The sequence below is a fragment of the Lolium rigidum genome, chromosome 4 (genome assembly GCF_022539505.1).
Source record: "Lolium rigidum isolate FL_2022 chromosome 4, APGP_CSIRO_Lrig_0.1, whole genome shotgun sequence".
Taxonomy (NCBI): domain Eukaryota; kingdom Viridiplantae; phylum Streptophyta; class Magnoliopsida; order Poales; family Poaceae; genus Lolium; species Lolium rigidum.
Window position 1 is genome coordinate 28914856 of NC_061511.1, and position 71383 is coordinate 28986238.

The 71383-nt window shown below is 46.3% G+C and overlaps 1 protein-coding gene and 8 long non-coding RNA genes across 21 annotated transcripts; 4 read left to right on the forward strand and 5 right to left on the reverse strand.

Annotated features, from left to right (window-relative positions):
- Positions 1–17914: 17914 nt before the first annotated feature.
- On the reverse strand, positions 17915–21831 carry LOC124708757. Of its 2 annotated transcripts, none has more exons than XR_007005312.1 (6): positions 21754–21831; positions 21470–21548; positions 21056–21111; positions 20000–20116; positions 19529–19599; positions 17915–18032 (listed from the first exon to the last, which is right to left on the reverse strand). It is a non-coding gene; the product is annotated as an uncharacterized LOC124708757 (long non-coding RNA). The 2 variants fall into 2 exon arrangements; XR_007005311.1 differs by having other exon boundaries at positions 19932–20116.
- A 692-nt stretch (positions 21832–22523) lies between these two features.
- On the reverse strand, positions 22524–24123 carry LOC124649355. The gene is made up of 4 exons (XR_006986621.1): positions 24059–24123; positions 23201–23293; positions 22665–22837; positions 22524–22580 (listed from the first exon to the last, which is right to left on the reverse strand). It is a non-coding gene; the product is annotated as an uncharacterized LOC124649355 (long non-coding RNA).
- A 7085-nt stretch (positions 24124–31208) lies between these two features.
- Positions 31209–32323, reverse strand: LOC124707284. Its single transcript, XR_007004795.1, has 3 exons — positions 32266–32323; positions 31560–31692; positions 31209–31321 (listed from the first exon to the last, which is right to left on the reverse strand). It is a non-coding gene; the product is annotated as an uncharacterized LOC124707284 (long non-coding RNA).
- A 550-nt stretch (positions 32324–32873) lies between these two features.
- LOC124707280 lies at positions 32874–33412 on the reverse strand. The gene is made up of 2 exons (XM_047238943.1): positions 33331–33412; positions 32874–33254 (listed from the first exon to the last, which is right to left on the reverse strand). The coding sequence occupies exons 1-2, from the start codon at positions 33399–33401 to the stop codon at positions 32927–32929; spliced, it is 399 nt and encodes a 132-aa protein (XP_047094899.1). The 5' UTR covers positions 33402–33412; the 3' UTR covers positions 32874–32926.
- A 2789-nt stretch (positions 33413–36201) lies between these two features.
- Positions 36202–43495, forward strand: LOC124707281. Of its 8 annotated transcripts, none has more exons than XR_007004784.1 (10): positions 36202–36749; positions 37023–37200; positions 37466–38452; positions 38766–38902; positions 39473–39599; positions 39709–39866; positions 40331–40418; positions 41239–41412; positions 42665–42729; positions 43318–43495. It is a non-coding gene; the product is annotated as an uncharacterized LOC124707281 (long non-coding RNA). The 8 variants fall into 8 exon arrangements; XR_007004786.1 differs by having other exon boundaries at positions 41250–41412; XR_007004785.1 differs by having other exon boundaries at positions 36203–36749; positions 40341–40418.
- Positions 43496–44225: 730 nt separating this feature from the next.
- On the forward strand, positions 44226–46813 carry LOC124707282. 3 transcript variants are annotated; one of them, XR_007004793.1, is made up of 3 exons: positions 44226–44975; positions 45693–45809; positions 46608–46813. It is a non-coding gene; the product is annotated as an uncharacterized LOC124707282 (long non-coding RNA). The 3 variants fall into 3 exon arrangements; XR_007004792.1 differs by having other exon boundaries at positions 45712–45809; XR_007004791.1 differs by having other exon boundaries at positions 45728–45809.
- Positions 46814–57007: 10194 nt separating this feature from the next.
- LOC124707285 lies at positions 57008–57850 on the reverse strand. Its single transcript, XR_007004796.1, has 3 exons — positions 57819–57850; positions 57659–57711; positions 57008–57238 (listed from the first exon to the last, which is right to left on the reverse strand). It is a non-coding gene; the product is annotated as an uncharacterized LOC124707285 (long non-coding RNA).
- Positions 57851–64180: 6330 nt separating this feature from the next.
- On the forward strand, positions 64181–65832 carry LOC124707283. Its single transcript, XR_007004794.1, has 4 exons — positions 64181–64288; positions 64606–64742; positions 65584–65710; positions 65814–65832. It is a non-coding gene; the product is annotated as an uncharacterized LOC124707283 (long non-coding RNA).
- A 1900-nt stretch (positions 65833–67732) lies between these two features.
- On the forward strand, positions 67733–71142 carry LOC124708590. Of its 3 annotated transcripts, none has more exons than XR_007005211.1 (4): positions 67733–67771; positions 69228–69288; positions 70041–70122; positions 70922–71142. It is a non-coding gene; the product is annotated as an uncharacterized LOC124708590 (long non-coding RNA). The 3 variants fall into 3 exon arrangements; XR_007005210.1 differs by having other exon boundaries at positions 67734–67771; positions 70006–70122; XR_007005212.1 differs by having other exon boundaries at positions 67738–67771; positions 70025–70122.
- Positions 71143–71383: the final 241 nt, after the last annotated feature.

Here is a 71383-nt window from a genome sequence, read left to right on the forward strand (position 1 = left end):
ATCTAGCAGTACTGTTTGGTTTTATATAAATAGTAAATATGAAATTTGTCTTCCTTTGTGAATATATCAGCGATAAGATACCACATATTGATTGACTTCAATTCATGTGCTTTTTTGTCTTTTTAAAATAAATATATGGTGTTTGCTGGGTGCATTTTTGTTGTTTTAATTTTTTAGTGTAGAATTAACCCAGATTATTATGTGTATCTGTCCCTATGTAGCTTGACAAACTGCTACCACTATTGGATATTTGATTTTCCTTTCCATAGAGCTTTTTGTGTACACAACGGAACATGTTGACATGATCAGTAGTCTTTTTTTCTCTTGATTATCACTGTGACTATATTCTCAGGTTGTAATATCATTATGTTTTTAAGTGCAAACTTTATCACTATTCTCTATGTGTATGGTGTTATCTACATGTACAACTTGTCAAAGTATTTCGTTGTGGATCATATATTGACAAGAGATGTGATGTTTTCCTGGTTGTTTATAGAGCCGGTGGGGGCTACATGGGTCTAGATAAGTACTGTAGATTTCTTTAGAGCAGCTGTATTGTAGATTTTCAGCCTAGTAATGCAAGGTTCAAATGTATTTCTTGTCAATATCCGAGAGAAGTATCATGCCTAGAGAAGGTTGGGCTATTTATTTCGGATCCGGACGTGAATGTATCAGCTTTTTTTGGACCAAACTCTATTTTGTTTTCTAATCAGTATGTATTTTTTTATCGGGGAATCTGGAAGAAACACTTGGGTAGTCCTCCTTAATCCGAACTTACCAATCATGTATGACCACCACTCTCGCGGCACTGCTGGCCATCCTCATGTGCCTTTGTTCTCACTGGTGGTCTTGGTTGTCCATTGGCTTTGACCACCTCCCTCGGCGACGCAACCACTATAGCGGTTGCGTTCACTCCTTCCGGTGAGCTCCTTGGGGTTTCCGTATTCTGTGCTCCCACCATGCGGTGCTGCTCCTATTCATTCATCTTAATTTGGATTTGGTCATGGTACTGGCACGTGCTATTATATTTGCTTTGCTATGAGATGTTTAGGTTTAGGGATTGTCCTGTTTGTCCCTACATTGAGCATTTTTAGCTGTTTGTTACGATTTCTGTGTAGCAAGTCTGCAATTTTACAATACAAGCGGGCTTCTAGTGGGTGACAAAATTTATCAACTTCAAGGTAGTGGATTATGTTCATGTAACCATATAAAAAGTTTTTCTTAGTTTATATACTTTGTAATTTTTGTAATCAGGAGAAAAAACTTGTAGCTTTGTGAGGAAAACAACTTAATATTTATGGAGAGCTTAAGTTGCTTATGCAATCTATAGCTTTTAGATGCATTGAGTTACTGCCTTTAATATTTACCTTTCTATAGGTGCCATTTGTGCATTAATATGGCTAATTGATCTGGATATAGTCTATCTAGTTAGCTGATGGTTTGATCAATTCATGACCAATTGAGCATATATGTTGTGCATTTGTTTTGCTGGATGCTTTGAGTTAAATTGAGCTGTGTGTGCACTATGCGTGTGATGTTTGGTACTGGAAGATAAACTCTCGGTCTAGCCTCGTCATGTTTCTTTTGGGTTGGAGATGGCCAAGCTCAAAAGCTAGGCCACCATGATGCATCTTATTAATCTCCTTGCATTCATTTTCTTCTGTTTCGAATTGTATCAATGCAGGCTAATATGATTCACATCCACTAAACTTGTCTCACATAATTGTCCGGAACGTTAATCTAGGAAGTTGGATTTATGTGCGAATATTTTCATCTTTTTTGTACTGCTAATGGTATGCCTAGTGCATTTGCTTTGCCATAGTGCTATGATTACTTGTTTTCACTCATGTTTAGAGCTAATGTCTGTTACTTGCACTTCCAGCTAAATATAATATCTCCTATGTAGTTGTCACCAGTGAACTCTGTATAGAAGATGGTCTATTCTTTTTTTCTTTTGACCTGGAGATTGATGGTCCATTCTCCTTATACTAGTGATGTGTTTGAATTCGGAAAGCTGGTCAGTTTGATCTTTTCGACCACTAGAGCTACTGGACATTAAATGCTTGATGATATCCTTGTGATAGTACAGCAGATGGTTTTCACAATTCAGAGTAGGCATGATCAAAATATTTAAGTTTCGTGTCTAGAGAAAGTTGAGCCATTTTCTGAATGCATTACTTTCTAGGACAACATTATCTTGTATCATTGTGTATTTGATGCTTCATGGCTGCGTGTATAGCCTTGTCGTGTTTTTTTTGGGTCAGAGATGGTCAAGCTCAAAGCTAGGCCAGCAGGCTGCATCTTATTAATCTCCTTGCCTTTACTTTCTTCTATTTTGAATTATATTTATGTAGGCTAATATGATCCATGTCCACTACAGCCGAAATTGCGGTTGGAGCTGTTGCTACTGGCGTCTTCTGGCAACCATGAGCTACTGCATGGTAATGCTTCCTTCTATAGTATGTGCATATGCATGGCGTGGCTTCAAATGTTTGTGGTTGATTGGCATTTGATTCAGCTATTTCAGCAGTATAGATGGTTGATCGTTGCATGCATAGTTCAGTGGTTGATGAATGAGGATGTTCCTGTCACAATTCCGATGTTTCAGTTACTACTAGGAAAAGACATTTTCATACATAGTTTGATATAATACTTGATTTCATTAGTTTTGAAGGGATAAAAGCAAGCATATTTCTAATTTGTACATAACATATACCAATTAAGGATGTCCCTGAATTCTCCATAAGAGCGATAAGACAGACCTTTTTTTTGCCGGCTCGCATGCACGTGCTAGCCATGGTGAACTCATCCCATCTGCAGGGTTTTTGACCTCTCGCCTGCTTCTGATGGCGAGGACGTAGTCCGCTGGGCGCTGGAACCTTCTGGGGAGTACTCGACCAATTCTTTGTACTCCAAGTTGTCCCGAGGGGGGACGATTACCCACTTTAAAGAGATTTGGCGCACGAGGGTCCCGCCGAAGATCAGGGTTTTCTTATGGCAACTGATCCGTGGTAGGCTTCCCTCCGGAGACCAATTGCTCAAACGGAACGGGCCATCGGATGGGCGATGCGCCCTTTGTGGGGAATGGGAAACTTGCGATCATATCTTCTTCACTTGTCACATCGCGAGATTTATGTGGGCAGGGATTAGGGATCTTCTTGCCTGCTCTTGGGACCCAGCAGGGGCTGCGGACTTTGTAGCCATTGCCAACGGCTTGACGGGTAGACTTCGTAGGATAGCTTGGTACACCTTCGCTGCCCAGAGTTGGGCGCTTTGGAACATCCGCAACAAGCTTGCTATTGAAGGCTCCCTGATTTCCAGCCCGGCTGATGCTATCTTCAAAATGTCTATCTACATGCAGAGCTGGAGGGTACTGGTCAGACGGAAGGACCGCCCGCTGCTGGACGCGGCACTGGACGAGGTTAGGAGGCTCCACGCGAGGATCCGGGACGGAGGGCGCTGATGACTTCGACATCCGGGGTGGATTGACGTTTTCTTCCTTCGCGCCGCTACTCGCCACTCTTTAGCTGTTTCCTTTCATATGTGTTTCAGACTTGGGTTACTGTATGGCAGCACTTGTATTTGGAGGTCTCCGTTTGTGGCGTGTGTTGTATCGACTACTACCGCTTTATTAATTTAAAGCTGGGCCTTTGGCCTTATGTTTAAAAAACTCATCCCATCTGGACATATTTCATAGGTACTTGTAGTATGGGCTTGTAGTTAAGCTGATACGTCATGCTTGTGATTGTTATTTCCTTGCAACATTAAATCTTCCACTTGTTTTACTCGTGCCATGACGAGAAAGGAAAAAACATTAATTGACCTTTTAGTTTTGCCCGATCAAACCAGAGTTCCAACTTAGTGCAAAACGTGAGTTTGCATTCGAGAATGCATCATCTTTTGTTCCTTTTACACTTTGCGAGATAACTTGATCATTTCTCTTACTCTAGTGCAGCCGTACCTGATGCTCATATTTTGCATGTAATCATAAACTGAACCCAACTTTGGTCCTGCATGTCCACATAGATTCAGACATATTTTTCAGGGTGCCCATGCTGCGGGTGTGCCTCAAGGCCTGGCCCGCTGAATACGATCGAGGATAGAATCGGCTGGCGGCGAGCATGGCCCTTGGGTCCCTTTCTCGGTATGAACCATCTAATCTAGTTCCGAGTTATAAATTTTTCGATGAGATTTATCGGGCACACAAGCATGATGTCTGGATCGATTCCAGGCGTTGGAATTGGAACTAGATGCTCAGCTTCTTCGCAGCAAGTCTAAAAGAAGTTGATATGTGTGTGCTGTCTTTGGTCTGGACTGCTTGACTGCAGCTTTAGCTGCCGGAACCGCAGAAAGTTAAAGGACCTGCTCTGTTTTTGCAATTGTCCGGCATACAGCTTCAATAACTACTTGAAACTCAGTTCTATACTTGCCCCTACTTTTATTTGACTGAGCCGAACCGGAGCTGATGGTTTCTGTCTACAATGTTTTCATGTATGAGAATGCACGTACTAAAACTATGGCTTGGTTAGCATCATCTATCTAGTTTTGCATCGGTGAAGCTTTCCTCCATTTGTTGGGTCATGTTTACATAGAACATGAATCCTTTTTTTTTGCTTGCCTGTGCAAAGTGTAGAGGAATCTTGGCTAGAAGTGCTGATCAGACTAGTGTTGATTGTTAGGAGTGGGCATCATGCTCAGCTACTCTGTTTTGATTATTGAGCTTAGAGGATATTTCATATATAGGACATCTTGATATTGGACTGTTGTGTGTCCATAAATTTCTGCAATCTGTGGGACATATTTATCAAACACTACATGCTTCAGGCATCCATGGATTTCTTTAGTTAATTTAGCAAGTCAAAACTTCCAATATTTGCTAAGACTCCTATTCTGGTCATTTAATATAGACACACATTGATATTATGTTAACAACTCTTGCCCTTTCAGGTTTTTGTCGGCTCCTGGAGACACGCAATAGTTGTCCAGCTTGGGGAAGAAGTGATGGGGGCTTCGGGTGCATGTTTTCGGGTACCCAGGTGGTGCCCAGTCCACCTCATACCAGTGTAACCCAAGTGTGGATGGCGGCATTAGAGAGAACCCAATACATTGACCTCCTATTGTGATGAGTGGCCATCTTGCATGCTCATTTGGTATTTTTTCATGTCTCTGGGATGGCATCCAGCAGCACAAGAACTGCTCGCAAGGACTCGGGAGTGATTGACTTCAGCACAAACTGACCAATACAACCATGATGAAGTTAGACGTGTAACTTCTAGGTCAGGACCCAATCAAGAGCGTTTCCTACTCACCTTTCTTAGTCCAGTTGCTGCAGGCGGTGGACAACGAGAGATTATTCTTCTTAACGACAAAGGGGAAGCTGCAAAAAAAGCCGAGTACTATACCTGTTTTGGTTGGTACTACAAAATCGTGCTGGAAACCGCACAAAAGGAAAACGTGTGGCGTTTGCGGTGGAGGCTGGTGTGGAGAGGGTGCCAACCAAGGGGCTCGGGAGTGATTGACTTCTATATACGTTTGTAGCTCGGAATTAGAATGATGGTTGATCCGGGTTGCTAGTTTAGATGATATGTTGTTCACAAGTATAGTAGTATGAGTGGTGACGTGCATGTATAGCGAGATGTCTTTGTTTCGATTTGTCATGTCCAAATTCAGTTGGTTTCCCCGATGCTACTTGAGCACCCTTGATCCAATCTATCATCAGCTCTTGAATAATATTTTTGATGTATACTATAGTTTCCTGGATGTATCTTGAGCTTGACATTGTACATTGTTAATGCATGGTACCTTGTAAATGGATGGTTCTTAGTTCTCATGAGTTGATTTCTGGTCGTTCAATCAAACGAGGAAAAGCGAACAGGCTGGTGAACAATTAAGTCAAAAGAAAAAAAATCTTAGTCTTGCTGGCGCTTACTACTTACTATTTGAGATATTCCTTCCATATCGGTTTGATGGGATCACTACAAAATTAGGAAAATACTGTTAAGTACGTACTGCCTTCTCTCTATTATACACTCAAAATATCAAGGATACAGATCGATCCACAGCAAGGAGGAAGCACGAGATGAGTCCAGGGAGGGGAATAGAGAGGAAGGGGACACGTGAATAGCTGACTTTGGCTCATCTCCCTGCTGCCTCGGTCTCCTGTGTTGCTTGCGCGAGGCTGAATTGGCCACATCTTGCATTGGGTCCATGACAAACACCAAGAAGGTAATGACTAATTTGGTCACATCATGGCATCTCCTAAAACTGCTCTCTCCCAAGAAATTTGTTATGATCTGCATGCATAAAAACCCGAGAAGTTATGACTAATGCACATCATGGCTGCAAAGTGGGCCTAGGCTTATTGTTGGCCTCCCCTAATAAAACGGTACAGATTACAAGAGATTTACAACCCAAGAGGTTATAGGGAGTAAGATCCTGGAGAATAGGTCAACACCAGAGAAAATGAGCCGCACCAACAATTACTCCAAGAGAATGAATGCATGCATGGCCGCTTGATTCTGCACTAGCTCGCTTAATTAACAGCTAATTTACCGGGGTGTTAACTCGCCAGGTCACCGATCCGCGTGACACCATAGACCATGGTTATCTCAGCCCTCCATCAAGTGATTGATCTGGAGGAGACGAAAGGAGAGAACCGAAATGTCATGTCCTTCCCGCCCCTGTTTTTTCCTTGATCAAAGCTCTAAGCTGCCTTCCCTTTCTATAAGTACAATTCCACTGTCAGCCACCGCGTGTGGATTGCGCGTGTGACTATGACTTAGACTTTGACTTTGTCGAGGAGAGGAGAGGAGAGGAGAGCCGACGCTATGCTCGTCAAGACGTGGTCGCCGTCGACTAGATCTCCGGCCCATCTCCGGTGAGGCAAAGATTTGTTAATAGAATTTTCTTGCCATCCTAGTACTAGCAGTACTGACGTCTTTTTCTAAAAGGAGAGCGAAGGAGATAGCCGGCCAGGACTGGATCTCCGGCCAACCGATGATGGTGCCGTGGGCGGCAGCGCGACATCGAGCTGAGTCGTATTCCTTTTCTTTCTTCTGATCGAGCTCGACGCACACATCAGGTCCGTATTTTTCTATCCCCTTTCTTTTCTAGTTTTCTAGACTAGAGTCTCTCTCTCGTAGTGCTAGCTACTTGGCTAGATTGCTGGGCGGATGCAGGTAGCTCATCATGCAGACTTCTAAGAAATAAGAAAACCTTATAGATTGCTGGGCGGATGTAGGTAACATCAAAGGAGGTACTGATCTTTCACTGAACGACAATTTTCTTTTTTTCTACGAGTGGTAGTCTCTTGGGCCTTATTTGCTACTGGAGGTTTTGTAGGATTAGTGGGGATAATCTCCACAGACGTGGGATCTCACGGGAGCACGAAAATTTGCGTCGCGGGACTTGTCCTGTTGCCTGCCAGGTTTCGCTAACAGTAAGGCGCTTGATTTGTAGTCGCGTCCAAAGTAAATGGGGCTGTTTGGATTGAGCCTGAACGTGCCCTGCCAATATTTGGCTGCCAATATTTTGGCGAGCGATTTCGCCACCGTGAGTTCGCCCAAGATTTGGCGTCAAAATGCACTGCAAGCGATAGGTTGGCTTGGGCTGGCCAAATTCTTGATTGCATTGTGAAAACAATAGGAAATTGAGATGCTTGCTACCATAGGACATAGCTAAAGTTATAAGTCAGTGTCAATTTTTTTGTTATACCGCACGAACTATGCTGACCGTATCAGTTTGAGCATGATACCCATTTTAATTAGGTCCGCGAGAATCATAAAGTCATCTTTTGTTGGCTGGACGTGGAATTGAACTTCTCATGTTATTGTTAAACACCGGGACACCATCTGCATTACATTCAATGTTAATTCGATCTCTACATAACACCGTGTTATGAATTTTTTTGACTAGTCATTCAAAGGTTTGGTACTTTGATATGTATATTCATCTCGCATGAGATTCTCAAATCAAAGTATCATCCTGATACCTCACTTTGACCTGCCAAAACCAAACACTCCAAAATATGCACATGTTTATATGGAGTGTGTCCTATATATTGTGGTTAGTCTAACCATGTTTATATGGAGGCTTGCAAATGATCCACAACATCATCTCGCACAGATTCTCAAATCAAAGTATCATCCTGATACCTCACTTTGACGGGCAAAACCAAACACTCCAAAATCTGCTTTTTGGACAGCTATACTCAAGGTGAGGCATCTTTTGTTCTCTGCTCCCTTTTATCAACCCATTGATGGAGGCATTTTTATTTGGAGTACCCCTTGGTTTGTGGGCTGGGAAATTATTTATGACAATCTTATTATCCAAGAACACATATATAATTACCCAACTATAGTCAAAGATCTATGGATAGCCAACCAAATATAATGGAATATCCCTCTTATCCAAAGCCTCTTCATTCTGGAAACCGCTAATCAAATTATTCAAACTCCAATCATCTTAGCAGGCGAAAAGATACTCTTTGTTGGAAACTAACCCCATCAGGTGTGTGCTCGGCAAAAAGTGCTTATTATCATTGCATAACAAACTTGGTACTCCCAGCCAACCAAAGATCAAAGGAAGTGCCGCTTCAGATAAAATATCTAATTTCACAGGTTTGGAAATGCAAGTACATGGTGCCAAGAGTTCAGACTTTTGCATGGAGACTATTGAGAAGAGCACTTGCTACCGGAAAAAGGGCAGGTAAATTCTCCATTCATATCAGACAGGGAGGAATGCTCCATGTGCGAAACGATGGAGAACGAAATGCATCTTTTCTTCCTGTGCCCCTTTTCTAAAGCTGTCTGGTTTAGTCACCCGTGGTATATTCGGTCCGAAGTTCTTGCATCAAATAATCGATCTGTTTCAGACTTAATTCAGACCATTTTCACCTCTGGTCATCCTTTAGCTTCACTTGAATATATCATACATTTTTATGGTTCCTCCGGAAAGCGAGGAATGACCAACTTTTTTGCAGGAAAGATAATAAATCTTGGCAGGTGTTTGCTGCAACGCAGGGTATACTGAAGGTAGCCAAACTAGACGACAAGATTTAGAACAACCTACCCCAAGCTCTCGTTCAGCAGTCGGAAACACCCAAACTAGCTTCATCAGTCCAAGACCAAAGAAATGATATATACAGATCCAGCTACATCACAGTATCTACACATCAACCCTTCAGATGTTGCCTACTCCAGGGACAACCATCTCTGATCCATGGAGCATCCCAGGCACAAAGATCATCATAGACGCTGCATGGACACAACATAACAATCAAGAAAGCCATCAGTCGCAGGTGGGGCTTTGAATATACATCCAGGTCGAAAGCGATCAGCGTTGTGCTCGACTCCTTATCTCAGCTATTTCACCCCCAGTTACTTCAGCACTACAGGCGGAAACTTTTGGTCTGCTACTTGCAGCAAATCTGGCGCACCACCTTCAGCTCCAACATGTCACCTTCTTCACAGATTGTGCGATCGGCAGCTACTACTCGTAACATCATTGAAGACCCAGGTCATTGGCAGATTAGACCACAACTTGTTGCTCTCTTCGGCAGCCCTTCCTTCCATCGACAGATAATCTTTCACGTTCCTAGGGGTACAAACTACAAAGCTCACTTCCAAGCAAAACTAGCTACTAGGATGCAGGGCGAGCCTTTTATTATGAGATGCCTTTCTAGCACACATGACAATGCAGCCGGCACTTTCAGAGATGTAATCTCAGATTTCAGAGATATTGTTGAGATATTGTTGAGTTTAATGAAAAACCTTTCTGTTAAAAAAAAAGAAAAATCGGATAGCTTCCATTCCAATCACAACTTATTGCAGATTTATAATATGATGAAATTAAGACATGCATCGATCCGTTTCAAAAAAAAAAAAAAAAAAAAAGACATGCATCGATCAGCCAGAGTTTATATGCTCAAAATCAACTTATACTAGATTAAATTACAGTACTTGTAGGTTCTAATCGACTAGTCGAAGATGCAGTTTTCCGGCCTGTTCATGGCCCATCCTTGGATCTCGTCTCTGAGCATGTCCTGAATCGACAACTCGCCCCGAACAATTCCGCAATAGAGCGTTCTAAGAAGGGGAGCATTGCAGAGCAAGAATTTGGCGAGTGTCCTCTGCGCCCTCCCGCCGTGGTAATGCGCAAAGTTGATCTCCTCACTCGTTTCCTCAAGCACGGGATGATCACCGCCGGCGCGGCGAGGATCTCGTACTTGTTGCACCTCAGCTGGTGCGCGCGGGACGAACTCCCCGTCCTTGCAGGCCGTGCCAGCTTTCACGCGCGTGCAACCCCTCTTTGCTGGGGTCCGTGTCCAGAGACAGCGAGAGCACCTCCAGGTTCGGGGCGTGCAGGAGGATCCTGCTCACGGCTGCGATGGCTGCCTCGCCGTCGCCGTCGCCGTGCGGGAGGAGCCCGGTTAGCTCGAGGTGGAGGAGGCGCCTGAAGGCAGGCAACGACCTTGCCAGAGCGTCGTGCTCCACGCCGCAACCCAGACGTGCAGACCGCAGGTGCAGATGCTTGGTGGAAGCGAGTAGCTGCAGAAACTTTCCCAATTTTGCGAGCTCCTTCTCCGTCGAGACCTCCTTGCCGCAGATATCGATCATGCACGACGGGGTTTCCAGCGGCCGCCGCGACGAAGGGCCAGGAGAGGCGTGTCGGGCACCGCGCCGCGGTACTCCAGGGTGTGGAGCTTGTCGTTAACTTCAGCGACGACCAGGCTGTGGCAGCACCGGAGGGCGAGCTTGCGGAGTCGGCGGTTGTCATGGAGGTACAGCGCGGTCACCGTCCCGCAGGCCTCGAGCGTTAGGTCGGCCAGGCGCGGGCAGGCGTAGATGAGCCTCTGCACGTTCCGCTCGCAGTCGGTTACACGAACAAGGAGCAACGCCTCGAGGGACGGCAGGCTGATGGTGTCCGGCGGGGAGAGCTTGCAGGGGCCGAGGCTGAGCGACCGCAGCGCGGCGCTGGAGAAGAGCATCTTCGGGACGGTGTACTGCGGCCAGCATGAACTTTCGTCGTCGTCGGAGACCGACATGCGCCTCGGTCGGCTATTCACTTCCTCCTCCTCGTCGGCGTCGGTGGATCGGCTGCGCTTACGACTACCGGAGGCGCGGCAGAGGGAGTATGGACGGGAGCATACGGGCACGCGGCGGAGGCGAAGGTCGAGCTCGAGCCCTACAGGAGCAGGGGTGGCGTGCTTGAGGGCGTAGGACACCCAGTGGTCCACCGTGGAGGCGTCCTCGCGGCGGTAATGGTTCAGGGCGACGCGAAGCACGCGCAGCGCCGGCGCAGGTGCCGTAGGCACGAGGTGCCGCGCCAAGAGGGCGGCGGTCACGGTGGTGCCGAATGGTGGCTTCGGGTTTGGGTCGACAGGGCGGCCATAGCTCCAAGACCCATAGTCGTCCTCATAGTCCGGGATGGGGCTCTCCGGCTGCTCCAGCGTGACGGCGTCGACGCCGGCGTAGACGTTGCGCCACCGGCTCGATAGCGCCGACGCGCGCCCCGCTTCCTTGGCCGGGAGGAAGGAGAGGATGCGCCCTAGCGTGGCGTCGCTGAGCTTGCTCAGCCGGTCCTCTCGCCGCCTCCGTCCGACCTGCATCGCGATAGCGTACGGCAGTCTAGATCAGAAACTCACGTACGACCACAGTGCATATATATTTGGGTTTCGGAATTCCAATCATCATACCGTCATACGTATTCGTATTCGAATCGGACCGGGCAAGACGGGACAGCGGCGGGCTGATTTATGGACAGCAAGACCGTTTGAAAGCAGATTAGCTAAGTAAATTCAATTCCCGACTCGGACTGGAACTCAATCGCGCGTCGAGCTCTACTCTAATACCAGAAAACGACTGAATCCTTTATTACAACCCAGCTGTGCAAGCAGATCCCAATAAGAGAATCGACACGATCGAAATCGCTTGATTCGTCGTAGCATGCCGACGATGGCCGCCAGCGGCGACCGTCTCTCTGACCTCAGCGACGACCTCCTGCGTCGCATCCTCCACTTCGTCCCCGCCCAGGAGGGTGCGTTCACCAGCGTGTTGTCCAGGAGATGGCGCCCGCTCTGGCGCTCCTGCGGCGCCGTCAACCTCGTGGCCCGCGCCCTCAAGGGGGACCACAACGACCGCTACTGCAAAGTAGCCCGCGGCCGCTTCTTCGCCAGGCGTGACGCCGTCGTCGCTGCCGCGCACAAGGCGCTCGACGTCGCCGCCGCCGCCGAAGCCGACGGCGACGGTCCCGTCAGGAAGCTCACCTTCCGCGTGGAGGCACAAACCGAAGACAATGTCCGCGACTTCCTGCACCGCGATGCGGAGTGGCGCGACAAGCACGACGTGTTCGCCGGGGTGCTCTCCCACCGTGCGGCGCGCCGCCTTGAGGAGCTCCGGATCGCCGCGGTGGACTCGGACGACGGGAAGCCCATGCACTTTGAGACGTCCAAGTATGAGGCCTGCTCGAACATACACGGGCTCGGGATCTTCCCGCTCGCCGTAGGCTCCCTGCCGTCCAAGACCCTCCGCGTGCTGGAGATCACCAACTGCAGCAAGCTCGAGCCAGCATCGCCGCCGGTGTTCTTCCCACGGCTGGAGTCTCTACGGCTGCGACACTGCAACATGCCTCTCAACAATCTCCAGGACATGATCGACGCCGCGCCGTTGCTAGCCATCATCCACCTTGATTCTGTCCTCCTAGAGTACGACGAGAAGCGCCATGGGAACGGGCGCGGAGACTCTCATCGTGACAATGCCCCGCCGCCGCTGAACCGCTCCCTCCGCTGCCGGACGGCCATCTCGCTGGTCATGGACAGGTGCTCCTTCAAGGAGGAGGGCACCCTGCAGATCTACGCGCCCATGCTGCGCCGCTTCCGGTACCGGGAGTTGTCCGGCATATCTCGCTGAGCCCGCCGCCCCCGCATCTGGCACGGGCGGAACTGACTCTCACCGAGTACGGCTACGTACGACACAGAGACCCACGCGTCGCCCGCCAGAGCTTCTGGGGAACCGTCCGTGGCTTCAGCCACGCCAAGGAGATGAAGCTGAGGGTGCGCCACCTGGAGGAGATCGCCACCACCAACGAGAAGAGGCAGGCGAAGCTCCTCCCGGTGCTCCCCAGGCTCGAGCGCCTTCACCTCCAGGGAGTGTACACGGCCCCCGGCAACATGGCGGCAGCGGCGATCGAGAACCTGCTCCGCTGTTGCCCGGCGCTGCGCGATCTCCGGATCGACCTTAGCACGTCGCAGGAAGACGCCAAGAGGAAATTCCAGTACGGGCAAGACTTGTTAGAAAGGAAGCACCGCTCCGAGTTTGAAGAGTCCGTCCAGCGTTTCAAGCGCCGTAGACTGCAGCCGACGGTGGGCGCCGGAGACGACGACGATGGCCACGTTAAGTACTTGGACGAGGTCTCTGATCTGCCCGGCCTAAGTGGTCACTCGTTCGAATGCATGCGAAAGTGCCTGACAAGAGTCGGCCTGCAGTTCCAGCGCCAGACGATAACCGACTGCTTTGGTACCAAGCTCGTCAAATTCTTCGCCCAAGATGCCAAGGTTCTGGAAGAGTTATGCATCGACGCCGGAAACGAGAGGATACATGACCACATGAAACTCAAAGTTGAAAAATGGGTTGCGAATTCATCGTCCGCCAAGAGAAGAAGGATCAACGACTCAGCTTCAAGTATTGTCTCTTCCAAGATCGTGCGTTTGGGAAGAACTGGTGTAATTGGAGGCGTGACGGCGCGTGGCTGGGTGGAATTAGGCGAGGCGGCAGACTCCGCGGGCCTGAATCGTAGTCGTACGCCTCGTGGACCTGAAGCGTGGCCTTCATCCAGGCAAGCCTACGAGACCCCTCCCTGACTCCTCGCGTTCGACCCGGCCACGTGCACGGCGGGTTCGACGGGAAGTCCGACTTTCGACCGTCCACGTTGCCGTGCCAATCGGAACACGAATTGATTCTTGTTACCGGCGAAAAAAAAAGAATTGATTCTAGTCGTCGGTCCAAATTAAACGATTGGATGGATTCACTACTTTTTCCTCGCTTCGCGCGCTTGCTGTGCGTGCTGGGAATCGTATTGCTTCAGTTAACCACATCCTTTATTTTCTTCTTTTCTCTCCCTTGCTTGCTTGTACTTTTTTTTTCCCTCTTTTGATTGACGGGATGCAACAACCTACTTACACAAGGAAAGCTCGATCGATTCCTTGCTACTACTCCATTTTTTCAACCAGGAAAAAAATAATCTGACCTCACACTGTACTCATCAAGAGTTGTAGCTGCTTCACAATTTACCTCCCACCACTACAATTTAGTTGGGATCTGAAACGCTCAACTGACCTGGCAAACAGCCATGGCCGATAGTTACGCAGGGCGGCGTCGGTCAAGGTGATGTACTAATGCAGATCTAGGCTGGGCGTGAAGGTGGAGTCAGGTAGATTGGAAAATGTATACATAACTAATATCTCAACGGCAGGAATTTTTGGAAAATGTATCCGATCAATATCCAGTTATCCACGTACGTATGATGAGACTACAAAAATTGGATTCGCGCTTTACTTAAATCATAAACACGTGGCATGATGTAGGGCGCCGTCGGTGTACACATGTATGGTGTACAGTCTCACATGCCAAGCGCTCGAAAATAGTTGTCGGCAAAACCAGTTTGTCACCATATAGGTGGGCATGTAGGGGGTTTTCTGGGATGGGCCATCGACAAAATATGACCGCCATCATACATGCCAGTATGCTCAAGCTTCCCGTCGGCATAGATTCCAGCTATGTGGCATGCAGTTCTGTCCACCGACGGAAGGCTGGCAACAGTAGTACATAATTAATATCTCAACGGCAGGAATTTTTGGAAAATGTATCCGATCAATATCCAGTTATCCACGTATGTATGATGAGGCTACAAAAATTGGATTCGCGCTTTACTTAAATCATAGACATGTGGCATGATGTAGGGCGCCGTCGGTGTACACAGGTATGGTGTACAGTCTCACATGCCAAGCGCTCGAAAATAGTTGTCGGCAAAACCGGTTTTTCATCATATAGGTGGGCATGTAGGGGGTTTTCTGCGATGGGCCATCGATAAAATATGACCGTCGTCATACATGCCATTATGTTCAAGCTTCCCGTCGGCATAGATTCCAGCTATGTGGCATGCAGTTCCGTCCACCGATGGAAGGCTGGCAGCAGTAGGTGTATGTCTAGGGCCACGTTAGAGGCTGATACGTCTCCGACGTATCGATAATTTCTTATGTTCCATGCCATATTATTGATGATACCTACATGTTTTATGCACACTTTATGTCATATTCGTGCATTTTCTGGAACTAACCTATTAACAAGATACCGAAGTTGCCGCTTGCTCGTTTTCTGCTGTTTTTGGTTTCAGTAAATCCTAGTAACGAAATATTCTCGGAATTGGACGAAATCAAGACCCAGTGGTCCTATTTTGCCACGAACCTTCCAGAAGACCGAAGAGCATACGAAGTGGGGCCACGAGGTGGCGACACCACAAGGCGGTGCGGCCAGAGGGGGGCCCGCGCCGCCCTATGGTGTGGGCCCCTCGTCAGCCCTCCGACTCTGCCCTTCCGCCTACTTAAAGCCACATGGGTGAAGTTAGTTCGAAGTTCTAAAGCATGACATTCTTGTAAAATTTCAGGTTCTTATGAAGTTGATGGATGTCACATGGCTGGACTTGTACAGTTTTAAGCGTGACATCCTTGAAAATTCTAGGTTTCATTATAACTTTGATAAACTATCAAGTAACCGGAAGATATGGTTTGAATGGTTTTCTAGGCTTACGGGATGATCTCTCATTCCTGTGACTGGTTTCTAGATTTTCTGATTTGAACTATATTGAACATGGTGGTGCTTTTGGCAAATATTCCATTCCATTTTTTTTTGACACAATTAGCATATTTCTTATATTTGTCAAATAATGCATGAATGTTTTTAATTCATTTTCCAAAATGGATCGTATGACCTTTGATTGCAAGTTAACATTCGTATGCACATGACTTTTGCATGCCGAATTTGTACATCAAGTAGATTTGTCAAAAGGGTAAAAACGAAGCATATCATTCGTGTAAGGTATACTGGATTGTACACTATATTTTACAAATTAAGATACTATCCTTGAACATGCCTTTTATTTATCTTATAACTTCCCTTCATACAACTTGATTCCTTTACAGACTATAGGTCCCGTAGGACATAACAAATATAGTATAAATTTCTTAATTGCATTGTGAAAACAATAGGAAATTGAGATGCTTGCTACCATAGGACATAGCTAAAGTTATAAGTCAGTGTCAATTTTTTTGTTATACCGCACGAACTATGCTGACCGTATCAGTTTGAGCATGATACCCATTTTAATTAGGTCCGTGAGAATCATAAAGTCATCTTTTGTTGGCTGGACGTGGAATTGAACTTCTCATGTTATTGTTAAACACCGGGGCACCATCTGCATTATATTCAATGTTAATTCGATCTCTACATAACACCGTGTTATGAATTTTTTTGACTGGTCATTCAAAGGTTTGGTACTTTGATATGTATATTCAATATGAATGTGCGTGCTGCAATTTCAAAATTCTTTTCATGTGTGTGAATGGAAATTTTAGTTGAATCTACCTTTTGCCTATATATGTAGGCAATACGAGATAACATCCCTTTTTTTGCATCTTCTCATGATGCGATATAAGAACAATGTAAAAAAAAGAAAAGCATATATGTGAGTTTATTAATTCTAACGTGATATAGGTATATGCCACCTATTAACGCATTGTAATTCAAAGTTTTCAAGTTGTATCAACCGCCTCTATTGTCTAAATTTTCTTCTAAATATTTTTACGGTTCTTTCCTCAAAATGGATGGGTGCGGCAAAGCATGCCTTTATGGTCTAGTTTGATACCTAAAATGAGTCGAGTCGCTACATATGCTTTGCACCTAAGTCAGGGAGAGATCTCTGCACTTAAACGGATCCATGCGATGCGAGTAGTTTGCAAGAGATTTTTTTTCTTAAAGTGTCGGTGACGTCTTTAGAATGAGAAGTAAGCTCATTCTTGTCATAGTGAAAACAAATACGAATAGCTTCCATTCCAGTCACGTACTCACATCTTACTAGATTTAAATGTGCGCCTTGGCGCACGATCCCGTGAAACTCGTGTCGATGAAAACTCTATATAACGGACGGAGTAGGAAACCGTTTATATAGAACCAGAAAATATATTATAGTAGCAAACACTCAATGGCTATGTCAAGAGCAACAGAAATAAAAAAGAAACAATAAAAGCATTATCTATAAATGGTCTTCGGAGGCTACGTCGCAGGAAAACTCTGATTGTTTTAGTTGGGTTAATACATTATCTCTTTTCTTGTGTCACTTTAATCTCCTTCTGCAACTTAACCTTGGATTTTCCAAACTGTTGGGTCAGGCCACAAATGTTCTTCACTAAGTCATCATTACATTGTTGTATAACTGAAATACTCGCAATTTGCTTTTCTACCTTTGTCTCAAGGTTCCTGGTAGAAGCGTGAGAATGTTGTAACTCTACCAGTAGTTATTTACTTCTCTTCATGTAGTGTTACAGCTTCCTCAAGTAAGCTGCTCTTAATTCGTTCCATTGCTTGGTCAAGCTAGCATTGCTATTCTTCATGTCTTCATCAGAAATCTGCTCCTCAATTCTAAGATTCCCAACGAAAACCACAAACCGCTGCAACTCCGAGAGGGTTTTATTCTTCTTATCTTGAATTGCTACAATTTCATCATGGAAACTAACCAAGACATCTTCAGACCCTTTCTTCAGAGTTAGAGTTACTAATGTGCAGATCTTCATTGGCAGTGCTGTAGAATATAGTTGTTTTCTCTTTGCTACTCTAACTCACATTCAAGACTCTTGATCGAAGCATTTGAATTTTGTAAACAATAAAGGGTGTGTTCCTTCTATCTTTGTAACAGAATGATCTCCTCTTGCATATTAGTCTTAGCATCTTCCAGCTGTCTATCCAAGCTAGAATTCTTCTCCTCTGAGAATGAAAATGACAAATGAAATTAGACACCGAAAGATAGAAAGGATCAATTATGTTTTTATTTCCAGCGCACCATGATGATGCCATAAAAATTGGTGCCTCACATCTTCTCTTTTTTTTAGATTTGTTTCTATTGAAGCGTCGTGATTTTGTACAATAGTAAAAACAGTTGCAGTGTTATTCTGAATGAATTCAGGGAAAAATAAAGTGATACTAAATGATGATTGCGTGGTTAGTGTCAAATATAGATAATGCATCAAAAGATTGCATAGATTATGTCCAAAAGGATATGGACGAGCTTTTAAGAGAAAAAGATCAGTCAAGAACATGCACATGCCCGTATAGTATCATAATGTGTAATCCTTTTAGACTTCGGATTTTATGCATAATATAAAAAAACACCCATATGAATGAACAAGTCAATGGCAAAAATATTCAAATAAATATAAGCGAAGATATAATTGTGCGCCTTGGCGCACGACCCCATTGGATTCGCACCGATTTACATTTGGTATCATGGTGATAAAAACAACACGGAAAAATGATAATACATATTTTTAGACAAAAGAAAGGTAGCCATGATAAGCTAAAATCATTTGCAGGATTTCTTATCAAGTAATTTTGGAGGAGATAAAACATTTTAAAGTTTTGACTTGGTTCGCTGCACAATAGGAATCACCACGTCCTCACATTTAAAAAATATAAAATTTAAGGAAACATATTAGAAAGGATTGTTGAAGAAATAACAGAAAATCAAATAATGGTAGCAAGCTTCTTCATCAACTTCAGAGTTCAGAGGTAGCCATGATAAGCAAAAAAATCATTTGTATCTCCTTAATCTGAAGCTCAAAGTTACTGAAACTATAAATGTCGCTATGATGCAAGCCAAAACTTTAGAATCTCCAGGAGTAGTGCTGCTAAGTAGCACAATAGCCAAAACATAAGCACCAAGTGATGCATCGTCTATTTGGTCATTTAGTATTAAATACATTTTTAGAAATAAACTATGTTTCCCACCGTAACAAAAACATGAACATGGTGCTACTTCTAAGCATATCTCTAACATGGAACCACATTTATGTTTTTATATTAAAAAGGCATATATGGTTATCAAGATTGGGCCACCAATATCTCCTGAAATGAAGTACTATTAGGCAACTGTCTCGTCCTTGGACCAACTTTCACATCCATTTCGGTGGCCACGTCGAAGCCCTTGTTTATGCAGTAACTACAGTCACCCTTGGTGATGCCTGACATCTCCTAGAAATGCACGACTTTACAGTGATTTCATCGCACTCTTAAACCGTATAACCGATGGTGCTACCATAGGAAGACAATAGTTTAGGTATTTTCTTCTCACTCTTAAGTATCATTTTGTACTTTCTACAACTGAAAGGATTTTAAACAGAACCTTATTGAGCAAAGGGATACATAGAAGCATCATCCAGTGCATGTATTGATATGCTGCTTGCACACATAGAAAGAGAGGTTACCTCTTATTTATTCCAGATGCATCAGATGATGCCGGTAGCTCCTACGGATCATCAACCACACTTGGAAGAACCTAACATGACATCCCGGCAGACGATAAGTATACGAAGCGCAAGTAAACCAAAAGACCATGTCTACTCGGATAAGTAACTATCTTTAAAGCCACGACCTGAACGTAATCATGGAACAAAGCTCTCTCGCACAAATGAATTCTCAAAGATACTTGTTGATGTTAAATATTTTCTCCGAAGATCCCCAAATTTCAAGCTAAATAAATATATTTGTGAATTTCTTTTCAAATTAGCAAAGATACTTAAATTTGATGTGAATTTCCATCCTTCCGTGAAGATAGTACATGGTGCACAACTGGCTGAAATAAAGCAGACCACCTATGGTGAGGCCTACCATAGATGAAGGTACATCTAGCAAAGCCGCATATATCACGAATAGGTGCAAAGGCTGATGATGGATACCAAACAATTTCTGAGCTCTCTCTTCTGCCGTTGGTGTGGCCTGCCCCTGAACCTGCAAGATTTGTCGGAATCCACTGGTACTGCAGTGTGGTGATATTTCAGTAAACAGCCTAATACCTGCAGAGCAAGATCAAGATTCTGGTTGGGATAACCTAGCAATAAATAATGAGTGAAACTAACATGTACAACAGAAATTTAATGTACAATAATAAACATGTTTTTCAGACCAAGATATAGCTGCTCGGGAAATTCTTAGAAATGCTAAATAATGTCATATTCGTTCTACGGAGTATATCTTTACTGCATGCTGCACTTTTCAATAGACCCTATTCTCGCTTACATTCCGTAAGCATTGGCACGTGAAAAAGAACATAAAGCATTTAAGTTTATAAGAGATGAGCATTTCTTGAGCTAACAAACCATATGTTTATTTGTCCGGCTACTTACACAACCAAATTTCTAATCTTGTATATTTAAGTGGACGTTGATATATTATGTGATCTATGTGTTTGAGATACATGACAACAAGAGAGAAATAAAGAGAATCCATAATTATACAGTATGTTCTAAAAAACAAAATACGGAAGTGGATCTCATTTCCACCATGGCTATAACCACAACCGGTTACCCATAGCAAGAATAAGACAACTTTTAGCTTTTCTCGCTTGTAATAACCAAAAATGAAAAGTACTACCAGCAGCAGTTAGGAACCGATAAGACGTGATGGCAATAGTGCAACATATTGATTTAACCAATTATAAAATAATATTCGGATTTTACTACACCTAAACTCATTCCAACTATCTTTAATCAACATATATGAATGCCCATCAAATAAACATGAATGGAATAGAATATGTTTGAAAGTTCCTCCCAAAAATTGAGCACTCTCGTGTACATAGAGTTGGTAAATACCTCTAAGAAAAGCGAAATAAATAGTTCCAACAATGAGAAAATTTAAGGATCATCTGGTATGCAACATATGACATCATCAAGTTTTCTAGTAAATGTGGTCATGATGCATTGAAAAAAAAAGTGGTGTTCGAGATAGCCCACCTCCATGTATTATATTTTGCGCTTCTCATGGGTGAGCCAAATAGTGCCTTCAATTTCTAGATTAGATGGACAACCAAAATATAAGGTCATGAGAGGGGAAAATATGCTGCATTTTAACAAAACCAATTGGCATTCAGGAACCGACTCGTACAAATCAAAAAATGCATAATCCAAACAATTTATCTTTTCTTCATTTTGCGGCAAGTAGACAACAACATCACTCATCACTCAGCAATTGAGCCCAAAACCCCGGCCCATCATAAACAGGAAATTAGAATTGTCATGGAAGAATCCATTTGATGTATGCATTGATTTACTAAGCTAGGTACAACTCAACTAATTACGAATGAATGAGATATTTCTAAATATAGAAAACCATATCATAGTAAAGCAAAGGGAGTTGTAGGCTACCACCTTGACATTGCCGCTTTCAAAGAGCAAGTTCTTGAGTTCATCTCAAGCCGTCGTCTCTCCATACTCAAATGACCGGCTCCTGAAAAGAACACCGGACTTACCACATGAATATAGACATCAATCTGTACAATTGCATCTATGTGTGTTGGATGAATGACAGGATCAACCAATGAGATCTACAGAACTGAAAGATGTTCAGCAGAAGCTATCTCTGCACTCGTACACATTCAACATCATTTTTTTTTTTTGCAATAATAGAGAGAGGAGGAAAATAGGGAGCTCACCGGGAGCAGTAGGTTGGGGATGTGATGGGCTACAGCTGTACTGAATGGTGGCCGGCAGGCGCAGGTCTAGAACGACGCGGACAACTCGGGGTGGTGGTGGCGTAAATCGCCGGCAGCAGCAGCTCCGGGAAAGCGACCACCATCTCGTCATCCTTGCCTCCCCGATGTCGTACCTGCGCTGCGGAGAGCTCCTCGCGCCGGGTACGCTCACGGACCGTCACCCGCAGCACAAGAAGCAGGTAAGAGGTCCTCCATGGCTGGTGCATCGAGCAAGGGGAGGGGGAGGGAAGAGGCCCCGCCCCGCTCGTGCCATGGCAGCCGTCGTGGAGACACGCGTGTGCAGTAATGTATTTTCCTCTAGATCCATCACAATAATTGGCACTTCTCATTACTCCCCCTGCTAAACAACATGAGATATGCAAATAAAATTCATTAGCAGCTGCTCCCATCAACGATTGTCTCAAAAAGCCTCCTATAAATAACTCATCTATTTAGAAAATAATAGCTTGCATAGAAAAGTCAAAAAATCAAGAGGCAGTGTACATATAATTAAGTCACATATTTTAAGCTAGATTTCAGCAAATAAAATCTATTGAGGGGAAGGGATAGTACATAGGTCGATCTTCCCCTCCATCCCACTTTCCTTTTCATGAAACAACCCGTAGCCATAAATAAAAAGATCTAAATGAATAAATATGAAATGTTAGGGAATTAAACCAAAAGGAGTAGTGGAAGATAGAATTGGACAAATCTATAGGAACAATTGCACACCCACATAGTGTTTTCCAAGTGGAGATAGCCAATCACCGGCCAAGATTAAAATCCTCCTATGTGATTCATGAGCAAATATTAAGAACTGATAGTGCAAAATCCTCACAAGATAGGAGATGTGCAGAGAGGACGACGCTCACCAGCGGTGACACATGGCAAGCAGCGGCCTACGCTGCTTAGATCGCCACCAGCCGATCATCCGACCGCCGTCCAGCCAGCCGCGGCTCCTCTTGGAGTGTGGCGTTCGTCGGTGGCTATGCTCTAATTGTTCCATCAACCATGGTTCTTATCATGCTGTAGGGACTGCAAAGCGCTGCGAGGCAGGCCAACCATTACACACCTTCATATGCAAGAACTAAGATGTTGCATCACATTAGCTCTGAGTGGATTCCACTACTTAAATGCAGGGCCTATCTGTCTAACAATTCGAAGCCAATGTTACACTCATCAGGCCAACTATTGACCATACCAGATGAACCTCTAACTATGCAGCAGATTAATATTAATAAATCTCCATATATATATTTCAACTTTCATGTCAGCATGTGCATTAGCAAATCTAAACTTGAACTGACAACTTGTAGGAAACCCCAGTCTACATTTCCTCAAAATATCAATATACATGGTAACATTACACTGATGATATGTACATGGATAGTAAGCATTGCATGAGTACCTTGTTGTTTTCCAAATCCAAGGGTTATAAGCTTCTGCATTAGTTGTTTTCCGGGAATTAGCCATTAGGTGATCTTATCTCGCGTGTATGCTCCTGACACAAAATTTATAGATATGAGCACAATGCCGCGAGATGTAATTTCTAAAATATTCATTAGAAAATAAGCCAGCAAAGAATATGGAAAAGCAAATAAGGAAGATGACATTTGTTCCCAATTGTATTATTAAGGCGAGAATTTCCAAAATACAATTGCTCGTTGAGTAGGTCATCGAGCCACAACGGCTGCTCCTCGATGATACTCTCAGACAAAGTGCGCTAGTGGTGCTCATGGCTGTGGTCATGCCCGAAGATTTTCCCCTCTCATGACCTCCAGCTTTGGTTGAGTGGGGTGTTTCCGAGAATCGGAGCATCATCCAAGGATTAGCACCCACGCACAACGAAGTAATATGCAAATGTTTCCGCAGCCCAATCGCAAGACACCCAAAAACGCAGAACCGTGTAGGCCACCCAACGCATCCGCCGACGGTCAGCAAAACACGGATAGACCGTAGGAAATCGACTCCAGAACCTGTCCCTGCGCAGCCTAGGCACACCCACACGCGCTGAACACAAATCGAAGAAAATCAACCACAAGGAACATCCCAAGCACCCAAAATCCCCAGATCCACAACAACGTGCGCATGACACACCCACGAATCGGCCCCAATTCCTGGGCACCCACCACACCAATGCTTAGTAGAGATCCAAAAATACACACACGCTTGCACAGAGAAAGCTACCCACGACCGAATCCACCGCAGCCACATCCACATCAATATCAAAGAATAATGGAAAAACAATGGGCAGTAGGGAACAAACCACATCGGGGAAGAAGCAACCCCGGAGAGCCCCGCCTCCCTACCGCACAGCTATCACCGTCTCCCCGTATGCGCTCGCCGGATCCACCGCCGTGTTCGTCTCCGTCGACACCCGACCCCGACGACGTGGTCCGCGTCTACGGCTCCCACGGCTGCCTCGTGGCGTGGCGCCTCCGTGTCGGGCTCCTCTACAAGGCCGTCGCGCCGCTGCACTTGACGCCGCGACCCCGCTTGGCCGCCCCGTGCTCCGCCTCTCCGCCGCCGGACCGAAGGTCCGCGGCGCCGCCCTCCTCGCGCCACGTTGACGCGCGCTTCAAGGGGAATCCCACCGTCGCGCCGCCCTCGCGCGCGGGATTAGGGAGAGCATGGCCCCGCTCGGCCGCCCCGTGCTCCGCCTCTCCACCGCCGGCCCGGAGCTCGCGCGGCGCCGCCGACGCCCTCCCCGCGTCACGTCGACGCCGTCGCGCCGCCCTCGCTTGCGGGATTGGGGAGAGCGTGGACTGGGGGCATGCGGGGATTGGGGAGTGCGGCTAGGGTTTGGACCGTGGGCTGCCTATTTTAATCATGTCTGACCAAGAGCAATCTCACCCGCAGTCACCGACAGGCGGGCCCGGACGATGGTGGGGCCCACTTGCAGCCAGAGGCGGGTAGCACATGGCCCTTGCATGGCTTTATCTAGTGGGAGGAGAGGTTAACCACGTCCGACCAAGAGCAATCTCACCCACGAGTCACCGACAGCGGGCCCGGACGATGGTGGGGCCCACTTGCAGCCGCAGGCGGGTAGCACATGGCCATTGCATGGCTTTAGCTAGTGGGAGGAGAGGCAACAACGAACGGACCAGATACGCTGATGGGGTGATCCAACGGCCACGAAGCGAGGATCGCTGTGAGAGCCCCATGGGGGTGCAGCAATCATACCTTTAGATACTAGAATAAATTACAGTACTTGTAGGTTCTAATCGACTAGTCGAAGATGCAGTTTTCCGGCGTGTTCATGGCCCATCCTTGGATCTCGTCTCTGAGCATGTCCTGAATCGACAATTCGCCCCAAACAATTCCGCAATAGAGCGTTTTAAGAAGGGGAGCATTGCAGAGCAAGAATTTGGCGAGCGTCCTCTGCGCCCTCCCGCCGTGGTAATGCGTAAAATTGATCTCCCTCACTCGTTTCCTCAAGCACGGGATGGTCACCGCCGGCGCGGCGAGGACCTCGTACTTGTTGTACCTCAGCTGGTGCGCGCGGACTAACTCCACCTCCTTGCAGTCGTGCCAGCTCCTGCGTGCGTGCAACCCCTCTTTGTTGGGGTCCGTGTCCAGAGACAGCGAGAGCACCTCCAGGTTCGGGCGTGCGGAGGATCCTCGCTCACGGCTGCGATGGCTGCCTCGCCATCGCCGTCGCCGTGCGGGAGGAGCCCGGTTAGCTCAAGGTGGAGGAGGCGCCCGAAGGCCGGCAACGACCTTGCCGTAGCGTCGTGCTCCACGCCGCAACCCGGACGTGCGGACCGCAGGTGCAGATGCTTGGTGGAAGCGAGTAGCTGCAGAAACTTTCCCAATTTTGCGAGCTCCTTCTCCGTGGAGACCTCCTTGCCGCAGATATCGATCATGCACGACGTGGGTTTCCAGCGGCCGCCACGACGAAGGGCCAGGAGAGACGTATCGGGCACCGTGCCACGGTACTCCAGGGTATGGAGCTTGTCGTTGACTTCAGCGACGACCAGGCTGTGGCAGCACCGGAGGGCGAGCTTGCGGAGTCGGCGGTTGTCATGGAGGTACAGCGCGGTCACCGTCCCGCAGGCCTCGAGCGTTAGGTCGGCGAGGCGCGGGCAGGCGTAGACGAGCCTCTGCACGTTCCGCTCGCAGTCGGTTACACGAACAAGGAGCAACGCCTCGAGGGACGGCAGGCTGATGGTGTCCGGCGGGGAGAGCTTGCAGGGGCCGAGGCTGAGCGACCGCAACGCGGCGCTGGAGAAGAGCATCTGCGGGACGGTGTACTGCGGCCAGCATGAACTTTCGTCGTCGTCGGAGACCGACATGCACCTCGGTCGGCTATTCACTTCCTCCTCCTCGTCGTCGGTGGATCGGATGCGCTTACGACTACCGGAGGCGCGGCAGAGGGAGTATGGACGGGAGCATATGGGCACGCGGCGGAGGCGAAGGTCGAGCTCGAGCCCTACAGGAGCAGGGGCGGCGTGCTTGAGGGCGTAGGACACCCAGTGGTCCACCGTGGAGGCGTCCTCGCGGCGGTAATGGTTCAGGGCACAGCACAGTAATGGAGGCGTCCTCGCGGCGGTAATGGAGGCGTCCTCACCGTGGAGGTGATCAGAAACTCACGTCCACAGCACAGTATATATTTGGGTTTCGGAATTCCTGTCATCATACCGTCATACGTATTCGTATTCGAATCGGACCGGGCATGACGGGACAGCGGCGGGCTGATTTATGGACAGCAAGACCGTTTAAAAGCAGATTAGCTACTCCGTAAGTAAATTCAATTCAGCTGATCTACTCCGACTCGGACTGGAACTCAATCGCGCAGCTCTACTCTAATACCGGAAAACGACTGAATCCTTTATTACAACCGAGCCGTGCAAGCAGATCCCAATAAGAGATTCCGCAAAAAAAAAAAAAAAAAAAGATCCCAATAAGAGAATCGACACGATCGAAATCGCTTGATTGGTCGTAGCATGCCGACGATGGCCGCCGGCGGCGACCGTCTCTCTGGCCTCAGCGACGACCTCCTGCGTCGCATCCTCCACTTCGTCCCCGCCCAGGAGGGTGCGTTTACCAGCGTGTTGTCCAGGAGATGGCGCCCGCTCTGGCGCTCCTGCGGCGCCGTCAACCTCGTGGCCCGCGCCCTCAAGGACGACCACAACAACCGCTACAGCTACAGCGACGAAGCCCGCGGCCGCTTCTTCGCCAGGCGTGACGCCGTCGTCTCTGCCGCGCACAAGGCGCTCGACGCCGTCGTCTCTGCCGCGCACAAGGCGCTCGATGCCGCCGCCGCGGCCGAAGCCGACGGCGACGGTCCCGTCAGGAAGCTCACCTTCCGCGTGGAGGCACACACCGAAGACAAGGTCCGCGACTTCCTGCACCGCGACGCGGGGTGGCGCAACAAGCACGACGTGTTCGCCGGGGTGCTCTCCCACCGTGCGGCGCGCCGCCTTGAGGAGCTCCGGATCGCCGCGGTGGACTCGGACGACGGGAAACCCATGCATTTCGAGACGTCCATGTACGAGGCCTGCTCGAACATACACGGGCTCGGGATCTTCCCGCTCGCCGTAGGCTCCCTGCCGTCCAAGACCCTCCGCGTGCTGGAGATCACCAACTGCAGCAAGCTCGAGCCAGCATCGCCGCCGGTGTTCTTCCCACGGCTGGAGTCTCTACGGCTGCGACACTGCAACATGCCTCTCAACAATCTCCAGGACATGATCGACGCCGCGCCGTTGCTAGCCATCATCCACCTTGAGTCCGTCCTCCTAGAGTACGACGAGAAGCGCCACGGGAACGGGCGCCGAGACTCTCATGACAATGCCCCGCCGCCAGGGACAGACAGGCTGAACCGCTCCCTCCGCTGCCGGACGGCCATCTCGCTGGTCATGGACAGGTGCTCCTTCAAGGAGGAGGGCACCCTGCAGATCTACGCGCCCATGCTGCGCCGCTTCCGGTACCGGGGAGTTCTCCGGCATATCTCGCTGAGCCCGCCGCCCCCGCATCTGGCACGGGCGGAACTGACTCTCACCGAGTACGGCTACGTACGACACAGAGACCCACGCGTCGCCCGCCAGAGCTTCTGGGAACCGTCCGTGGCTTCAGCCACGCCAAGGAGATGAAGCTGAGGGTGCGCCACCTGGAGGAGATGGCCACCACCAACGAGAAGAGGCAGGCCAAGCTCCTCCCGGTGCTCCCCAGCCTCGAGCGCCTTCACCTCCAGGGAGTGTACACGGCCCCCGGCAACATGGCGGCAGCGGCGATCGAGAACCTGCTCCGCTGTTGCCCGGCGCTGCGCGATCTCCGGATCGACCTCAGCACGTCGCAGGAAGACGCCAAGAGGAAATTCCAGAGCGGGCAAGACTTGTTAGAAAGGAAGCACCGCTCCGAGTTTGAAGAGTCCGTCCAGCGTTTCAAGCGCCGTAGACTGCAGCCGACGGTGGGCGCCGGAGACGACGACGATGGCCACGTTAATTACTTCCACGAGGTCTCTCATCTGCCCGGCCTAAGTGGTCACTCGTTCGAATGCATGCGAAGCTGCCTGACAAGAGTCGGCCTCCAGTTCCAGCGCCAGACAATCGATTGCTTTGGTACCAAGCTCGTCAAATTCTTCGCCCAAGATGCCAAGGTTCTAGAAGAATTGTGCATCGACGCCGGAAACGAGAGGATACATGACCACATGAAACTCAAAGTTGAAAAATGGGTTGCTCATTTATCATCCACCAAAAGAAGAAGGATCAACGACTCAGCTGGTGCAACAAAGCTTCAAGTACTGTCTCTTCCAAGATCGTACGTTTGGGAAGAATTGGTGTAATTGGAGGCGTGACGGCGCGTGGCCGGGTGGACGAAGGCGAGGCGGCACCGCAGACTCCGCGCGCGCCGGGTGGACCTGAATCGATGAAGCGGCGGGCCGGGTGTGCACCTGAGGGCTACGAGACCAGCGGGGCCTTGGTCCACGTGGCCCCTTCATCCCTGCCTCCTCGCGTTCGACCCGGCTACGGGACAGCGGCTTCGACTTTGGTGCACGTCCGGCTTCGACGGGAAGCGAGCCGGTTCGACTTTGGACCGTCCAATCGCTCGCCTCACCTCCTTCTCGGAACACGAATTGATTCTTGTTACCCGCGAAAAAAAAAATTTGATTCTCGTCGTCGGTCCAAATTAAACGATTGGATGGATTCACTACTTTCTCCTCGCTTCGCACGCTTGCTGTGCGTGCTGGGAATCGTATTGCTTCAGTTAACCACATCCTTTATTTTCTTCTTTTCTCTCCCTTGCTTGCTTGTACTTGTTTTTCTTCTCTTTTGATTGACGGGATGCGAGAAACTACTTACACAAGGAAACCTCGACTCCTTGCTACTGCTCCATTTTTTCACTCGGTCTACCAATCCTACGCGCAACCAGGAAAAAAGAAAAAAAAGGAAAATACTGATTCGCCTATCAACATTAATCTCCTTTGATGCCTGATTTTCTTTCCCAACCCTACTGATTCGCCAATCTAATTCTGCTACCAACATACTCCCTCCGTTCTAAAATAATCTACATTCCAGCCCCAAAATTTGTTCCGAAATACTCTTACATTCTAGCTTTTAGTCAACAACAACACATGGAAACGAAATGATTTTGCTCTCTTTATTGGATGTTGTTGTTTTCAATGCAGCTTGGATTGGTTGTTTACACATCTAAGTAGTATTAATAAATGCAATACTAAGTTGTCTCAATTTCTCTAGAATGTAAACTAAATCGAACGGAGGGAGTACTTATTTACCTACCTCCTACGTGTCAAGTACTACACCAACAAATAATTTACCACTCCTAGTTATTATTATGCTACTTAACCATCAACAAGAAAATCTAATTATCACTAAGCGATTTAGTTTCCTAACGCTGGCCGCTTATCTGGGTCGCTACGCTAGCCATCTTTCTCTCCAACGCGCGCCCCTACCAGATACGTTTTCAGTTGGTTGAGGAAAGTTAGGTTACCTCCTTTTCTACCGACCTAGAATAAGAGCATCTCCACTCGTCTCCCCGACGAGGCACCCGAGCAACGTTTTTTTTTCCATCCGGACGACGAAATTCGGTCTAGTCGCGCCCCCGGTTCCTCGTTTTCGTCCGGATTTGGCCCTTCATCCATCCGGCAAGCCTATGGCAACCCCGGTCCCCCGGGGATCTATCGGAGAGTCCGGACGAGTGAAAAGCGGGGAAGGGCCTGCTCTGTCGGCGACTGGACACACGAACTCCACCGCCACCTCGCTCAAAATCACCCCCACCCCTCGTATCTCTCTCGCCGCCGTCACCACCCCGCCGCCTTGTTGCCCGGATTCCGCCGCCTCTCCTCCCCCACCTCGCCTATATTTCGCCGTCTTTTTCGATGACGGCCTATCTGGCTGCTCCTCCGCCGGCCTGTTTTCCGACGACGGTCTACTCCTCGTCGTTTGCGGATCGGGTTGCCTCGACCACGCCCGTCAGGTGTTCGTCCATTTGCCTCGCCGGCCATGGACTCGGACGAAGAGGAGGAGCAGATGTTCGTCGAGCTTATGCTAAGACGAGGAGGTAGGTTGGGGGTTTGTTTGAAATATGCCAAATGATCGAGGTTGGGGGTTTCCTGCCGGGGGGACGGCTGGAACTTCGACGCTCCCCAAGCAAAATTTTCGTCCAATCCGGACGAAAATTTCGCCGGATTGGGCGTGGGAGCACCAACGAGTGGAGATGCTCTAAGCGCCGGCCTCCACTCAAATGAATGAAAAATCTGGCGAACCGCTCGGCTCATGCTTTTGCGTCGACGCAACCAATATTCCCTGCATCGGATGGGATTTGGCCATAAATCGGCCAAGAAATCTAGCCTAGCGCTCGTTAATAGCACGGCTTTGACGGGAAGTCGGTTCAACTTTGGGCCCCGAGCCTCACCTCCATCTCGGAAATCGGAACACGAATTAATTCTCGTCATCGGTCCAAACAAATGGAAGGATTCATTACTTTTTCCTCGCTTCGCACGCTTGCTGCGCTACATGAATCGCACGCTTGCACACGCATTATCAATCTCATGTTGATTTGGATCAGTTCGCCTCCTTTGATGACTGATTTTCTTTCCCAAACCTACTGATTCGCCAATCTACCTTGCTCACATACTCCCTCCGTCCACAAATAAGTGCACATCTAACCTTCTAAGAAATCCACAAATAAGTGTACATCTAGACTTCTTGGTATATTTTTTACGTTTAGCTCTCTAGTGCATGTCTTGATTCCAGGCCCCATTAATTATTTTTGGTTTCTCAATGTTGTTTTATTGGTTACTAGCATGCACAATATTTATTAGCGCCTAAATCAAAGCATCTTCTTAATTAATGAGCAGATTGATTGAAGGAATGAGGATTTTTTTTACAAAAAGCTTAAGGTCTCTTGGAAAGCGCGCGTCCACTTATTTGTGGACGGAGGGAGTACTTATTTACCTACCTCGTACGTGTCAGGTAGTACAACAACAACTAACTTACCGCTCCTAGTTGTTTTGCTACTTAACCATTAACAACGCCACCACTTCCATTGTTTACTCCTCCTCGACATCCTCCAACAAGAACAAAGCATCGTCAGCAAACAAACATACTATTTACAAACAAACAAAAAAGTCAACATGTATGTAATTCATGAACCAAATCAGAGACAATTCGAGAGACAAAAAATTGAGCTAGATACCAGCTTCCAAACTAAAGTAAAGTCCCAGCACATCAGCTCACAATTCACACGGCACAACAGTACAATACTGAAATTATCATCACCGTGTATATTACAGAAAAACAAGGTACCTTTCGATGACCTTGGTGTGCCCGGGATGCAAGGCGAGCTCATCTTTGCCGGTCTTGTAACGGGGCAGAGAGAGGGTCTCCGAAGAAAACAGCTCAGTCCCCATCATCGTGTCGCTTTGCTGCTGGCCAAATCCTTCAGGGCACATAAATTCAATCAAGTGATGCCAACCCAATACAAAGAACTGGGTATCTGACTAACTCTCAACAGCAGCAGCAAAACACAAATAGCACAGGATTTATAGCAGTAGCAAAACATCTGATCCCTCCCATCACAAGATTTATTGACGTGCACTATAGTGAATCGAACCGAAATTCATGTAGTGCATATGAGATGCAGTTGCGCAAGACTTGCAAGTGAGATACAAATCCATCAGACAAAAACACGTTTTTCATCCAAAGCGGTGCCAACAATAAAGCGGTGACCATATTATCACTTTAGAGAGCCTGCAATTCCACCAAATAGCATTCATTGGGTGAAACAAAACCTATTTGACAACTTAGCTAAATACCAGCACCAAAATAAAGTAAACCTCCAGCACAACTCACAATTAACACATGCACCACTGCGTAACATTGAAATTAACATCACCATCTGACATCTGTAATAAAAATTGCAGTTGCACATAGCAGTCAACATATTTCACAAACACAACAGGCTAGAAATCTCCATTATCATCAAGACATAGAGAGGAACCAGAAACTTTACCTAAACACAACATGGAGTCAAAGAACAAGCCCACCGCTGTCCTTCAGTCCTCCCAGTGATCCTCGAACAACAAAGCATGGTCAGTGAAGCAAACACGTATATCATGGTATATTTGACATGAACAGATGGTAACAGCAGCACAAGGAAGCTACAAATGCAGCTTTCGAGATAAACAGCAGCACAGGCACATAAATCCATGTAAATTCAACATTGACAGCTGCTATGCAATACACTGATTTTCACCCTCGCAGAGTTGCATGCACACGCATAAACAGTAAGATCCATTCATTTTAAAGGTCACTCTCCAGCATGATAATTTTCTGACAAACACATGGATGCTGATGAATTCTCAACTTTCTTTAACTGAACAGTGTCAAAGCAATTACAAGAGCTACAGGTGGATGGGCTTTAACCCATGCATAGACATTAATTAAATCTGAACATACCGAAAATTGCATGATTAATACACTAACCAGAACAGACCATAGCAACTAACTGTCCTCTCTAAATTGCTCAAACTATACATGTAAAGAAGGTTCACACAGAACTGATTTGCATCAACGTGCAACCAAACGTGCCAACTATTTGCGATTCTACTTCACTTTTTTTCCTGCGGCTACAAATCCATGTAGTTACATCAAGGAATTGGTCTCACCTGCAGCTACAAATCCCTGTTGCTCGCTATAACAACAGAATTTTTTTTTTGTGAAACGCTAACAACAGAAATTACATGGGTAATAGTACTAATCAGCAGCAGACCATAGCATCTAAATGCCCATTCTGAATTTCTCAAAGTATATATGCACAGATGTTTTTCATACAGCTGATTTGAACCCATGTGCAACCAAAGCGTTAAAAGGAGATGCATTTCTTCTCCCTTGAAAAAAATCCAGCTACAAACATGGGCAGGAGATTGAGGAATTGGTCTCACGTGCTGCGTTGTACCGCTGCATCCAGCGGCACGACCATCAATTCCCTCCTCCGGCTGCCTGCACAAGAAAGAAGCGTTCTTTTAAGATGAGGCAGAAGAGGATTGGGGGCTGCGGGTTGGGGCACGACTCCTACCTCCAGCAGCACCTGCTGTTGGGCATCACGGCGCCGGCGACGCCGCTGTAGGGCTCCTCCCGCACGGCCATGACCTCCGGGCACGAGGTCACGGTGGTTGGGGGCGCACGGGGACGGATCTGCAGGGCCACTACGGGGAAGCGGAAAATCAGGAAGTGCCGCGCCTGGTCTCGCGCGCGTTTTGCTCGACGCCGGTCGGCAGGCCGGCGACCTGGGTATCGCGGCGGCGCGGTTGAGGCTCGATTGGCGCGGGACATGACTGGCGGACGGAGGGGACAAGGGGAGCACTGGGGCCGTCGGGGGGAGAACGGCTGGGATGGCCGCCGGCGACGCAGGCGGAGACGTGGTTGCCGGCGGCAGGGAGGGGGTCGGGGGAGAAAATGCGTGATTTTGGCAAGGTGCTGTGGGTGGGAAGTCGTGTGTTGTTGGGTGGGGCTCCTGATTTTGGCTCCAAATTGTATTTTCCATCTGCACTTCTCTTTTTTATACTCAGCGTGTCTAATTTCGTCCATGCCGCTGGGTAGCTAGCTTCATGTCACCATATGTGCATGCATGTCCATGTACCACACCACCAGTACTGCACACCACGCCATGAAAAATTTGCTCCCATGCTTGTATACATGTATGTGTGCACGTCATTGCACTTGCATGCGCGGGGTAGCTTCCAATAGATTGTTCTCGGAAAAAGTTCAGCCGAGCTAGGCGCGACGAGTAAAGGGACAACACACACTATAGCTAGGGCATGTAGAATCATGGCATGTCGATGGTTGAGGGCCTATAGAGCCTAGGCCACACCACATGCATCGGAGTGATGCTCATGTCAAGACTACGCCTCGAGAAACCTTGACCTAAACTAATAGACTCTAGTTAGGAGTTCCGCTAAGAACCCCCACGACACCAAATGCGTTCCCACCGGAATAGCAGAAGAAGATGTATAGACACCAATCATAAGAGCACCAATTAGTAACGATGGATAGGCATTTGATAGTCGAGACTACGGGATGACTTTGAGTGTCATTGTCGATGAAGCGAAAGATAACACATGATCGAGACCAGACGAGTCGGCATTATAGTTGGCCATGTGCAGACGCGTTGGGTATGTGGTGTTGAATGCATTGCAATGTAAATAAAATGACGATTCTTGTCAAAATGTTGTCCTGACAATTAAAAGGGCCAAATGGAATCACCACTTTGCACAAAAGCGAGGGGTAGACATCGTAGGGCCCACTAAGTAGGGTTTTTCATGCTCCTTTGACCTCTAAATAGATAGATAGAAAAGTCACATGAAATCACCACTTTCCACCGAAAGCTACGGGTTAGATGTCACATGGCCCACTGAATATGGTTTTTCATGTTCCTTTGATCAACCTATAAAACAGACAAAGAGAAAAGTCACATGGAATCACCCTTCATGAGAAAACATTCCATGGGAACCAAGGCTTCTGCATGGAATAATTAAAACCTATAGGTTGATAGCAACCCTGTATGAGAACCAAAGCTTAGCATGGTGACTCGGACGAGACGATGAGTCCCACCCGCCCGCGTTGTCCCCGGTACTCGCAGCCTGGGGGTGTGCTCACCCATCTCTTAAAGAGAAACTGAGGGGCCAACATGGTCTAGCCTAGTTTTAGATGGCAACCCTACATGCATGCATCTAGGTGAGTAATATACGAGTATTGTACATGCATACGAGGATTTTTCTTAAGGAGTGGCATCGCCCAACACCATCCCAAGTTGTGTGAACTATAATTCTATGTGCTACCAGCTGATAGCCATCAACTTTCTCTCTAACAAATTAATCTCATTTTATTCTCCGAGCGAGGCCATGACATAGGCATGGTTATCGGAAGAGTCCATATTTCCTAGAGTCGAGGATGCCGGTGGTGCTAAGGAACGGGTGGATCCGACGTCGACGTAGTCCGCCTTGGTTGGTTTACGCCTCGACGGCATATTTGATGTGAAACATATGCTTGGTAGACATTGTTAAAGTGGCGTCCCCGCCAACAACGAGCGTTGGGCCTGGAGTATAACGAGAACGGGCGAGCTTCACATCTTTGTAGTCAGCTCGGCTATGTGTCCTTGTGTAGGTCCATGTCGCCATCCACTCCGCTGCAACTGCCTCTAAGCAACGATATGTGTCCATCAACGTGAAAGGGGCATGGAAAAGCTCGTTCCCCCATCAACTCGGACTTGGTGTAGTCAATTCTTTCCCCCCTTCGTGTTCGGTCTCACTCCACACCATCATCCGAGGCAAACATCATGTCGACATCGCCATCGGCTCGCTCTAGTGCGAGCTAAAGCCGGAGCCACGGGAGATGATGATGACGTGGTAGAAGGAATTGTGGCACGGACATCGAACTTTGCTCTAGTGCGAGGAAGACGAACGGGAAACAAGCGGAGGGGTAGTTTTGGGAGGTTAGCGTCAAAAGGCATCCTACGCCTTGTTATTTGAGGAAAATTGGAAAATTTTATAGACCTTAAGTTTTGAGACGGAGGGAATATAGTATATGAACGAGGCCGATAGATGCATGACGGTGTCCTAAACTCGTAATGCATACTCCGATAGCAGAATACTCCTTATGTATATAGAATAGGAGCTAGGTAGTGACTGCATGATCCATCGTGTATAATCCTATAGTATATTGGTTCATAGCGGCTGCTAGTACTCCTCTGTCTCGATGCAGGTATTGAGCTTGCATAGACGTGGAGCACGAGCATGTATTGAGCGTACAGGGATTGGGCTGAATCAATTGCCCCATTTAATTAGGCCATGCCAACCGTCGCATTAAGAACCAATAAAATTAATTTACCCAAGAAATAAAACAGGAGAATTGGAGCCGTCGGAGTAATTCTAGGGAGATGCAGATTTTGGAGGCAAGCCCTATAATCCAGGAGTTAATTCACCTAAATCTTCTAGCCCCAATTAATCTCTCTCCCCGCATACCGAGCCCCAACCAAACCCAGCCGCTCGCCGGAGCCTCCCCAGCCTCGCCGCCTTCTCCCCCCGGTCGAATCCGCCGCAATCACGCGCCTCCAATCTCACTACCATAGCGCCGCCCCTGCCGGACGCTGTCGACGACGAATCAGGCCGCTCCTCCCCGACCTCGTACGCGGCACGGATGACCTCCCACGTCGTCGGTATGGTCCAGCGGCATGTAGGCCGACCTGCTTCCCGGCTCCAATGTCAAAGACGGCGACGGACTGGCGCTGGCCGATCCGCTGCGCGCGCCGGCTCGGGATGGACCCATTGACATGGACAAGAAGCCGTTGCCGGCGAGGGAGATGGAGTCCCTCCTCCATGGCTCCGGTCCATCTCCTCCTCCTACTCCATGTATTCCTGCTGCTGCTTACCACCGGCCATGTCCCCGACATGCTGCTGCCGGCGGACTCCGCAACCAGCTGCTGCCGCGCCCGGTAAGGTACATCTCCTCCTACTCCATGCATTCCTGCCCAAATTCGTTTATTTTTTTCCCATGTCGAATGCATACGGTGTGATATGGATATTGTCCTTGTGACATAGTTGGCAGTACGTGTGTACCAATTGAACATGCTGATTCCTTTTGCTGCTTGTGAATTGATGTATGAATTTAATGAATGGATGAACACATATTGTCTACATAGGCAGTAAGCGTGCTCAATTTTTCTGCTGCCTATGAATTGTATCGACGGTACTGAAAACTTGTCCTTTTCAGGTTCAAACCATGCCGGGGATGAATGGCACCAAGCCACGGGTACCGGGAGATGACTTCGAGGGGGAACCAGAGGAGCAGGCGGACGTCATCGGCGACACCCACAAGTGCTGACGCGAGCCGCAACGGCGGCTGCTGATCGACAGGTACTAGTCGTGGAGAGCACCTCAGCTCCAAGAAGGTTACCACTGCCACCAACCATCCTATGTTAATTTGGTCCAGTGCATATTGTCGCCGTGCGTGTTTGGGTTCAAGTGTACGTGCTTTGCTCTCACAATTATGAATGAATGAAATGAATACTGGATTGATTCACTCTTGCCTTTCAAATATCTTGATTCATCTCTCGTCTGAATCAAGCTAGTATTCATTTTTTGTGCTCCATATGAAATAAACATGGTAAGTTTTTCGTGCTGCTTATGAATCAACAACACAACTATTGTTTTCAGGTTCAAATCATAGCTGCGCGTACCAGGAGGCATTGTTTTTAGGAGGGACTGCTTGTGCTTCCCGGTCTTCGATTTTGCCGCATGCATAGAGCTGCTCTTTGATTGTTCTCCTTTTCTTTTCAAATTTATTATCTGCTCTATGCATAGTCACTTGATACAAGATTTCTCAAACTTGTATGTTTCTTGTCTTTTTTGTTTCATTGAAAACAGCATCTTAATCTGCGGCTTGCAATTTTCCCTAACAAGTAGCTATTTATTGGAATTTGATAAAGAATATATTTTTGGATGCTTTGATTAGAGTAGGTATTATGGAGTGATTGCTTATTTTCCTTACTCATTTTAGGTTTAAGAATAAGATGATAAGAACAACATCTGGCTTTATTAATTGTATGCTATGATTTGCTTTATGGCTTTAATTTGGCAGTGATATGCTCTGATTTTTCTGTTGCCCTCACTTTTCTTGTGATATGCTATGATTTCCTAGTTTTTTTATGTACATGCTCCGCCTGCCATAGTTGTATGCTCTGTCCTTTATTGTTGCACTTTTTACATTTATGTTCATGCTTTGATTTTGTGTGCAATGTTGATTCTTCTCGATCTTTTGTTGAATAAATAAATGGGCATTTTGCTGCTTAATTAGATCGACGTGCAAAGATAATGGTAGTTATAGTTACCTATCTAGCTAGTAAACAAGGATATCTAGATATTGATTCTGGACTAGTAATGTTTCACATGATAATCTTTGATTGCTCCGTGTGAATAAATCTACACCTGCATGTTTTTTTACAAATGCAGTACCACTAGTATTTCTGAATAAATGAACACTTTGAGTATTGTGTTCTAATTATTCTCTTCATTTCTGATTGTTGAATTTCTAGCTTGCACATATCCTAAACTTGTAAGGTGCCCTAGAGATGATAGAGGAAAGGGTGGCGGGTTCAGCTTGACTTCCTCCACTTGGACGTCGGGGACAAGAACGACTATGAGGTGGCTCCCATTAATATCCTTAAGTTTTTGTTCATCTCTTTTGGTAAAATAAATGGGAGTCATGTTGCGGCTTAGATCTATGTGTTTAATTAATGATTGTTTGTCTATCTAGTAAACAAGGGCCTGGTGTAGATAATAATCTTAGATTGGCTGATTATTGGCAACAGCTCGTTAATGTCCTTGTGTTGTAAATTAATATCTACACTACTGATAGGTGCAGCTGGAAGACACGACCATAGTAGCACTAGTATTTCTAGACACTTTGATTTTATTATCATCATGTTCTAATTATCCTATTCCATTCTCATCATAGAATGTCCTCAATGAGGTGACAGCGGTGATGGCGCCTCGGTTAGATGAAGGAATGTCAGGGCGCCCAGGTAGAGGACGGTGACTTCCTCCTCCTCCACTTGGATGATGCCGCCGCCGGGGACAAGAACAAACGACTAGGTTGCCTCCCCCTACCTGCCATTATGTGGCTGCCCATTGTGCAACTTAATAATTTGGTGGTTGTTGATTTACCTTGTTGCTCTCTAATGGCTAGGTTGTCCTGGGTTGAGTATGTGGTTTTGGTTTCTGTTAGTTTATTCGTTGCCATCTTTTGGTCACTAAATGTGTCTGTTGCTGCTTACTTAGGTGTATGTGCTAAATTAACGTTATGTATATCCATCAACACTTTGAATTTTCTTTTGTAATTAAGTAAAAGGTGGTCCGCATACTAATTCTGGACTTGTAGTGGTATCGATAATAATCTTACATTGCTCAATTATTGGAAGCATAATAGTAATTTTGATTGTGTGGTTTTGGTAGCCTCAAGTAAATTCATCTCTTTTGGTAAATATTTTGGACTATTGCTGCTTAGGTGTATGTGCTCATTTAATATCTAGCTAGTAAATGGATGGGGATCCCGCTGCTAATGTAGTAGTAATGTTAGATAATAGTCTTAGATTTCTCAATTATATAGATCCATCAACACTTTGAGTTTTCTCTTCTAATTATTTTATTCATTTGTGATGATAGATTTTCTTGCTGCCACTTGTCCTGAATATGGACGGTGCCTTCGATCTGAAAAATGGGTGGCCGAGCTGCTGCTGCTACTTAGGCTTTGATACGATGGGCTGCTGTTGTTGACCACTTCAACACACCGGTGAGCCTCGCTCTCCCAGACCCACCTTTTGTTGAGGGAGGTTGCGACTTCTTCTTTTTCTGTGTGGCAAAAGCTAAACCTAGCAAAAATTGCCTGCTCTCTGTATAAGGTTCAGGGTTGGGTGAAGTGGTGCTTGTAGAGCCCACTGCCGGTGGTGGCGGTGATGGCTTCGTGCATGAAGGTCTAGGAGGGTGCCTAGGTACATAACGACGACTTCCTCCTCCACTGGGGCGCACGCTGCCTCCTGGGACAAAAACAAACCACTAGGTGCCTCCCGCTGCCTATCTTTTACTGATTGATTATTCCATGGCTGCCCGTCTTGCAACACAATCTTGTTTGGTGGTTGGTATCTTACTTTGTTGCTTGTAGGTTGGGGTCTTGAATGTTTGTTTTTAGTATACTTAAGTTCATACACCTCTTTGCTACATAAATGGGATTGTTTCTAATTAATTGTATGTGTTAAATTGAATATAGTAGTTCATCTATCGAGTAAACGAGAACCTGTATACTAATTCTGGAGTCAGCATGTTGTACATGATAATCTTAGGTTCCTTGTGGCAGAAACTAAATTAATGTCCTCTTGTTGTGAATAAATCTCCACTTCATGCATATTTACAAAGGCAGTAGCACTAGTATTTCTAGATACATTAACAGTTTGAGTATTCTACTGTAATTATTCTCTTCATTTGTGATCACAAAATTTCTTGCTGCCACGTTTCCTCAATTTGGAGGGTGTCTTAGAGCTAAAAAAATGGGTGGCGGTCGGTTGAGGACGAATTCATCCACTTGGACATTGTCGCGAACAAAAATGACTGTGAGGTGCCTCCCGCTGCCTTCTTTAAAAGCATAATGGTAGCTTTTCGGTAGACACTTTTGGATCATGCTTCTTTACCTCTCACTTCTCTGCATGTCAGTTTTTTGTGGAATGTGGATGGTATGCCAGGCAATGAAAACTTTGGAATAATTTATAATTTGCCACACTTTTCTCCGAACCTCTATTATTTGCCACATGACCCCCACATGGTGGTCATGTGGCAAATAATAGAGGTGCAAAAAAGTATAGAAAATTATAAAATCCCCTGAAAATTAAAATCAATCTCAAAATTTTACTTGACGAAAAAGGTCTTTGGCTGTCAGCCTATCTAGCAGTACGTTTTGGTTTATGTAAATAGTAAATATGAAATTTTTCTTCCTTTGTGAATATATCAGCGATACGATACCACATATTGATTGACTTCAGTTCATGTGCTTATTTTTTTTTTACTTTTTTAAATAAATATATGGTGTTTGCTGGGTGCATTTTTGTTGTATTAATTTTTTAGTGTAGAATTAACCCTGATTATTATGTATGTATCTGTCCCTATGTAGCTTGACAAACTTCTACCACTACTAGATATTTGATTTTGCTTTCCATAGAGCTGTTTGTGTAAACAACGAACATGTTGACATGATCAGTAGTCTTTTTCTCTTGATTATTGTTGTGACTATATTCTCAGGTTGTAATCTCGTTATGTTTTTAATTGCAAACTTTATCACTATTCTCTATGTGTATGGTGTTATCTGCATGTACAACTGTCAAAGTATTTCCTTGTGGATCATATATTGACAAGAGATGTGATGTTTTTCGTCTTATTTCAAGTTCATATGCAGAAGGCTGTTGCAGTTTTATGGTGCTGGAGGTTAGCGGTGAAGAACAAGGACGCACTAGGAGGAGGGAGGCTGCAGGAATGGCGGTGGGGAGGCAATCTTCTGCCCGAGCTGCAGCTGCTGCTGGCATCTACGTCCCTGAGTTGTTGCCACCCTGACCTGCGAGGTATCTCTTCTGCTTCCATGTATTTTTGCCCCTAAAGTTTGCATCTTTTTCCTGTTGATGAAAGGCGTCAATCATGTTTGGACCTGAATTTAATACAAGGATTTCTTTATTTCTGCAATGAAAGGCAGACAACATGTTTGGGCCTGAATTTAAGACAAGGTTTTGCTAAGTGTAGTGATGCCATAATATTTATCTACTTGTTAAGTGTAGTGATTATATGTGTTACTATATTTGTATCGAGTGCTGCCATGTTTTCTATTCCATTTCTTCCTCTCTTCGTACTACGGAAATGATATCAAAGTGACCGATGTCCTACTCGATTAGACAGGAAAGGCCTTTGTGGCTGGTTGTGCCATCTATCCGATGAGCTCCGCACCGGCGGATGTGGCATGCTATGGGTTTCACCGGAGAGGACACTATTGTCCTTTGCGGAGAGCACAAGGTGTCTAGGTTGTACAACATCACCATCAATGGTGGTTGGTATGTACGAGTTGTTGCAGATGGTGATCAGTGTGTATCATGTCCTTTCTCAATGTGTGGGAGGTGTTCTTTTGTGTGTCAGGATGTGGTGCTCTTCAATTTATGATTTCTTAGTCTTTTTTGTTCATGATATAGTGCACTTGTTTGGCCATGAACTCACACGGTCATGAGTTGTCTGCCATGAATTATGCACAAAAGGATTAGATTGTTTATTGTCTAGATTATTTTCCTGCGCAAGATTTGAGCTCTCTGTGCTTGCGCCAATTTCAGGGAAATGCTTGTTCTGTTCTTGAAACCCATGTCCTTCCTGCACTTGGATAGTTGTTGCTTGTATCAACTCCTTAAATGAAGTGGTCAAGTCGAATTATATTATGCTATGGCACAAATCTTCGTGTTTCTGTGCTCGGCCTTCATATGCTGTGCAGCTTTTGTTTTACTCCCTCCGGTCCATATTAATTGACTCTAATGTGGATGTATCTAGACACATTTTAGTTCTAGATATATCTATATTGAAGTCAATTAATATGAATCGGAGGGAGTATTCAAATTTCCATTTGATTGACTGTGTAGTGGATTTTCATTGGATGGACCGTGTAGTGAATCCTTTGGAAATTTAGATCACTACACATCTATTATTCTCGGGTATTAATGCGATGGGCAGTAGCATCTGGACTGCACAAGTATCTTAGTAGTCAAGATTCCTGCCCCAACTAGTTGTTTCGTGACTTGGAAAATGCTAACTGAGCTGTCATTAAAATCTTTTTTTTCGCAGCATCTGTGTTGATTAAGTGAAGAAACCGGTTGCTTCCCATCCCTGATCCAATTGTTGATCCATAGGTGATGCCTTTTGTTCCCTATTACCCCTGTTTTTGTTTCTTGCTCAGGTTCATGCATGTTTTACGCATGATGAAGGTGTCTAGAGGAAGAGTGTTTTGTAGTATAAATAGATGGTAAAAATGTTGTACTTTTATTGATTATAGCTTGTAAGCATGATGACGTATTACTAACCCCTCCTTTTGTTACCTATTAATTCTAGCTGGTCAGTTTGATCGTTTTTATCACTAGAGCTACTAGATATTATTTTCACAATTCAGGTTAACTTCAATATTTCTTGGTAATTCCATGATGTTTTGTCTAGAGGAAGTTGAGCTACTTTTTTTCTCAAGACATGAATGCATTCCTTGTTAAGAAAGAATCATCTTGTACCATTGCGTATCTGGCATTTCCTGGTTGTTTATAAAGCTGATTCGGGATACATGGGTCTAGATAAGTACTGTAGATTTCTTTTAGAGCAGCTGTATTGTAGATTTTCAGCCTAGTAATGCAAGGTTAGGCTATTTATTTCGGATCCAGACGTGAATGTATCAGTTTTTTTTGGACCAAACTCTATTTTGTTTTCTAATCAGTATGTATTTTTTTTCTCAGGGAATCTGGAAGAAACACTTGGGAAGTCCTCCTTAATCCGAACTTACCAATCATGTATGACCACCACTCTCGCGGCACTGCTGGCCATCCTCATGTGCCTTTGTTCTCAGTGGTGGTCTTGGTTGTCCATTGGCTTTGACCACCTCCTTGGCGACGCAACCACTATAGCGGTTGCGTTCACTCCCTTCCGGTGAGCTCCTTGGGGTTTCCGTATTCTGTGCTCCACCATGCGGTGCCGCTCCTATTATATTTGCTTTGCTATGAGATGTTTAGGTTTAGGGATTGGCTGTTTGTCCCTACATTGAGCATTTTTAGCTGTTTGTTACGATTTCTGTGTAGCAAGTCTGCAATTTTACAATACAGCGGGCTTCTAGTGGGTGACAAAATTTATCAACTTCAAGGTAGTGGATTATGTTCATGTAACCATATAAAAGTTTTTCTTAGTTTATATACTTTGTAATTTTTGTAATCATGAGAAAAAACTTGTAGCTTTGTGAGGAAAACAACTTAATATTTATGGAGAGCTTAAGTTGCTTATGCAATCTATAGCTTTTAGATGCATTGAGTTACTGCCTTTAATATTTACCTTTCTATAGGTGCCATTTGTGCATTAATATGGCTAATTGATCTGGATATAGTCTATCTAGTTAGCTGATGGTTTGATCAATTCATGACCAATTGAGCATATATGTTGTGCATTTGTTTTGCTGGATGCTTTGAGTTAAATTGAGCTGTGTGTGCACTATGCGTGTGATGTTTGGTACTGGAAGATAAACTCCCGGTCTAGCCTCGTCATGTTTCTTTTGGGTTGGAGATGGCCAAGCTCAAAAGCTAGGCCACCATGATGCATCTTATTAATCTCCTTGCATTCATTTTTTCTGTTTCGAATTGTATCAATGCAGGCTAATATGATTCACATCCACTAAACTTGTCTCACATAATTGTCTGGAACGTTAATCTAGGAAGTTGGATTTATGTGCGAATATTTTCATCTTTTTTGTACTGCTAATGGTATGCCTAGTGCATTTGCTTTGCCATAGTGCTATGATTACTTGTTTTCACTCATGTTTAGAGCTAATGCTGTTACTTGCACTTCCAGCTAAATATAATATCTCCTATGTAGTTGTCACCAGTGAACTCTGTATAGAAGATGGTCTATTCTTTTTTCTTTTGACCTGGAGATTGATGGTCCATTCTCCTTATACTAGTGATGTGTTTGAATTCGGAAAGCTGGTCAGTTTGATCTTTTTCGACCACTAGAGCTACTGGACATTAAATGCTTGATGATATCCTTGTGATAGTACAGCAGATGGTTTTCACAATTCAGAGTAGGCATGATCAAAATATTTAAGTTTCGTGTCTAGAGAAAGTTGAGCCATTTTCTGAATGCATTACTTTCTAGGACAACATTATCTTGTATCATTGTGTATTTGATGCTTCATGGCTGCGTGTATAGCCTTGTCGTGTTTTTTTTGGGTCAGAGATGGTCAAGCTCAAAGCTAGGCCAGCAGGCTGCATCTTATTAATCTCATTGCCTTTACTTTCTTCTATTTTGAATTATATTTATGTAGGCTAATATGATCCATGTCCACTACAGCCGAAATTGCGGTTGGAGCTGTTGCTACTGGCGTCTTCTGGCAACCATGAGCTACTGCATGGTAATGCTTCCTTCTATAGTATGTGCATATGCATGGCGTGGCTTCAAATGTTTGTGGTTGATTGGCATTTGATTCAGCTATTTCAGCAGTATAGATGGTTGATCGTTGCATGCATAGTTCAGTGGTTGATGAATGAGGATGTTCCTGTCACAATTCTGATGTTTCAGTTACTACTAGGAAAAGACATTTTCATACATAGTTTGATATAATACTTGATTTCATTAGTTTTGAAGGGATAAAAGCAAGCATATTTCTAATTTGTACATAACATATACCAATTAAGGATGTCCCTGAATTCTCCATAAGAGCGATAAGACAGACCTTTTTTTTGCCGGCTCGCATGCACGTGCTAGCCATGGTGAACTCATCCCATCTGGACATATTTCATAGGTACTTGTAGTATGGGCTTGTAGTTAAGCTGATACGTCATGCTTGTGATTGTTATTTCCTTGCAACATTAAATCTTCCACTTGTTTTACTCGTGCCATGACAGAAAGGAAAAAACATTAATTGACCTTTTAGTTTTGCCCGATCAAACCAGAGTTCCAACTTAGTGCAAAACGTGAGTTTGCATTCGAGAATGCATCATCTTTTGTTCCTTTTACACTTTGCAGATAACTTGATCGTTTCTCTTACTCTAGTGCAGCCGTACCTGATGCTCATATTTTGCATGTAATCATAAACTGAACCCAACTTTGGTCCTGCATGTCCACATAGATTCAGACATATTTTTCAGGGTGCCCATGCTGCAGGTGTGCCTCAAGGCCTGGCCCGCTGAATACGATCGAGGATAGAATCGGCTGGCGGCGAGCATGGCCCTTGGGTCCCTTTCTGGTATGAACCATCTAATCTAGTTCCAGTTATAAATTTTTCGATGAGATTTATCGGGCACACAAGCATGATGCTGGATCGATTCCAGGCGTTGGAATTGGAACTAGATGCTCAGCTTCTTCGCAGCAAGTCTAAAAGAAGTTGATATGTGTGTCTGTCTTTGGTCTGGACTGCTTGATCTGCAGCTTTAGCTGGCAGAACTGCAGAAAGCTAAAGGACCTGCTCTGTTTTTGCAATAATCTGGCATACAGCTTCAATAACTACTTGAAACTCAGTTCTATACTTGCCCCTACTTTTATTTGACTGAGCCGAACTGAGCTGATGGTTTCTGTCTACAATGTTTTCATGTATGAGAATGCACGTACTAAAACTATGGCTTGGTTAGCATCATCTATCTAGTTTTGCATCGGTGAAGCTTTCCTCCATTTGTTGGGTCATGTTTACATAGAACATGAATCCATTTTTTGCTTGCCTGTGCAAAGTGTAGAGGAATCTTGGCTAGAAGTGCTGATCAGACTAGTGTTGATTGTTAGGAGTGGGCATCATGCTCAGCTACTCTGTTTTGATTATTGAGCTTAGAGGATATTTCATATATAGGACATCTTGATATTGGACTGTTGTGTGTCCATAAATTTCTGCAATCTGTGGGACATATTTATCAAACACTACATGCTTCAGGCATCCATGGATTTCTTTAGTTAATTTAGCAAGTCAAAACTTCCAATATTTGCTAAGACTCCTATTCTGGTCATTTAATATAGACACACATTGATATTATGTTAACAACTCTTGCCCTTTCAGGTTCTTGTCGGCTCCTGGAGACACGCAATAGTTGTCCAGCTTGGGGAAGAAGTGATGGGGGCTTCAGGTGCATGTTTTCGGGTACCCAGGTGGTGCCCAGTCCACCTCATACCAGTGTAACCCAAGTGTGGATGGCGGCATTAGAGAGAACCCAATACATTGACCTCCTATTGTGATGAGTGGCCATCTTGCATGCTCATTTGGTATTTTTTCATGTCTCTGGGATGGCATCCAGCAGCACAAGAACTGCTCGCAAGGACTCGGGAGTGATTGACTTCAGCACAAACTGACCAATACAACCATGATGAAGTTAGACGTGTAACTTCTAGGTCAGGACCCAATCAAGAGCGTTTCCTACTCACCTTTCTTAGTCCAGTTGCTGCAGGCGGTGGACAACAGAGATTATTCTTCTTAACGACAAAGGGGAAGCTGCAAAAAAAGCCGAGTACTATACCTGTTTTGGTTGGTACTACAAAATCGTGCTGGAAACTGCACAAAAGGAAAACTGTGTGGCGTTTGCGGTGGAGGCTGGTGTGGAGAGGGTGCCAACCAAGGGGCTCGGGAGTGATTGACTTCTATATACGTTTGTAGCTCTGGAATTAGAATGATGGTTGATCTGGGTTGCTAGTTTAGATGATATGTTGTTCACAAGTATAGTAGTATGAGTGGTGACGTGCATGTATAGCGAGATGTCTTTGTTTCGATTTGTCATGTCCAAATTCAGTTGGTTTCCCCGATGCTACTTGAGCACCCTTGATCCAATCTATCATCAGCTCTTGAATAATATTTTTGATGTATACTATAGTTTCCTGGATGTATCTTGAGCTTGACATTGTACATTGTTAATGCATGGTACCTTGTAAATGGATGGTTCTTAGTTCTCATGAGTTGATTTCTGGTCGTTCAATCAAAGGAGGGAAAGCGAACAGGCTGGTGAACAATTAAGTCAAAAGAAAAAAAATCTTAGTCTTGCTGGCGCTTACTACTTACTATTTGAGATATTCCTTCCATATCGGTTTGATGGGATCACTACAAAATTAGGAAAATACTGTTAAGTACGTACTGCCTTCTCTCTATTATACACTCAATATCAAGGATACAGATCGATCCACAGCAAGGAGGAAGCACAGATGAGTCCAGGGAGGGGAATAGAGAGGAAGGGGACACGTGAATAGCTGACTTTGGCTCATCTCCCTGCTGCCTCGGTCTCCTGTGTTGCTTGCACGAGGCTGAATTGGCCACATCTTGCATTGGGTCCATGACAAACACCAAGAAGGTAATGACTAATTTGGTCACATCATGGCATCTCCTAAAACTGCTCTCTCCCTAGAAATTTGTTATGATCTGCATGCATAAAAACCCGAGAAGTTATGACTAATGCACATCATGGCTGCAAAGTGGGCCTAGGCTTATTGTTGGCCTCCCCTAATAAAACGGTACAGATTACAAGAGATTTACAACCCGAGAGGTTATAGGGAGTAAGATCCTGGAGAATAGGTCAACACCAGAGAAAATGAGCCGCACCAACAATTACTCCAAGAGAATGAATGCATGCATGGCCGCTTGATTCTGCACTAGCTCGCTTAATTAACAGCTAATTTACCGGGGTGTTAACTCGCCAGGTCACCGATCCGCGTGACACCATAGACCATGGTTATCTCAGCCCTCCATCAAGTGATTGATCTGGAGGAGACGAAAGGAGAGAACCGAAATGTCATGTCCTTCCCGCCCCTGTTTTTTCCTTAATCAAAGCTCTAAGCTGCCTTCCCTTTCTATAAGTACAATTCCACTGTCAGCCACCGCGTGTGGATTGCGCGTGTGACTATGACTTAGACTTTGACTTTGTCGAGGAGAGGAGAGGGAGAGGAGAGCCGACGCTATGCTCGTCAAGACGTGGTCGCCGTCGACTAGATCTCCGGCCCATCTCCGGTGAGGCAAAGATTTGTTAATAGAATTTTCTTGCCATCCTAGTACTAGCAGTACTGACGTCTTTTTCTAAAAGGAGAGCGAAGGAGATAGCCGGCCAGGACTGGATCTCCGGCCAACTGATGATGGTGCCGTGGGCGGCAGCGCGACATCGAGCTGAGTCGTATTCCTTTTCTTTCTTCTGATCGAGCTCGACGCACACATCAGGTCCGTATTTTTCTATCCCCTTTCTTTTCTAGTTTTCTAGACTAGAGTCTCTCTCTCGTAGTGCTAGCTACTTGGCTAGATTGCTGGGCGGATGCAGGTAGCTCATCATGCAGACTTCTAAGAAATAAGAAAACCTTATAGATTGCTGGGCGGATGTAGGTAACATCAAAGGAGGTACTGATCTTTCACTGAACGACAATTTTCTTTTTTCTACGAGTGGTAGTCTCTTGGGCCTTATTTGCTACTGGAGGTTTTGTAGGATTAGTGGGGATAATCTCCACAGACGTGGGATCTCACGGGAGCACGAAAATTTGCGTCGCGGGACTTGTCCTGTTGCCTGCCAGGTTTCGCTAACAGTAAGGCGCTTGATTTGTAGTCGCGTCCAAAGTAAATGGGGCTGTTTGGATTGAGCCTGAACGTGCCCTGCCAATATTTGGCTGCCAATATTTTGGCGAGCGATTTCGCCACCGTGAGTTCGCCCAAGATTTGGCGCCAAAATGCACTGCAAGCGATAGGTTGGCTTGGGCTGGCCAAATTCTTGATTGCATTGTGAAAACAATAGGAAATTGAGATGCTTGCTACCATAGGACATAGCTAAAGTTATAAGTCAGTGTCAATTTTTTTGTTATACCGCACGAACTATGCTGACCGTATCAGTTTGAGCATGATACCCATTTTAATTAGGTCCGCGAGAATCATAAAGTCATCTTTTGTTGGCTGGACGTGGAATTGAACTTCTCATGTTATTGTTAAACACCGGGACACCATCTGCATTACATTCAATGTTAATTCGATCTCTACATAACACTGTGTTATGAATTTTTTTGACTAGTCATTCAAAGGTTTGGTACTTTGATATGAATATTCATCTCGCACAGATTCTCAAATCAAAGTATCATCCTGATACCTCACTTTGACGGGCAAAACCAAACACTCCAAAATCTGCTTTCTGGACAGCTATACTCAAGGTGAGGCATCTTTTGTTCTCTGCTCCCTTTTATCAACTCATTGATGGAGGCATTTCTATTTGGAGTACCCCTTGGTTTGTGGGCTGGGAAATCATTTATGACAATCTTATTATCCAAGAAAACATATATAATTACCCAGCTATTGTCAAAGATCTATGGATACCCAACCAAAAGACATGGAATGTCCCTCTTATCCAAAGCCTCTTCACTCCGCAAACTGCTAATCAAATTATCCAAACTCCTATCATTTTAGCAGGCGAAAAAGATACTCTTTGTTGGAAACTAACCCCATCAGGTGTGTGCTCGGCAAAAAGTGCTTATTATCATTGCATAACAAACTTGGTACTCCCAGCCAACCAAAGATCAAAGGAAGTGCCGCTTCAGATAAAATATCTAATTTCACAGGTTTGGAAATGCAAGTACATGGTGCCAAGAGTTCAGACTTTTGCATGGAGACTATTGAGAAGAGCATTTGCTACCGGAAAAAGGGCAGGTAAATTCTCCATTCATATCAGACAGGGAGGAATGCTCCATGTGCGAAACGATGGAGAACGAAATGCATCTTTTCTTCCTGTGCCCCTTTTCTAAAGCTGTCTGGTTTAGTCACCCGTGGTATATTCGGTCCGAAGTTCTTGCATCAAATAATCGATCTGTTTCAGACTTAATTCAGACCATTTTCACCTCTGGTCATCCTTTAGCTTCACTTGAATATATCATACATTTTTATGGTTCCTCTGGAAAGCGAGGAATGACCAACTTTTTTGCAGGAAAGATAATAAATCTTGGCAGGTGTTTGCTGCAACGCAGGGTATACTGAAGGTAGCCAAACTAGACGACAAGATTTAGAACAACCTACCCCAAGCTCTCGTTCAGCAGTCGGAAACACCCAAACTAGCTTCATCAGTCCAAGACCAAAGAAATGATATATACAGATCCAGTTACATCACAGTATCTACACATCAACCCTTCAGATGTTGCCTACTCCAGGGACAACCATCTCTGATCCATGGAGCATCCCAGGCACAAAGATCCTCATAGACGCTGCATGGACACAACATAACAATCAAGAAAGCCATCAGTCGCAGGTGGGGCTTTGAATATACATCCAGGTCGAAAGCGATCAGCGTTGTGCTCGACTCCTTATCTCAGCTATTTCACCCCCAGTTACTTCAGCACTACAGGCGGAAACTTTTGGTCTGCTACTTGCAGCAAATCTGGCGCACCACCTTCAGCTCCAACATGTCACCTTCTTCACAGATTGTGCGATCGGCAGCTACTACTCGTAACATCATTGAAGACCCAGGTCATTGGCAGATTAGACCACAACTTGTTGCTCTCTTCAGCAGCCCTTCCATCCATCGACAGATAATCTTTCACGTTCCTAGGGGTACAAACTACAAAGCTCACTTCCAAGCAAAACTAGCTACTAGGATGCAGGGCAAGCCTTTTATTATGAGATGCCTTTCTAGCACACATGACAATGCAGCCGGCACTTTCAGAGATGTAATCTCAGATTTCAGAGATATTGTTGAGATATTGTTGAGTTTAATGAAAAACCTTTCTGTTAAAAAAAAAGAAAAATCGGATAGCTTCCATTCCAATCACAACTTATTGCAGTTTTATAATATGGATGAAATTAAGACATGCATCGATCAGCCAGAGTTTATATGCTCAAAATCAACTTATACTAGATTAAATTACAGTACTTGTAGGTTCTAATCGACTAGTCGAAGATGCAGTTTTCCGGCCTGTTCATGGCCCATCCTTGGATCTCGTCTCTGAGCATGTCCTGAATCGACAATTCGCCCCGAACAATTCCGCAATAGAGCGTTCTAAGAAGGGGAGCATTGCAGAGCAAGAATTTGGCGAGTGTCCTCTGCGCCCTCCCGCCGTGGTAATGCGCAAAGTTGATCTCCCTCACTCGTTTCCTCAAGCACGGGATGATCACCGCCGGCGCGGCGAGGATCTCGTACTTGTTGCACCTCAGCTGGTGCGCGCGGACGAACTCCCGTCCTTGCAGTCGTGCCAGCTTTCACGCGCGTGCAACCCCTCTTTGCTGGGGTCCGTGTCCAGAGACAGCGAGAGCACCTCCAGGTTCGGGGCGTGCAGGAGGATCCTGCTCACGGCTGCGATGGCTGCCTCGCCGTCGCCGTCGCCGTGCGGGAGGAGCCCGGTTAGCTCGAGGTGGAGGAGGCGCCTGAAGGCAGGAAACGACCTTGCCAGAGCGTCGTGCTCCACGCCGCAACCCAGACGTGCAGACCGCAGGTGCAGATGCTTGGTGGAAGCGAGTAGCTGCAGAAACTTTCCCAATTTTGCGAGCTCCTTCTCCGTCGAGACCTCCTTGCCGCAGATATCGATCATGCACGACGTGGGTTTCCAGCGGCCGCCGCGACGAAGGGCCAGGAGAGGCGTGTCGGGCACCGCGCCGCGGTACTCCAGGGTGTGGAGCTTGTCGTTGACTTCAGCGACGACCAGGCTGTGGCAGCACCGGAGGGCGAGCTTGCGGAGTCGGCGGTTGTCATGGAGGTACAGCGCGGTCACCGTCCCGCAGGCCTCGAGCGTTAGGTCGGCCAGGCGCGGGCAGGCGTAGATGAGCCTCTGCACGTTCCGCTCGCAGTCGGTTACACGAACAAGGAGCAACGCCTCGAGGGACGGCAGGCTGATGGTGTCCGGCGGGGAGAGCTTGCAGGGGCCGAGGCTGAGCGACCGCAGCGCGGCGCTGGAGAAGAGCATCTTCGGGACGGTGTACTGCGGCCAGAATGAACTTTCGTCGTCGTCGGAGACCGACATGCGCCTCGGTCGGCTATTCACTTCCTCCTCCTCGTCGTCGGTGGATCGGATGCGCTTACGACTACCGGAGGCGCGGCAGAGGGAGTATGGACGGGAGCATACGGGCACGCGGCGGAGGCGAAGGTCGAGCTCGAGCCCTACAGGAGCAGGGGCGGCGTGCTTGAGGGCGTAGGACACCCAGTGGTCCACCGTGGAGGCGTCCTCGCGGCGGTAATGGTTCAGGGCGACGCGAAGCACGCGCAGCGGCGGCGCAGGTGCCGTAGGCACGAGGTGCCGCGCCAAGAGGGCGGCGGTCACGGTGGTGCCGAATGGCGGCTTCGGGTTTGGGTCGACAGGGCGGCCATAGCTCCAAGACCCATAGTCCTCATAGTCCGGGATGGGGCTCTCCGGCTGCTCCAGCGTGACGGCGTCGACGCCGGCGTAGACGTTGCGCCACCGGCTCGATAGCGCCGACGCGCGCCCCGCTTCCTTGGCCGGGAGGAAGGAGAGGATGCGCCCTAGCGTGGCGTCGCTGAGCTTGCTCAGCCGGTCCTCTCGCCGCCTCCGTCCGACCTGCATCGCGATAGCGTACGGCAACAAATCGATTAGCTACTCACGTCCACAGCACATTATATATTTGAATTTCGGAATTCTAGTCATCATACCGCCATACGTGTTCGTATTCGAATCGGACCGGGCATGACGGGACAGCGGCGGGCTGATTTATGGACAGCAAGTCCGTTTGAAAGCAGATTAGCTACTCCGTAAGTAAATTCAGTTCAGCTGATCTACTCCGACTCGGACTGGAACTCGATCAATCGCACGTCGAGCTCTACTCTAATACTACCGGAAGACGACGTACTGAATCCTTTATTACAACCGATTCGTGCAAGCAGATCCCAATAAGAGAATCGACACGATCGAAATCGCTTGATTCGTCGTAGCATGCCGACGATGGCCGCCGGCGGCGACCGGCTCTCTGACCTCAGCGACGACCTCCTGCGTCGCATCCTCCACTTCGTCCCCGCCCAGGAGGGTGCGTTCACCAGCGTGTTGTCCAGGAGATGGCGCCCGCTCTGGCGCTCCTGCGGCGCCGTCAACCTCGTGGCCCGCGCCCTCAAGGGCGACCACAACGACCGCTACTGCAAAGTAGCCCGCGGCCGCTTCTTCGCCAGGCGTGACGCCGTCGTCGCTGCCGCGCACAAGGCGCTCGACGCCGCCGCCGCCGCCGAAGCCGACGGCGACGGTCCCGTCAGGAAGCTCACCTTCCGCGTGGAGGCACACACCGAAGACAAGGTCCGCGACTTCCTGCACCGCGACGCGGGGTGGCGCAACAAGCACGACGTGTTCGCCGGGGTGCTCTCCCACCGTGCGGCGCGCCGCCTTGAGGAGCTCCGGATCGCCGCGGCGGACTCGGACGACGGGAAACCCATGCACTTCGAGACGTCCAAGTATGAGGCCTGCTCGAACATACATGGGCTCGGGATCTTCCCGCTCGCCGTAGGCTCCCTGCCGTCCAAGACCCTCCGCGTGCTCGAGATCACCAACTGCAGCAAGCTCGAGCAGACATCGCCGCCGGTGTTCTTCCCACGGCTGGAGTCTCTACGGCTGCGACACTGCAACATGCCTCTCAACAATCTCCAGGACATGATCGACGCCGCGCCGTTGCTAGCCATCATCCACCTTGATTCTGTCCTCCTAGAGTACGACGAGAAGCGCCATGGGAACGGGCGCGGAGACTCTCATCGTGACAATGCCCCGCCGCCGCTGAACCGCTCCCTCCGCTGCCGGACGGCCATCTCGCTGGTCATGGACAGGTGCTCCTTCAAGGAGGAGGGCACCCTGCAGATCTACGCGCCCATGCTGCGCCGCTTCCGGTACCGGGGAGTTCTCCGGCATATCTCGCTGAGCCCGCCGCCCCCGCATCTGGCACGGGCGGAACTGACTCTCACCGAGTACGGCTACGTACGACACAGAGACCCACGCGTCGCCCGCCAGAGCTTCTGGGGAACCGTCCGTGGCTTCAGCCACGCCAAGGAGATGAAGCTGAGGGTGCGCCACCTGGAGGAGATGGCCACCACCAACGAGAAGAGGCAGGCCAAGCTCCTCCCGGTGCTCCCCAGGCTCGAGCGCCTTCACCTCCAGGGAGTGTACATGGCCCCCGGCAACATGGCGGCAGCGGCGATCGAGAACCTGCTCCGCTGTTGCCCGGCGTTGCGCGATCTCCGGATCGACCTCAGCACGTCGCAGGAAGACGCCAAGAGGAAATTCCAGTACGGGCAAGACTTGTTAGAAAGGAAGCACCGCTCCGAGTTTGAAGAGTCCGTCCAATTCTTTGCCCAAGATGCCAAGGTTCTAGAAGAATTGTGCATCGACGCCGGAAACGAGAGGATACATGACCACATGAAACTCAAAGTTGAGAAATGGATAGCTAATTATTCATCATCCACCAAAAGAAGAAGGATCAACGACTCAGCTGGTGCAACAAAGCCGCGAGTATTGTCTCTTCCAAGATCGTACATTTGGGAAGAATTGGTGTAATTTGAGGCGTGACGGCGCGTGGGCGGGTGGAAGGCGAGGCGCGCGGCAGACTCCGCGCTTGGTCGGAGAGCGTCTCGTAGTCGTAGGCCTCGTGGTCGTGGACCTGAATCGATGGGCCGGTTGTGCACCGCGGTTCGGGGCCTTGGTCCACGTGCGGGCTCTGACCGGAACGTGCAGAGGTGCACCTGGGGTCCACGGGAAGCGAGCGACTCGGTACGGTAGACCCAATCGCTCGAGCGCCCGAGCCACCGTCCACGTTACCCGCGAAAAAAAAAAAAGAATTGGTTCTCGTCGTCGGTCCAAATTAAACGAATGGATGGATTCATTACTTTTTCCTCGCTTCGCAGTTCGCACGCTTGCTGTGCTGGGAATCCTTTATTTTCTTCTTTTCTCTCCCTTGCTTGCTTGCACTTTTTTTTTCTTCTTTTTTGATTGACGGGATGCGAGAACCTACTAACACAAGGAAAGCTCGATTCCTTGCTACTGCTCCATTTTTTCACTCGGTCTACCAATCGTACGCGCCACCAGAAAAAAAAAAAAAAAAAAAAGAGGAAAATACTAAACTCATCTACCTCACCAAAACCTGCATTGGCTGCAATCAAAAAAATAAAAAACTCGAAATTTTCGAATTGCCTTCTTGCATCACATTTCATATAAGTAAATACTACTCCCTCCGGTAACTTTAGAACTACATTCCAGTCAATTAAAAAAGATCGAAGAGGAGTACCTTTGTCCATAAAAGGATATCACAAGGTTGTGCAAAATTTAAACGCATCTAGACACCCGGCCTTTAATGTACAAATACATTCAAATTTGAACAAACCTCCATGACCTCTTTTTTTTTATCTCTCTACTATATAAAAGGGGAAGTGCTGCGCCTAGTCTCGCGCGTGTTTTGCTCGACGCCGGTTGCGGCGGCACAGTTGATAGTAGTACCGTCGGGGGAGAAATAAACAATGAAAGAAAGAAAGAAAGAAAAGACGGAGACTTTCAGCCCACCCGATCAATATATACGCGCGCGTCTCTTCGGTTCAAATCAAATCAAGCAAACCATACTCTTCAACTATCGATTTGCCTGTCCATTCGATCAACTGATTCACTGATGTATCCGTCCATGCATCACACAATGGGACCCTCCACCGTCTACGCTTTTCTCAACTACACGCGCCCTCCCTTCATCAATCTATAATATACTACTACCTGCTTACGTTACGTATGTGCTACAACACCTCCATCTAGCGAGCGGTCGCTTACTGGTTTACTTACACACACACGCGCGACCTACTCGCGTACTCATTTGATTAGTAATCAAACACCAAAGTGTCACTAAAGAATATTTAGTATTTACGAGACACCAAATTAAGTGTCAAATCTAGGGTTTTGAACTCTGGTGGGCCAGGGTTAATTCAAACACCACGTCTTTTTCTCTACCAAAATTTGCTAGTATAACAACTCAAACCCCCCCTCCATCTTCTCCAACATTCACCATCACGGCGTGGATCCTGGCAGCCCTCGAAAGTGATGCGGCGCAATAACAACGGACGGCGTCCCCCACAATAACATGATTCGCACGCGCCACCAGAAAAAAAAAAGAGGGGAAATACTGATTCGCCAATCAACATTAATCTCATGTTCATTTGGATCACTTCGCCTCCTTTGATGCCTGATTTTCTTTCCCAAAACTACTGATGATTCGCCAATCTAATTCTGCTACCTTGCTCCACACATACTTATTTACCTACCTCGTACGTGTCACGTACAACAACAAATAATACCTCACCGCTCCTACTTATTTTATGCTACTTAACCATCAACAAGGTTCAAGGTGAGAATGGGGGCAGATCCCGCACCTAAGGGCACCTAAGGTCAGAAAACAAACATATTTACAAACAAAAGAAACAGTCAATATGTATGTAATTCATGAACCAGATCATAGACAATTCGAGAGACAAAATTGAGCTAGATACCAGCTTACAAACTAAAGTAAAGTCCCAGCACAACACCTCACAATTCACACGGCACAACAGTACAATACTGAAATTATCATCACCGTGTATATTACAGAAAAAAACAAGGTACCTTTCGACGACCTTGCTGTGCCCGGGAAGCAAGGCAAACTCATCTTTGCCGGTCGTCTTGTAACGGGGCAGACAGAGGGTCTGCAACGAAAACAACTCAGTCCCCATCATCGAGTCGCTTCGCTGCTGGCCAAATCCTTCCCTAGTCAAAGGGCATCTAAATTAAATCAATACATGCCAACCCAGTACAAAGAACTGGGTATCAGACTAACTCTCAACAGCAGCAGCAAAACACAAATAGCACAGGATTTATAGCAGTAGCAAAACATCCGATCCCTCCCATCACAAGAATTATTGACGTGCACTATAGCGAATCGAATCGAAATTCACTTGTAGTGCATATGAAGATGCGGCTGCGCAAAACTTGCAAGTGAGATACAAATCCATCAGACAAAAACACGTTTTTCATCCAAAGCGGTGCCAACAATAAAGCGGTGACCATATTATCACTTTAGAGAGCCTGCAATTCCACCAAATAGCATTCATTGGGTGAAACAAAAGCTATTTGACAACTTAGCTAAATACCAGCACCAAAATAAAGTAAACTTCCAGCACAACTCACAATTAACACATGCACCACAGCGTAACATTGAAATTAACATCACCATCTGACATCTGTAATAAAAATTGCAGTTGCACACAGCAGTCAACATATTTCACAAACACAACAGGCTAGAAATCTCCATTATCATCAAGACATAGAGAGGAACCAGAAACTTTACCTAAACACAACATGGAGTCAAAGAACAAGCCAACCGCTGTCCTTCAGTCCTCCCAGTGATCCTCGAACAAGAACAAAGCATGGTCAGCGAAGCAAACACGTATATCATGGTATATTTGTCATGAACAGATGGTAACAGCAGCACAAGGAAGCTACAAATGCAGCTTTCGAGATAAACAGCAGCACAGGCACATAAATCCATGTAAATTCAACATTGACAGCTGCTATGCAATACACTGATTTTCACCCTCGCAGAGTTGCATGCACACGCATAAACAGTAAGATCCATTCATTTTAAAGGTCACTCTCCAGCATGATAATTTTCTGACAAACACATGGATGCTGATGAATTCTCAACTTTCTTTAACTGAACAGTGTCAAAGCAATTACAAGAGCTACAGGTGGATGGGCTTTAACCCATGCATAGACATTAATTAAATCTGAACATACCGAAAATTGCATGATTAATACACTAACCAGAACAGACCATAGCAACTAACTGTCCTCTCTAAATTGCTCAAACTATACATGTAAAGAAGGTTCACACAGAACTGATTTGCATCAATATGCAACTAAACGTGCCAACTATTTGCGATTCTACTTCACTTTTTTCCTGGGGCTACAAAATCCATGTAGTTACATCAAGGAATTGGTCTCACCTGCAGCTACAAATCCCTGTTGCTCGCTATAACAACAGAATTTTTTTTGAAACGTTAACAGAAATTACATGGGTAATAGTACTAATCAGCAGCAGACCATAGCATCTAAATGCCCATTCTGAATTTCTCAAAGTATATATGCACAGATGTTTTTCATACAGCTGATTTGAACCCATGTGCAACCAAAGCGTTAAAAGGAGATGCATTTCTTCTCCCTTGAAAAAATCCAGCTACAAACATGGGCAGGAGATTGAGGAATTGGTCTCACGTGCTGCGTTGTACCGCTGCATCCAGCGGCACGGCCATCAATCCCGGATCCCTCCTCCGGCTACCTGCACAAGAAGAAGCGTTCTTTTAAGATGAGGCAGAAGAGGATTGGGGGCTGCGGGTTGGGGCACGACTCCTACCTCCAGCAGCACCTGCTGTTGGGCATCACGGCGCCGGCGACGCCGCTGTAGGGCTCCTCCCGCACGGCCATGACCTCCGGGCACGAGGTCACGGTGGTTGGGGGCGCACGGGGACGGATCTGCAGGGCCACTACGGGGAAGCGGAAAATCAGGAAGTGCCGCGCCTGGTCTCGCGCGCGTTTTGCTCGACGCCGGTCGGCAGGCCGGCGACCTGGGTATCGCGGCGGCGCGGTTGAGGCTCGATTGGCGCGGGACATGACTGGCGGACGGAGGGGACAAGGGGAGCACTGGGGCCGTCGGGGGAGAACGGCTGGGATGGCCGCCGGCGACGCAGGCGGAGACGTGGTTGCCGGCGGCAGGGAGGGGGTCGGGGAGAAAATGCGTGATTTTGGCAAGGTGCTGTGGGTGGGAAGTCGTGTGTTGTTGGGTGGGGCTCCGTGATTTTGGCTCCAAATTGTATTTTCCATCTGCACTTCTCTTTTTTATACTCAGCGTGTCTAATTTCGTCCATGCCGCTGGGTAGCTAGCTTCATGTCACCATATGTGCATGCATGTCCATGTACCACACCACCAGTACTGCACACCACGCCATGAAAAATTTGCACCCATGCTTATATACATGTATGTGTGCACGCCATTGCATTTGTCATGCGCGGGGTAGCTTCCAATAGATTGTTCTCGGAAAAAGTTCAGCCGAGCTGGGCGCGACGAGTAAAGGGACAACCCACATTATAGCTAGGGCATGCAGAATCATGGCATGTCGATGGTCGAGGGCCTACAGAGCCTAGTCCACGCCACATGCATCGGATTGATGCTCATGTCAAAACTACGCCTCGAGAAACCTTGACCTAAACTGGTAGACTCTAGCTAGGGAGAACCCCATGACACCGAATGTGTTCCCACTTGAATAACCAAAGAAGATGTATAGACACCAATCATAAGAGCACCAATGAGTGATGATGGATAGGCATTTGATAGTCGAGACTACAAGATGATGACTCTAGGCTGCTATCGACGAAGCCGAAAGATAACGCATGATCGAGACCAGACGAGTCGGCATTATAGTTGGCCAAGTGCACACACGTCGGCGATGTAGTGTTGAAGGCCTTGCAATGTAAATAAAATGAAGGTTCTTGTCAAAATATTGTCGTGACAATTAAAAGGGTCTTTTTGACACATGGCCTAAGTGCGCATGCGCTGCCACCGACGGCGATGGAGTAATATTGACATGGAATCACCTCATCTTTGGACCCAATGCTAGAGGTAGAACTCTTGAGGACCACCGATTAGTTTTATTCATGCTACTATGACCAACTCTAGCATACACTAGAGAAAAGTCAAATGGAATCACCACTTCACTAGAAAGAGGGGTAGACATCATAGTGCCCATTAAGTAGGGTTTTTCATGCTCCTTTAACCTCTAAATAGACAGAGAGAAAAGTCACATGGAATCACCACTTTCCACTGAAAGCTACGAGCTAGATGTCACGTGATCCAATGAATAGGGTTTTTCATGTTCCTTTGACCAAACTATAAAACAGACAAATAGAAAAGTCACATGAAATCACCCTACATGAGAAAACACTCCATGAGAACCAAAGGCTTGGCCTTCATATTCCAAGAAGGCATGCATGGAATAATCGAAACCTATAGGCTGATAGCAACCCTGCATGAGAACCAAAGCTTAGCATGGTGGCTTGGACGAGATGATGAGTCCCATCCCGCCTGCGTTGTCCCCGGTACTCGCAACCTAGGGGGGTGCTCACCCATCTCTTAATGACAAACTGAGGGGCCAACATCCTCTGGCCTAGTTTTAGATGGCAACCATGCATGCATGCATCTAGGTGAGGAACATACGAGTATTGTACATACATATGTGGCTTTTGCTCAAGGAGTGGCATCGCCCAACACCATCCCAAGCTATCTAGAGTGGGCAATAACAAATTCATAATGTGAAATACAATTCTATGTGCTACCAGCTAGCTATCAGCTTTCTCAATAACAAATTAATCTCATTTTATTCTCCGAGCGAGGCCATGACATATGCATGGTTATCAGAAGAGTCCATATATCCTGGAGCCGAGGATGTTGGTGGTGTTGAGGAACGGGTGCACTCGACGTCGACGTAGTCCGCCTTGGTTGGTTTATGCCTCGAACATCTTTGATGTGAATCATATGCTTGGTAGACATTGTTAAAGTGGCGTCCCCGCCAACAACGAGCGTTGGGCCCGGAGTATAATGAGAATGGGTGAGCTTCACATCTTTCTAGTCATCTCGCCTATGTGTCCTTGTGCCGGTCCATGTCGCCATCCACTCCGCTGCAACTGCCTCTAAGCAACGATATGTGTCCATCAACGTGAAAGGGGCATGGAAGAGCTCTGTTTGGCCATCAACTTGGACTTGGTGTAGTCAATTCTTCCCTGCCTTTGTGTTCGGTCTCACTCCACACTGTCGTCTAGGCCAGCATCATGTCGACGCCGCCATCGGTTCGCATCCCTTCCCTTCTATAGTGGAGCTAAAGCAGGAGCCACATGAGAAGATGATGACTTGGTAGAAGAAATTGTGGCACGGACAACAGACTTTGCTCTAGTGCGAGGAAGACGAATGGGAAACGAGGGAAGGGTAATTTTGGGAGGTTAGCGCCAAAAGGCACCTGCGCCTTGTTCTTTGAGGAAAATTGGAAAAATTTATACGCCTTAAGCTATAAGACGGAGGAAGTATAGTATATGAACGAGGCCGATTGATGCATGACGGCGTCGCAAACACCAATAGCAGAATACTCCTTATGTATATAGAGTAGGAGCTAGGTAGTGGCTGCATGATCCATCGTGTATATACTTATTCCATATAGTATTGGTTCATAGCAGCTGCTAGTACTTCCTCTGTCTCGATGCATGACTGAATGTATTGAGCTTGCATGGAGGAGGAGCACGAGCTAGCTAGGTGTAGAGGGAGCAAATCTCTATCATGCTGAATCAATTGCCCCATTTAATTAGGCCATGCCAACCGCCAAGCGCCAAGGAGCACTCCGCCGCATGAACAACCAACAAAATTTACCCAAGAAATAAAACATGAGAATTGGAGCCGTCACAGTAATTCAGATTTTGGAGGGAAAGCCCTATAATCCAGGAGTTACTTCACCTAAATCGTCTAGCACCAATTAATCTCTCTCCCCGCATACCGAGCGCGCTCTCTCTCTCCCCCCGCTGCCGGCACAGTGCCCAACCAAACCCAACAGCTCGCCGGAGCCTCCCCCGGTCGAATCCGCCGCAATCCCGCGCCTCCAATCTCACTACCATAGCGCCGCCCCTGGCGGACGCTGTCGATGACGAATCAGGCCGCTCCTCCTCGACCTTGTACGCGGCACGGATGACCTCCCTCGTCGCTGGTATGGTCCAGCGGCATGTAGGCCGACCTGCTTCACATCTTTCTAGTCAGCTCGGCTATGTGTCCTTGTGTCGGTCCATGTCGCCATCCACTCCGCTGCAACTGCCTCTAAGCAACGATATGTGTCCATCAACGTGAAAGGGGCAAGGAAGAGTTCTGTTCGGTCGTCAACTCGGACTTGGTGTAGTCAATTCTTCCCCGCCTTTGTGTTCGGTCTCACTCCACACTGTCGTCCAGGCTAGCATCATGTCTTGGTAGAAGGAATTGTGGCACGGACAACGGACTTTGCTCTAGTGCGAGGAAGACAAACGGGAAACGAGCCGAGGGGTAATTTTGGGAGGTTAGCACCAAAAGGCACCTGCGCCTTGTTCTTTGAGGAAAATTGGAAAAATTTATACGCCTTAAGTTGTGAGATGGAGGGAGTATAGTATATGAATGAGGCCGATCGATACATGACGGTGTCGTAAACTCGTAATGCATACTCCGATAGCAGAATACTCCTTATGTATATAGAATAGGAGCTAGGTAGTGATTGCATAATCCATCTTGTATAATAATTTCATAGTATATTGGTTCATAGCAGCTGCTAGTACTCCCTCTGTCTCGATGCATGTATTGAGCTTGCATAGTTGCATGGAGGAGGAGCACGAGGGATTGGGCTATATCAATTGCCCCATTTAATTAGGCCATGCCAACCGTCAAGGAGCACTCCGCCGCATGAAGAACCCAAGAAATAAAATATGAGAATTGGAGCCGTCGGAGTAATTCTAGGGAGATGCAGATTTTGGAGGGCAACCCTATAATCCAGGAGTTAATGGACGTCCGGAGTTAATTCACCTAAATCCTCTACCCCGCCCGAAGTTAATTCACCTAAATCCTCTAGCCCAATTAATCTCTCTCCCCGCATACCGAGCGCTCTCTCTCTCTCTCCCTGCTGCCGGCACAGGGGCAGTGCCCAACCAAACCCAGCCGCTCGCCGGAGCCTCCCCAGCCTCGCCGCCTTCTCCCCCCGGTTGAATCCGCTGCAATCCCGCGCCTTCAACCTCACTACCATAGCGCCGCCCCTGCCGGACGCTGTCGACGACAAACCAGGACGCTCCTCCCCGACCTCGTACGCGGCACGGATGACCTCCCTCGTCGCCGGTATGGTCCGATGCCATGTAGGCCGACCTGCTTCCCGGCTCCAATGTCAAAGACGGCGATGGACTGGTGCTGGCCGATCCGCCGCGCGCGCCGGCTCGGGATGGACCCACTGACATGGACAAGAATCCGTTGCCGGCGCGGGAGATGGAGTCCCTCCTCCATGGCTCCGGTCCATCTCCTCCTCCTACTCCATGTATTCCTGCTCCTGCTTACCACCGGCCATGTCCCCGACATGCTGCTGCCGGAGGACTCCGCAACCTGCTGCTGCCGCGCCAGTGAGGTACATCTCCTCCTACTCCATGCATTCCTGCCCAAATTCGTTTATTTTTTCCCATGTTGAATGCATACGGTGTGCTATGGATATTGTCCTTGTACGAATTCAACATGCTTATTCCTTTTGCTGCTTGTGAATTGATGTATGAATTTAATGAACGGATGAACACATCTTGTCTACATAGGCAGTGAGTGTGCTCAATTTTTCTGCTGCCTATGAATTGAATCGACGGTACTGAAAACTTGTCCTTTTCAGGTTCAAACCATGCCAGCGTTGAATGGCACCAAGCCGTGGGTACCGGGAGATGACTTCGAGGGGGAACCAGGATGAACCAGAGGAGCAGGCGGACGTCATCGGCCACACCCACAAGTGCTGATGCGAGCCGCAACGGTGTGGCTGCTGATCGACAGGTACTAGTCGTGGAGAGCACCTCAGCTCCTAGAAGGTTACCATTGCTAATTATTCTCTTCATTTCTGATTGTTGAATTTCTAGCTTGCACCTATCCTAAACTTGTAAGGTGCCCTAGAGATGATAGAGAAAGGGTGGTTGGTTCAGCTTGACTTCCTCCACTTGGACGTCGGGTACAAGAACGACTATGAGGTGCCTCCCATTAGTATCCTTAAGTTTTTGTTCATCTCTTTTGGTAAAATAAATGGGAGTCCTGTTGCCGCTTAGATCTATGTGTTTAATTAATGATCGTTTGTCTATCTGGTAAACAAGGGCCTCGATGGTGTAGATAATAATCTTAGATTGGATGATTATTGGCAACAGCTCGTTAATGTCCTTGTGTTGTAAATTAATATCTACACTACTGATAGGTGCAGCTGGAAGACACGACAATAGTAGCACTAGTATTTCTAGACACTTTGATTGTATTATCATCATGTTCTGATTATCCTCTTCCATTGTCATCATAGAATGTCCTCAAGGCGGTGACAGCGGTGATGGCACCTCGGTTAGATGAAGGAATGTCAGGGCGCCCAGGTAGAGGACGGTGACTTCCTCCTCCTCCACTTGGATGATGCCGCCGCCGGGGACAAGAACAAACGACTAGGTTGCCTCCCCCTACCGGCCATTATGTGGCTGCCCATTGTGAAACTTAACAATTTGGTGGTTGCTGATTTACCTTGTTGCTCTCCAATGGCTAGGTTGTACTGGGTTGAGTATGTGGTTTTGGTTTCTAATACTTTATTCGTTCCCATCTTTTGGTCACTAAATGGGTCTGATGCTGCTTATTTAGGTGTATGTGCTAAATTAATGTTATGTTTATCTATCTAGTAAAAGATGGTCCGCATACTAATTATGGACTTGTAGTGGTATCGATAATAATCTTACATTGGTCAATTATTGGTAGCAGATAGTAATGTTGATTGTGTGGTTTTGGTAGCCTTAAGTAAATTCATCTCTTTTGGTGAATAATTTGGACTATTGCTGCTTTTAGGTGTATGTGCTCATTTAATATCTAATAAATGGGGATCCTGCTGCTAATGCAGTAGTAATGTTGTGGATAATAGTCTTAGATTTCTCAATTATATATATCCATCAACACTTTGAATTTTCCTTTGTAATTAAGTAAAAGATGGTCCGCATACTAATTCTGGACTTGTAGTGGTATCGATAATAATCTTACATTGGTCAATTATTGGAAGCAGAATAGTTATGTTGATTGTGTGATTTTGGTAGCCTCAAGTAAATTCATCTATTTTGGTGAATAATTTGGACTATTGCTGCTTACGTGTATGTGCTCATTTAATATCTAGCTAGTAAATGGATGGGGATCCCGCTGCTAATGTAGTAGTAATGTTGTAGATAATAGTCTAAGATTTCTCAATTATATAGATCCATCAACACTTTGAGTTTTCTCTTCTAATTATTTTCTTCATTTGTGATGATAGATTTTCTTGCTGCCACTTGTCTTGAATATGGACGGTGCCTTCGAGCTGAAAAATGGGTGGCCGAGTTGCTGCTGCTACTTAGGCTTTCATACGATGGGATGTTGTTGTTGACCGCTTCAACACGCCGGTGAGCCTCGCTCTCCCAGACCCACCTTTTGTTGAGGGAGTCTGCGACTTTTTTTTCTGTGTGGCGAAAACTAAACCTAGCAAAAATTGCCTGCTCTTTGTAGAAGGTTCAGGTTTGGGTGCGGTGGTGCTTGTATAGCCCACTGCCGGTAGCGGCGGTGATGGCGTTGCATGAAGGTCTAGGAGGGTGCCTAGGTACATAACGACGACTTCCTCCTCCACTGGGGCGCACGCTGCCTCACTGGGACAAAAACAAACCACTAGGTGCCTCCTGCTGCCTACCATTTACTGACCGATTATTCCATGGCTGCCTATCTTGCAACGCAATCTTGTTTTGTGGTTGTGATCTTACTTTGTTGCTTGTAGGTTGGGGTCTTGAATGTTTGTTTTTAGTATACTTAAGTTCATACACCTCTTTTTGCTACATAAATGGGACTGTTTCTACTTAATTGTATGTGTTAAATTGACTATAGTAGTTCATCTTTCGAGTAAACGAGAACCTGTATACTAATTCTGGAGTAAGCATGCTGTACATGATAATCTTAGGTTCCTTGTGTGGCAGAAACTAAATTAATGTCCTCTTGTCGTGAATAAATCTCCACTTCATGCATATTTACAAAGGCAGTAGCACTAGTAATTCTAGATACATTAACAGTTTGAGTATTCTACTGTAATTATTCTCTTCATTTGTGATAACAAAATTTCTTGCTTTCACTTTTCCTCAATTTGGAGGGTGCCTTGGGCTAAATAATGGGTGGCGGTCGGTTGAGGACGAATTCCTCCACTCGGACATTGTCGCGAATAAGAATGACTTTGAGGTGCCTACCGCTGCCTTGTTTAAAAGCATCATGGTAGCTTTTCGGTAGACACTTTTGGATCATGCTTATTTACCTCTCACTTCTCTGCATGTCAGTTTTCTCGTGGAATGTGGATGGTATGCCAGGCAATGAAAACTTTGGAATATTTTATCATTTTCCACACTTTTCTCCGAACCTCTATTATTTGCCACATGACCCCCACATGTTGGTCATGTGGCAAATAATAGAGGTGCAAAGAAAAGTATGGCAAATTATAAAATCCCCTGAAAATTAAAATCAATCTCAAAATTTTACTTGACGAAAAAGGTCTTTGGCTATCAGCCTATCTAGCAGTACTGTTTGGTTTTATATAAATAGTAAATATGAAATTTGTCTTCCTTTGTGAATATATCAGCGATAAGATACCACATATTGATTGACTTCAATTCATGTGCTTTTTTTGTCTTTTTAAAATAAATATATGGTGTTTGCTGGGTGCATTTTTGTTGTTTTAATTTTTTAGTGTAGAATTAACCCAGATTATTATGTGTATCTGTCCCTATGTAGCTTGACAAACTGCTACCACTACTGGATATTTGATTTTCCTTTCCATAGAGCTTTTTGTGTACACAACGGAACATGTTGACATGATCAGTAGTCTTTTTTTCTCTTGATTATCACTTGTGACTATATTCTCAGGTTGTAATATCATTATGTTTTTAAGTGCAAACTTTATCACTATTCTCTATGTGTATGGTGTTATCTACATGTACAACTGTCAAAGTATTTCGTTGTGGATCATATATTGACAAGAGATGTGATGTTTTCCTGGTTGTTTATAAAGCCGGTGGGGGCTACATGGGTCTAGATAAGTACTGTAGATTTCTTTAGAGCAGCTGTATTGTAGATTTTCAGCCTAGTAATGCAAGGTTCAAATGTATTTCTTGTCAATATCCAGAGAAGTATCATGCCTAGAGAAGGTTGGGCTATTTATTTCGGATCCAGACGTGAATGTATCAGTTTTTTTTGGACCAAACTCTATTTTGTTTTCTAATCAGTATGTATTTTTTTATCAGGGAATCTGGAAGAAACACTTGGGTAGTCCTCCTTAATCCGAACTTACCAATCATGTATGACCACCACTCTCGCGGCACTGCTGGCCATCCTCATGTGCCTTTGTTCTCACTGGTGGTCTTGGTTGTCCATTGGCTTTGACCACCTCCTCGGCGACGCAACCACTATAGCGGTTGCGTTCACTCCTTCCGGTGAGCTCCTTGGGGTTTCCGTATTCTGTGCTCCACCATGCGGTGCTGCTCCTATTCATTCATCTTAATTTGGATTTGGTCATGGTACTGGCACGTGCTATTATATTTGCTTTGCTATGAGATGTTTAGGTTTAGGGATTGTCTGTTTGTCCCTACATTGAGCATTTTTAGCTGTTTGTTACGATTTCTGTGTAGCAAGTCTGCAATTTTACAATACAGCGGGCTTCTAGTGGGTGACAAAATTTATCAACTTCAAGGTAGTGGATTATGTTCATGTAACCATATAAAAAGTTTTTCTTAGTTTATATACTTTGTAATTTTTGTAATCAGGAGAAAAAACTTGTAGCTTTGTGAGGAAAACAACTTAATATTTATGGAGAGCTTAAGTTGCTTATGCAATCTATAGCTTTTAGATGCATTGAGTTACTGCCTTTAATATTTACCTTTCTATAGGTGCCATTTGTGCATTAATATGGCTAATTGATCTGGATATAGTCTATCTAGTTAGCTGATGGTTTGATCAATTCATGACCAATTGAGCATATATGTTGTGCATTTGTTTTGCTGGATGCTTTGAGTTAAATTGAGCTTGTGTGTGCACTATGCGTGTGATGTTTGGTACTGGAAGATAAACTCTCGGTCTAGCCTCGTCATGTTTCTTTTGGGTTGGAGATGGCCAAGCTCAAAAGCTAGGCCACCATGATGCATCTTATTAATCTCCTTGCATTCATTTTCTTCTGTTTCGAATTGTATCAATGCAGGCTAATATGATTCACATCCACTAAACTTGTCTCACATAATTGTCTGGAACGTTAATCTAGGAAGTTGGATTTATGTGCGAATATTTTCATCTTTTTTGTACTGCTAATGGTATGCCTAGTGCATTTGCTTTGCCATAGTGCTATGATTACTTGTTTTCACTCATGTTTAGAGCTAATGCTTGTTACTTGCACTTCCAGCTAAATATAATATCTCCTATGTAGTTGTCACCAGTGAACTCTGTATAGAAGATGGTCTATTCTTTTTTCTTTTGACCTGGAGATTGATGGTCCATTCTCCTTATACTAGTGATGTGTTTGAATTCGGAAAGCTGGTCAGTTTGATCTTTTTCGACCACTAGAGCTACTGGACATTAAATGCTTGATGATATCCTTGTGATAGTACAGCAGATGGTTTTCACAATTCAGAGTAGGCATGATCAAAATATTTAAGTTTCGTGTCTAGAGAAAGTTGAGCCATTTTCTGAATGCATTACTTTCTAGGACAACATTATCTTGTATCATTGTGTATTTGATGCTTCATGGCTGCGTGTATAGCCTTGTCGTGTTTTTTTGGGTCAGAGATGGTCAAGCTCAAAGCTAGGCCAGCAGGCTGCATCTTATTAATCTCCTTGCCTTTACTTTCTTCTATTTTGAATTATATTTATGTAGGCTAATATGATCCATGTCCACTACAGCCGAAATTGCGGTTGGAGCTGTTGCTACTGGCGTCTTCTGGCAACCATGAGCTACTGCATGGTAATGCTTCCTTCTATAGTATGTGCATATGCATGGCGTGGCTTCAAATGTTTGTGGTTGATTGGCATTTGATTCAGCTATTTCAGCAGTATAGATGGTTGATCGTTGCATGCATAGTTCAGTGGTTGATGAATGAGGATGTTCCTGTCACAATTCTGATGTTTCAGTTACTACTAGGAAAAGACATTTTCATACATAGTTTGATATAATACTTGATTTCATTAGTTTTGAAGGGATAAAAGCAAGCATATTTCTAATTTGTACATAACATATACCAATTAAGGATGTCCCTGAATTCTCCATAAGAGCGATAAGACAGACCTTTTTTTTGCCGGCTCGCATGCACGTGCTAGCCATGGTGAACTCATCCCATCTGGACATATTTCATAGGTACTTGTAGTATGGGCTTGTAGTTAAGCTGATACGTCATGCTTGTGATTGTTATTTCCTTGCAACATTAAATCTTCCACTTGTTTTACTCGTGCCATGACAGAAAGGAAAAAACATTAATTGACCTTTTAGTTTTGCCCGATCAAACCAGAGTTCCAACTTAGTGCAAAACGTGAGTTTGCATTCGAGAATGCATCATCTTTTGTTCCTTTTACACTTTGCAGATAACTTGATCATTTCTCTTACTCTAGTGCAGCCGTACCTGATGCTCATATTTTGCATGTAATCATAAACTGAACCCAACTTTGGTCCTGCATGTCCACATAGATTCAGACATATTTTTCAGGGTGCCCATGCTGCAGGTGTGCCTCAAGGCCTGGCCCGCTGAATACGATCGAGGATAGAATCGGCTGGCGGCGAGCATGGCCCTTGGGTCCCTTTCTGGTATGAACCATCTAATCTAGTTCCAGTTATAAATTTTTCGATGAGATTTATCGGGCACACAAGCATGATGCTGGATCGATTCCAGGCGTTGGAATTGGAACTAGATGCTCAGCTTCTTCGCAGCAAGTCTAAAAGAAGTTGATATGTGTGTCTGTCTTTGGTCTGGACTGCTTGATCTGCAGCTTTAGCTGCCAGAACTGCAGAAAGTTAAAGGACCTGCTCTGTTTTTGCAATTGTCTGGCATACAGCTTCAATAACTACTTGAAACTCAGTTCTATACTTGCCCCTACTTTTATTTGACTGAGCCGAACTGAGCTGATGGTTTCTGTCTACAATGTTTTCATGTATGAGAATGCACGTACTAAAACTATGGCTTGGTTAGCATCATCTATCTAGTTTTGCATCGGTGAAGCTTTCCTCCATTTGTTGGGTCATGTTTACATAGAACATGAATCCATTTTTTTGCTTGCCTGTGCAAAGTGTAGAGGAATCTTGGCTAGAAGTGCTGATCAGACTAGTGTTGATTGTTAGGAGTGGGCATCATGCTCAGCTACTCTGTTTTGATTATTGAGCTTAGAGGATATTTCATATATAGGACATCTTGATATTGGACTGTTGTGTGTCCATAAATTTCTGCAATCTGTGGGACATATTTATCAAACACTACATGCTTCAGGCATCCATGGATTTCTTTAGTTAATTTAGCAAGTCAAAACTTCCAATATTTGCTAAGACTCCTATTCTGGTCATTTAATATAGACACACATTGATATTATGTTAACAACTCTTGCCCTTTCAGGTTCTTGTCGGCTCCTGGAGACACGCAATAGTTGTCCAGCTTGGGGAAGAAGTGATGGGGGCTTCAGGTGCATGTTTTCGGGTACCCAGGTGGTGCCCAGTCCACCTCATACCAGTGTAACCCAAGTGTGGATGGCGGCATTAGAGAGAACCCAATACATTGACCTCCTATTGTGATGAGTGGCCATCTTGCATGCTCATTTGGTATTTTTTTCATGTCTCTGGGATGGCATCCAGCAGCACAAGAACTGCTCGCAAGGACTCGGGAGTGATTGACTTCAGCACAAACTGACCAATACAACCATGATGAAGTTAGACGTGTAACTTCTAGGTCAGGACCCAATCAAGAGCGTTTCCTACTCACCTTTCTTAGTCCAGTTGCTGCAGGCGGTGGACAACAGAGATTATTCTTCTTAACGACAAAGGGGAAGCTGCAAAAAAAGCCGAGTACTATACCTGTTTT

What these genes read in the sequence shown, in the direction of transcription:
- LOC124707280 (XM_047238943.1), bottom strand. Translation starts at nt 33,401, where the DNA reads ATGGCCGTGCGGGAGGAGCCCTACAGCGGCGTCGCCGGCGCCGTGATG. An exon ending in AACAGCAGGTGCTGCTGGAG is followed by an intron (nt 33,255 to 33,330) that starts GTAGGAGTCGTG and finishes TTTCTTGTGCAG; the next exon opens with GCAGCCGGAGGAGGGAATTG.